Source organism: Dipteris shenzhenensis, chromosome 6 (assembly GCF_047967505.1).
Source record: "Dipteris shenzhenensis isolate YYH24624 ecotype China chromosome 6, Dip_SZ_1.0, whole genome shotgun sequence".
NCBI lineage: Eukaryota > Viridiplantae > Streptophyta > Polypodiopsida > Gleicheniales > Dipteridaceae > Dipteris > Dipteris shenzhenensis.
In genome coordinates this window covers 46496850-46568938 of record NC_141601.1, presented here as the reverse complement: position 1 = coordinate 46568938, position 72089 = coordinate 46496850, and positions in this window count along the sequence as shown.

Genomic DNA, 72089 nt, shown 5'->3' with positions numbered 1-72089 from the left:
TGCACATGATATAGCTACATGTACACTAAGTGTATTGACAACAATGAACATGAAGATATATATGTGAACCCCTTAGGGTTAGGGTTAGGGTTTTCCCCTATGCCCTATGTAGATGGTGCAATTAACACAATCCTTAACACCTCCTCTTAAATTGCACTGGTAAGTAAAGGGAGCATGTACAAGACCTTTTTGTGGATTTTGTTTGGTGCATATGCTAGCATCCAAAATTGAAAAGAAAACTGAAAGGAAATCATAGAAGTATCTACATATGTGAGCACAGTGACTACATAGAGGAAGCATGTACAATGAGTACAACTTACGATCCTGTAAATATCGTGAATTTCTCCCTCTTAAGTTGTGGGTCATCCTTCGCCTTTGGGAATGAAACCCTGAAAATAGGCCGAAGAGAAGAGGAAGGAAACACATGCAAAAAGTAAAGTCCATCTAGATCGAAGACTAGTCAATCGAATGATGACTACGTGAATGACAGTGTGTATGGTTGCATGCTAAATATGTCAATATTGAACATGTCATAAGTCACCATGGACTATGCAGCTACTTTGAAGAGAAGGCATTCAGAGGTGAAGCTAGTCGATGTAGCTGTGAAGATGTGATCTGGTAGGTTGTGACATACAAGAGTGTCACCAACCCAAAAGAACTGACAGCAATGTCGGATGTATGATGTAGTAGTGTAATCTCTATCAAATGATGTGGGGTCAAAGAAGACCGCATAGTTAGTGTGGACAGAGTGATCCAGGGGTTGAAAATCTGGGGCTGAATGTGTAGGTATGATATGATGCTCTAATGAAGAAGAGGCCCATACAAATGACAAGGTATGAAAACCTGTCAAACCTGTATGCTCAACTGTCATGAGCTGAAGGTTGTCTGCTACGTGCATGGATAAACATCCATCAGCATAGGATGTAGCATTTGTCGTAGGCTTGTCGAGAAGGAGCTAACAGTGTAAAGGCCTAGAAGCTTGAAATATCACTAAGAAAGCATAAGATATCCTCGAAGCATATGAGGTGTTGAATGATGATGTTAGGATAGATCTATAGTCGTGGATCCAACCACTGATGTGCATCAAGTATGGACTATATACGACATCCATAAGTGCATGCTGAAACATTGAGCCTCCCCAGGTTGCACTATGGCAAAACCTGAAGATGTCCACTACACTAGGGTAGGACCGCACTGATGCATAAGTATCCTCATGCTAAGGAATGATCTACTAATTGAAAGAGGTGGTGGCGATAATTGGATCCAAGGGTGGTGCAATGCGGCATGATTGAGCTGATGCTAGAATGTCCTGTAGACTGATCCTGCTGATATGATGTGTTGAAGGGAATTGTATCCATAGTATACTCTGTGTCAAAGGTGAAATAATTAGTGATGGATGCTGGAATGGAATCACTTGAAGAGCTAGATGCGTGGCATATATCTCTGCATGTGGCTCAAGATGTGAGTGCATCGTTCTAAGGGCTTACCTGCTGAATAATTGCATGATCATAAGTGAGAATTTGCATCTGTGGTAAGATATGGAGTCGGATCCATGCATGAGAGTGATGCTTGTGCATCACAAGAATCATTCTGAGCTAATGTCGATGGTACTACCTTGTACTGAGGACTTACTATCGAATATGCCTTATGATGAGGGCTTATTGCCAAATGTGCCTTATGCTGAAGGCTTACCCAGAAGTGTGCCTCATGCTGAGGGAAATGAAATGTGCATGATAAAAAACATTGGGCTGATCCACACTAACATCCAAAGCATCTGCATTTGATCTGTTAAGGCCAATGAGGCTCGTGTCAGTGTCATAAACTGGTACATACCCTGTGGCACTAAATGGCTGAAGAAGGTTCTTTTTCTACTCGTTCGGAGTCATGACTAGTGTATCATCAACTGTGTGATGTGGATAACTACATGAGATGGAGGCAGTCCGGTGTCTATACAAGAGGCTTACCCATGTACTGGCAAGAGTGTCTACCCATGAGAACACTGTGTGGGCGCCCCATTGGGGGGCTTATGTTGAACTGTCAAAACCAAGTCATGTGAGAATGTTTGTGTGCCAAGGATCAAGCCTATAGTAGAATGATGACAACTGCATGTCGAGCATAGCCAAAAGGTTGTACAAGGCTGATGTGTATGTGCAAGAACAAATGCCAAAAATAGTCAACAAATGTGACTATACATGGGTGGCATATGTGCGTGCAAGAAGAATGCCACGATCCTTATGCCAGGAAGATCATTGCCAATTGTCAAACTATGGACTGAAGTGCCAAATTCCAAGGGACTGTGCTGGTGTCAAATGTGTGAATGTGTACATCGATGATAGAACTGCATGGATTGAAGCCAGTGGGAACTAATCGGGTAATGTGGCATGGATTGCTTGGCTTGGTGGATGTAGTGGGTCTCAACAGTGACTCACGTGTCATGGGGTTGTTGCAAATATGCCAACATAATCTCCACTCCTAGCTACTCCTTGTGGGAGCAATGCATAGCATGAGTCATCTGCAAGTGTCACGCAAGCGGCCTCAAGATTGTTGCAATGTGGTTTCATGTGAGGAATAGGGAAGAGGAAGAGTGGAGGGGAGAGGGAGAAGGAGGGGAGAAGGAGGGAGGGAGAAAGGAAGAAGGAGCAGGGAGTGAAGGGAGATAGAGTGATAACCACAAAGGCACTATGAAGGAAACAAGAGAACACCCAAAACGCTCTCTTGGAAGAGAAGAGGGAGCTTGTATTCAACTTGGTGCAAACAACAATGAAGACCAAAGTCAAACATTTGGTCTTTTATACAAGTCACCTTTTGAAGGGAGGGCCAACCCTTTTCCTTTTTAGCACTCTCCCTCACTTTACAACCAAGGGTTCTTGGGCCTGTAGGGTGCCAAGGCATATTGCTATTCTTACCATCTCTCCCTACTAGTGGAAATAGCGCTTGTGCTAATAACCATATTAAAGCGCATGGGACAAGCCTGGCGTTAGAATGTGTTCCTAACCAAATAGTGCTTGTGTTAGCCTTGCGCCTCCTAGGCTTAGGTGATTTGGGGCTCAAACTCCCTAAGCACCCTCACATCTTCACTTGTTTGTGGTCATGCATGATGCATGAGGCTCAAACCTAGAGTGGCGAGGATCAGCTTCCATGAGACACTCAACGGTAACCCTGTCTCGAAATATTTGGGGAACAAAGTTTAAGCTGTACTCCTTTCATGGCTATTTTTATTGGCGTGGCTATTTTCATGGATGTGGAGCTGAAAAGTGCAAGGCGCTTGCACTCCTCGTGCTTGTATGGATGTGGCCCAGAAGTGTGCATCTCCTTGTTCCTGGTGTGCATCCCCTTGTTCCTGGAGGTGGTAGCTAGAACATACAACCTGTGCCTAGGATCCTTGAATCCTAGGACTTTGGAGCGGACTTGGGTATTTGGGGATCAAACTCCCTGAGTTTGAGCTATACTCCTTCCGTGTACACATTGCTTGTAATCACTGACCTTGGTATATTTGGGTATCAAACTCCCTTGAGCTTGTCTATTGAACTAGATCATTTGGCCTAGTCACCTTTACTCACACTGATTACCCTGCATTTGGTGGCTGTACTCTGTAAATGTTAACATGCCCCCTTTCCTGCTGCTGATCTATCCTTGGGTCAACCACACTGGAGGAGGTTGGTGGTGAGGACTGATTGCAGGATGGCATAGCGGTCTAGCTACCTTGACATGAGGCAAGTGAGGTACGTGCGGTACTTCCAAAAATGTGTGGCATGCATATCCTCATAAGTGTGGAGGTGACACCCGTGGAGATTGCAGATGCAGAGGTAGAGGCGGAGGTCCTGGAACTAAGTTGGACCAACGTTGGGGTTGAAGACAATTTGGTTGTTCAAATTGTGGATACGGTCATCGATGGCGCGACTATGGGTGGGAAGATCGCAGAGGAGTAAGAGGATGAGGCGGTTGAAATGGACAGCAGTGACGACGGAGGATTTGGCACTGAGTCGTATGTGTCATTGAATGACTACAGGCGGAAGCAAAAACCCTCCTGCATCATTTATTTGGGAAAGTTGTACTTAGGAAAATTGTACAACACATTGGGGTCTTGCTGCTGGAGAACTCAAAAGGTGGCCCAAGTCCAACGTCGTTCCATGGGCATGTAGAGTGGATGGACTTGACGATCGATGGGTGTGTTGCAGTAGTTTGTTAGATATGCTCAATGCCCCACCCTCCTGGTAACCACCAGTGGTCCAAGGTGCTCAAGTTGTAAAGTCCCCATATGAGGAGAAGCCATGTGTGAGCCTGGATGGATCCTGACTTGCATGTCAGATGAGGTCTATTAACATGACACCATTGATGGTAGAAAGATGATTGTGTGGGAGCCCCTTATTCTTGCTGGGGCTTGGATATTCCATGGACAACTAGTCGATTCCATCGACTAGGTTGACTAGTTGGCTCCACCGACTAGGTTGACTAGTCGGTTCCACCATCTACGTTGATCTGACTACCACCATCATAGCTATAAAGAGGTGACCTCCCCAATCCATTGTATCAGATCTAGATCAAATCTTCCAATAGCTAGTAGCTCTTTACCTAGTATCTATCTAGATCACCATTTAAGCTCCACTGTGGGGGTGCATAGGTGGACAGAGTCATCATCTGTATTACATCAGTATTGAAGGAAAATTTTATTCCTCTCCAGTTTGCTGTGTACTCTCTATTCTTTGTTCAGTTTCTATTCCATTGCACCGTGTAATTTAACATGGTATTAAAGCCCAAGTAGCTCTAAGGATTGAAGAATAGAAGAGAGGCGAGGGCTTCAACCTCATACGGAGTGATGGCAATAGGAAGCGGCTCAACAGGAAGTGGCTCGAGTTCAGCAGCAGCTGCTCTGCTGCACCAACAATCCGGGTGTTGAGGATTCGCCCACTAGCCTTCACTAAAGGCAAGCTAGATGGTATGAACTACACTCTATGGAAGTTTAAAATTACTGCTATTCTAGATTCATATGAGCTTCTGGAGATAGTACTGGGGACTAACCCAGAACCACAAGGAACCCTCGACCCAGCAAATCCGAGGAGTATGATACCTCGTAATGCCGACCTTCTACAAGCTTGGAAACATAGGAATGTAGATGCTCTATGTGCCCTGGTTACAAGAACTACTAATAGTGTTTTGACCTTGATTTAACATACATCTAAGGCAACTGTGTCCTAGAACATATTGAAGATTCAGTATGAGACACAGAATCAGATAAGGATCCAAAACTTGGAGAATCAACTCGCAGCAGCTGAGAAGTTTAATGAAGGAGAGACAGCAGAGGCATTCATAACCTGAATAAAAAATCTACGTGACCAAATGGCTAGTGCTGGGATACAAAAGGCTAGCGAAAAGCTAGCTCGGCAGTGTCTCCGGATATGTCCACCAAGGTTTGATGGACTGGTAACAACACTTAACACTCAGCTGAGACCCTAACATTGCCATTTGAGGAGTTCTGTGCTTTACTTAAGGAGGAATTGAGGCTTAAAGCTCGAGATGGAGGCGGCAATGGGGATGCTACATTCTCTACCACTACAAAAGGAAAAGGTGGTTCCTCCACCAAAGGTGAGTCAGGAACCACCAAAGGAAGTCCTCTACTAGTGGTGACAAAAAGAAGAAGGGTGGCAAGAAGAAGTTTTAGGGAGAATGCTTCTACTATAAGAAGAAGGGCCATGTGATTGTAGATTGTCGGGTCAAGAAAGCAGATGAAAAGAATGGTACCCTGAAGAAGACAGATAAGGGGAAAGAGATAGCTAACACAGCAGAAGTAGAGTTGGATCTATTTCTGGCCATTGAGGAAGAGTGTTTCTCAATTCAAGAAGCTTCAACCACTGATTCATGGGTGTTGGATAGTGGTGCCTCCCGTCACATGACCTGCAAGAAGGGTCTATATTGTTCCATGCACCCTATACAAGAACCCATCATCATGACGGTTGGTAATAATGCAAAATGCCCTATTGAGGGTACAGGTACGGTTTCATTTGTTTCTATAAATGGAGATGTTAAGAAACTATCTAATGTGCTCTATGTTCGACAAATCTCGAGGGGGTTACTCATCATATGTAACCCTATCACGTGAGTTCAATAGAAGGATATTTTCTATTTCTAAAATTTACAAAAATAAATATACATAAGGGACTATTTAAAATAGTTTTGGAAAATTTTTACAGATTTGTATAGAAAAGGGGTACATTTTATTAATGAAAAAATTTACAGATAAGGGATTTTAAATATAGGCCTTGCACGCACGTGATATAAAGGCTTTATACATAGTGACCCCCCTGAGCCACAAATCAAGAGAAATTTACTATCAGTTGCTTCCATAACTGACCTTGATCATGAGCTGAGGTTCAACAAGACAGGAGCAAAAATTTTGGATAGTGTTGGCAATCTTGTTGGCACAAGAGTAAGGAGGAACAACCTGCATGAGCTAAGTGCTCTTACATCCACCGCTGGAGTGGGCACAAGTAGACCTTGGCATGAAAGATTCAGCCACGTCGGATTTGCAGTGCTGAAGGAGATGCAGAAGCAAGGTATGGTTGCTCACTTACCTGTGGTAGCAGAAATCAAAGAACCATGTGAAGCTTGCATGATGGGCAAGCAACAGAGAAAGGCATTCCCACACGAAAGAAAGAATAGAGCAAATGCTCCTCTAGAGTTGGTGCATGTTGACTTGTGCAGTAAGATGCCTACACAGGCCTTGGGGGATCTTCCTATTTTTTATTGATTGTCAACAACTATAGTAGGAAGATGTGGGTGTACTTTCTTCGCAAAAAGGCTCAAGCTTTTGTAAATTGAAAGAATGGCTATAGCTTGTTGAAAATGAAACAAGCAGAAAAGCAAAGAAAATCAAATCAGATGGTGATGGAGTGAGTTTGTTTCTACAGAGTTTGGGGATTTTTGCAAAAGCAAAGGGATTAAGTGACAAACGATGATACCACATATGCCTTAGCAAAATTCAGTTGTTGAACGCCGAATGTGAACCACCGTGGAGATGGGGAGGTGTATGTTGAAAGGTGCTGGACTGCCAAACCAATTTTTCTTGAGATATCAAGCTCCACTCGTGACATGCCAGGGTGACCATTGTGCATTTATGTCACCGACTTGTTAGTTGCAGATGCGGTTGGTACACCGCCCATGAATAATAGCTAGATGACACCTATCTTTATGTACTCTAGTTAGTGGCTCAGTTAGTATGCCACCTTAGTTAGCTGAGTTTGGTCCACATATAGGGTTCACCTATTCTTTTGTACTTAGAGTTCTTTTGGCTTACACAAGTAAGAAGAGGAAAAACTATTCTCAGCCTCCACCTTTGTGTATATTTCCCCATTGTGTATGTGAGAAAGCTGCAAGTGAGACTCCTTCCTTCTCTCCCACTCTCTTTACATGGTATCAAAGCTTGGTTCGTGGTAAGGAGCTCAAGAAAGCAAACCAAGTTTGTGGTGTCCTAGTAAGAGAATCAGTGTTGCTTTCCTTTTTTTCGAGTTTGGGAGCAAATCTCTGCAGGTAGCATAGCTGGAAAGTGCAAGAGTGCATTGTTTCAAATTGGGATGCCCTTCGTGGTGTGGCGAGAGGTCAGTATATGCTATGAAATTATTTTTTTGATTCGAGGCCATTTCGGGACCCGTTTTGGTGGCAGAAGTTTTCCGCAGGCACTCAGGAAAGTGCCCTATTTTTGCTGTGCAACCATTGTTTTGCAGGTCGATGAAAAGTTATCACAGAAATTACATCGTATGCCTGTGCGCAGAGATATTGGGAGTGACAGAATCATTCTTATTGCATGTTGATGCATAATTGTCACTAGGAAGTGACTGTGTGGTCAAATACCACTTTCGTCAAATTGGCAGATTTTCCCTTGTGAGGCAGAAGTTGTGTTTTTTTGCAGTGATAGAATATTTTGTAGTGTTCTACTGGACAAAAATGGCATGTCGATATGGCCCTTGCCCCTAAAGGGGACCCCTCAAGGGCCATATCATCAATTGCATTTTCTAAAAGTTTAATTGTATTTTTCTAGATGTATCTCCATGCAACCACAACAGTGGGGTCGTTGAGTTATTTTAGCGCTATTTTGGTCATAAACCAAGGAAATTGTAGTCCTTCTTTCTTGGTATTTTAATCCTTCTTGTAGTAAATATAAATGATGGCAAAGTACAATTTATTGAGTGAAAATTAAGCAAAAAAGATTACAATGTACATTTACATCCAATAACAAGTTATATAAAAATTATCAACTTATACAGAGAAAAAATTGAACAGAGGATCTTACATTTATGAAAACTCGACAGTTGTTGAGAGCCTTGAACAAAAGGTTATAGGTAGCAGCATAACCATTCAAATAAAAATATAAAAGTTAACAAAGTGCATGTTGAGAGCCTCAAATTAAACAAAAAGAGATTACATAGGAGGAGTTCAAGGGTCAGAGGGAGGTTCAGGGTTTAGAAGGAGGTTCCACAGTTAGAAGGAGGTTCCAAGGTTTAGAGAGAGATTCCAAAGTTTAGAAGAGGTTCCCAGGTTCACGGTAGAGTACATGGTGGAGAACTCGTCTCCCTTCTAGATCATGGAGGTTAAGGGTTGAGGAACTAAGGGTTTTGGGGGAGCATAGGAGTGGGAGAGGAAGAAGGTGTAAGAGCATGGGGGAAAGAAGAGAGAGGAGGGAGGAGGAGGAGGAGGAGGAGGGAGGAGGAGGAGGAAGAGGGAGGAGGAGGAGGAGGGAGGAGGAGAGGGAGAAGATGGGTTGCAAGGTTGGAGGAGAGGGGAGGAGGAGTTGCAAGGTTAGGACATGCTTTTGGACATGGAGTGCAAGGAAGCATGGACACTTGAGACAGTTGCTTGGAATACCAAAGTAGAACTCAACATAATGCCCTAAAGAGTCTGGGCTTCATTCCATTATGGGGTATTTATACAAGTTGGAGAGCTTCTCTCTCTGCATGTAGGAATTGTAAGACATTCTCTCTCTACATGTAGAACTTGCATATAGAAATTGCATGTAGGAGTTGCATGTAGAACTCGCATGTAGGAGTTGCATGTAGAACTCACATGTAGGAGTTGCATGTAGGAGTTGCATGTAGAACTTGCATGTAGGAGTTGCATGTAGAACTCACATGTAGCAGTTGCATGTAGGAGTTGCACGTAGAACTCGCACATGTAGAACTCGCATGTAGGAATCGTATGTAGAACTTGCATGTAGAACATGCAAGTTGGATTTCTAAAAGGGATTATTTCTAGCCTTATGCAAATACAAGCGGAGCTTTGCCGCTACTCTACACACACATTCTGTTCTACCTAAGACCATGTTGGCATAGAGACAACAACCCTTGATACATGTAGTGTGAAGAGAGTGGGAGAGAAGTAAGGAGTCTCACTTGCAGCTTTCTCCCATACACAATGGGGGAATACACACAAATGTGGAGGTTGAAAACAGTTTTCCTCTTCTTAGTTGTGAAAGTCAAAAGAACTCTCTCTAAGTACAAAAGGAATAGATGAAACCTATATGTGGATCTCAAACCAAACTCAGCTAACCTAGGTGGCATACTAAGTGAGCCACTAACTAGAGTACATAAAGATAGCTGTCATCCAGCTATTATTCATGGGTGGTGTACCAACTGCATCTGCAGCTAACAACTCGGTGACATAAATGCACAACGGTCACCTTGGCATATCACGAGTGGAGCTCCATATCTCAACACTCCCCCTCGAGCTCAATCCCAATTCTTGCACACCAAGCAGGTCTCTGAACTTGCACAGCATCTCTACACCCAATGCCTTCGTGAATATGTCAGCTACCTGATCCTCTGTGTAGACATAAACCAGATCAATAAAACCTACTAGAACCTTCTCCTACACATAGTGATAATGCACCTCAATGTGCTTTGTTCTAGCATGATAGACTAGGTTATTTTCCAAGTGTATATTGCTCATGTTGTCACAATAAATGACAACTGGCCCATCTGTAGATTGATGCATATCATAAAGTAGCTTACGCAACCAAGCTACCTCACATGCAGCCATTGCTGCACCCCTGTACTCAGCCTTGTGCTCGACAAGGGAACTGTAGGCTGTTTCTTGCTACTCCAAGTGATTGCAGCACTCCCAAAAGAGAACACATATCCACTGGTAGATCGTCTATCAGAAATACTACCAGCCCAATCATCATCAGTGTATCCATGCAACTGTATCTAAACCCTAGTCTCATAAAATAGTCCATACTGCAATGTGGACTTCACATACCTCAGTATGCATCTAGCTGCATCCAAATGCTGTTTCCTTGGAGCCTGCATAAACTGACTTACCAACCCAACAACATAGCTCAAATCTGGCCTGGTAATAGTCATATAAATCAAACTTCCTACTATGCATCTGTACATAGTAGGGTCTTCCAGAAGCTCACCTGCATCTGCGCTCAGCTTCACATTCTACTCCAAAGGAACTAAAATAGGCTTACAGCCTCTCATCCCATATTTGGACAGCATGTCCAATCCATACTGCCTCTGCAAGAGCCATATCCCACTTGTGGATCTAATCACCTCAATCCTAAGAAGTAACGCAGCTCTCCCAAATCCTTCATCTCAAACTTCTGCTTCAATAGCATTTTCACATGAAGGATATCTTCATCACTATCACCTGTGATGATCAAATCATCAACATAAATGACAAGTAGCATAATACCTTTCTCTGTTTTTCTCACATAAAGTGAGAAATCTGCCATGGAAATCTGAAAGCCAATAGTGACAAAATACTATCCTATATTGTAAGACCATGCTCTGGGTCCTTTCTTCAAGTCATACAAGGCTTTCTTCAACCTACAAACAAACTCAGGATGAACAACATGCACATAACCTAGTGGCTACTCCATATAGACCTCTTCTTGCAAATCACCATGCAAGAAGGCATTCTTTACATCCATCTGATGTAAAGACCATCCCTTTGATGCAGCCATAGCAATGACTACTCTTACGGTTGCGATCCTTGCAACCGGACTAAATGTTTCTTCATAATCAATGCCATATGTCTGTGAATCTTGCCTTGTATCTGCTCATAGAACCATCTGCATTGTGCTTCACCTTATAGACCCACTTGCAGCCAATTGCATTCTTGTCTTTAAGCAATTGCATTCCATTTCTTCATCCATGGCTTTCTCCCATTTTTCTTTTCCCATGGCTTGCTCAAAAGAAGTGGGTTCTAGTTCATGTATCACTTTGACCATATAGGCATAGTGAATGGCTATAATCCATCACATTTCAGCCTATCCATAGGATACTTAACTCTAGTAGACCTATGCAAAATAGGCTCACTACAAGGTGCTCCTAAAACATCCCTTGTCTTCCTTACTCCAGGTGTAACAACAAAAGGAATACCCAACTCATCATCAAGGCTCTGAGCCACTAGATTCACCATCCACATAAGAGTGACCTGCATTCACATCAACCATGGGCTGGTCTACTTTCTCTTTTGCCTTTCGTGATACTTGCATACCACTATCTGCATTGCTTTGAGGAGATTCTCCTGATCGCAATCTGCCTGTCCATGGCGAAATATGTGAACCATTGCTAGAGGACACTATAGGTCCACTAATATATTGTGATTGTTGCTGTGAATTATGTGCAGCATTACCATTTTGTGCATCTACATCATCAATCACATTTACTGGTTTATACCAGCTGCTCATCTCATCAAAAACAACATCTTTGCTCACTGTAAACTTATGAGTAGAAGGGTTATAGCATCTATACCTTTCTGCTGCAGAGAATAACTAATAAAGATACACTTCTCAGCTTTTGGATCCAACTTGGATCTCAACTCATCTGGAACATGAACATAGGCAATGCAACCAAAAACTTTCAAATGAGAAATATCTAGTTTCCTACCAGTATACCTCTCCTTTGGCATCATGCCATGTATTGCTGTAGTGGGAGTCCTGTTCATTATGTAGACTGTTGTAGCAACTGCTTCAGCCCAATAATAATCTAGCAGGTCTTTTTCGTTGAGCATGGCACGAGATACCTCTCCAATATGCCTGTTTTTCCTTTCTGCAAGTCCATTTTGCTATGGGGTATGACTGCATGAATATTGCTTCTTTATGCCATGCTCCTGCAGGAAGCTTGCAAACTCATTCGAGAGGTACTCTCCCCCTCCATCTACTGACCTTAGGCATTTTATTGGCACGCCTGTTTCTTTCTCAACCATAGCTTTAAAAGCTTTGAAATTCCCAAACAATTCACTTTTCTTTTTCATAAAATACACCCAAACTTTTCTACTGTAGTCATCAATAAAAGTGACAAAATAATGACAGCCTCCAATAGATGTAGCTTTAGTAGTCCACACATCAGAGTGGATTAATTCCAATGGCCTCTTACTCTCTTGAACATGTCTAGAAAATGGTTTCCTTGCCTGTTTTCCAAATTGACAGGCTTCACATACCTTATGCATTTCTACAACCTTGAACTTAGGCAATCCTGCAACAATATTTTGGGCCTGCATTAATTTAAGTCCTTGTACATTAACATGACCAATGTGTTTATGCCAGATATCAATATCTGCAATGACACCGGTCCCATGTGCAAACATTGTTGCACTCAATTCAGGCATGTCCGCATCCAACATAAACATCCTGCCCTTCTTCTTCCCTTTTGCTATCAAGCGACCGTTATTTTTCATATCCTCAACATGTTAGATATCAATGCTCCACTCTCATGTAACTACGCAGGAACCAGCTAACTCTACTTGTAAGCCCCCCATATGAGGAAAAGGCAGTAGCTCGGTTATTCGGTAGGTCCTGGTTTACACCAGATGGGGGCCATGTGTGGCCTGATGGCTGGATGGAGTTGGCACACTGCCAACTAGGCTACATGCAAGTGCGGGAAGGCATCTCATGACTGACCACATTGAGGGTAGACAGAGCATTTCCATGGGCAGCCTATTTGGAGTCCCAGACGATCCTGGATGGCTGTGGGCCAAACGGAGACCGTAGGTTACTTGCTCTATTTTGCGCATCGGTTCTATTGTGTGGTCGGTGGCCTATTTCGGGACCGACCCCCAGTCGACCATTTTGGGCAGACTGGGTCGGTCACCTGATTGAGCCCAACCGACTACAATTGGTGGCTATATAAGAGCAAGCCCGTGAAGCCCATTTCATCACTGGCTACAACAACCTTGATTCCTTAGCATCCCCAGCCTCCATCTTCTACTGTTTCCAGCATGCCATCGAAGCTTCTTTCACAGGAGCGCACGGTTGGGAGGTAGTGCCATCTATTGTATCACTTCTACAGTAATCAAATTTTTGATTCTCCATACTATCTAGTTTTCTCTCTTGTGTAAGAGATCCTATTATCTGTTGAGCATAGACATTGTATTATTTTCTTACACAACAAAGCATCCATGATGATTAAATCTGACCTGCAAGCCCTGCTCAACCGTTTGACCAACAGAAACTAGGTTCTTGGTGATATTCGGGACATGAAATAGATCAAACAAGTATTTATTTTTCCCATCCTACATAGACAAAGGAATTTTACCAATCTACATAATAGGATGTGCAGTATCATCACTAGTCTCCACAAATCCTGGTCTTTCCATTTTCCTTGCATCCTGCATCCATTTTGCATGACCTGTCATGTGGTTTGATGCACCTGAGTCAACATACCATACATCAATGCTTTCTTCTACACTTGTCACAGAATTGGTCATGTGCGGCACCATAAACAAATGCTCATTTCTGTCATCACCCTGTCTAATAGAGAATGCATAATTGCCTTGCTGCAATTTTCCATTCATGATGTCATTCTGCTTTTTGTAGCAGTCTTTAGCCATATGACCAAATTTACCACAGTAGTAGCATTCAACATTGCTGTTTGCATTTTGGCCTCTCTGCATCCACCACGACCTCTTTGGCTCCCCCTGCCTCTAAAGTTACCACGTCTTCCTCCATAGGACTGGCTTTCTTGAATTTGCTGCATATTTTGATTTTTGCCACAGCCTCCAGATCTACCTCTACCTCTTCCAGCATTTGAGTAGAAGAATGCTTCTTTTGAAGTTCCTCTTGAAGAAGATGCACCACCATTTCTCTGCTCTTCAGAAATTAGAAGAGCAATCAACTCCCCGAAATCAAGAAAATTCTCACGGACGGCAATGGATGTCCAGAACTATGCATAATCCTTTCCTAGACCATTCAAGGTCACAGAAACTAAATCATCATCTTCCACTGGTGACCCAATGGAAGCAAGTGCATCTGCAATCTTCTTCACCTTCATGTGGTAGTCATTGATGCTCATATTTTCTCTCTGCACATTATGCAACTCCTACTTGACCTGCATTTTCCTGGCTTGCATATTTGTGCTATGCATTTTTGTCAAAGTATCCCATGCCTCCTTCGACGTGCTTGCATCCTGAATATGCACAATCATAGAATTTGAAATACTGATAGACAGCCAATACATAACTTTCTTAGCTCTTTCATGCCAACCTTTAAATGCCTACAACTCTAGTTGATTGGGAACATTAGGAATAACTGGTTCTTGTTCAGCTCTAGTAATAAACTCCCAATAGCCTTTTCCCTTAAGGAAATTCGTCATTCTAACTTCCATGCTGGGAAGTTGTTCTTGTCAAGCTTTTCGGTGACTATCTGTGAAAGAGCATCAGACGCCATTACAGAACACTGTAAAAATATTCTGTCACTGCAAAAAACACTTCTTCTTCTTCACAAGGGCAAATCTGTAAAACTGACGAAAGTGGTATTTCACCACACAGTCACTTCCTAGTGACAATTTTGCATCAACAAGCAATAAGAATGATTCTGTCACTCCCAATATCTCTGCACATAGGCATACGATGCAATTTCTACGGCAACTTTTCACCGACCTGCAGAAGAGTGGTCGCACAACAAATATAGGGCACCTTTCTGAGTGCCTGCGAAAAACTTATGTCACCAAAACGGGTGGCCTCGAATCAAAAAAATAATGTCACCTCTCGCCGCACCACAAAGGGCATCCCAATTTGAGACAGTGCACTCTTGCACTTTCCAGCTGTGTTACCTGTAGAGATTTGCTCCCGAACTTGAAAAAGGAAAGCAACACTGATCCTCTTACCAAGACACCGTGAGCTTGGTTTGCTTCCTTGAGCTCCTTACCACGAACCAAGCTTTGATACCATGTGAAGAGAGTGGGAGAGAAGTAAGGAGTCTCACTTGCAGCTTTCTCACATACACAATGGGGGAATACACACAAAGGTGGAGGCTGAAAATAATTTTCCTCTTCTTAGTTGTGAAAGCCAAAAGAACTCTCTCTAAGTACAAAAGGAATAGATGAACCCTATATGTGGGTCTCAAACCAAACTCAGCTAACCTACGTGGCATACTAACTGAGCCACTAATTAGAATACATAAAGATAGCTGTCATCCAGCTATTATTCATGGGCGGTGTACCAACCGCATCTGCAGCTAACAAGTCGGTGACGTAAATGCACAACTGTCACCTTGGCATATCACGAGTGGAGCTCGATATCTCAACATGTAGGGGATACAATGTCCCACACTTGGCACCTCTTTTCTTGGTCCGCTTAGGCACATGTCTCACATTTTTCAAAACAAATGCATACCCATTTGCAAAAGAAAACTTTATGTCACCTACTCTCACTATGTCACATGCATAGTTGTTTTCAAGATGCACAAAAGTTATCTTTCCACTGTCTTTAAGTGGAGAACCATACCCTATGGGGTGTAACATGGAATGAAGCACCAGAATCCAAAATCCAATCGTAGGAATATGCATCCTCTGAAGTGATAACCAACTCTATATGTAGACTAGACATAAAGAGAATGCCATTGTCACTATCATAAGTCACTGCATTGATCTCCTCGATCTTCACTTTTCCTTTGTCATCCCTTGGACTCTCTTCCTTCTTATTTGCACCCCAATTTGCATTCTTTTTCTCACCCTTTTTCTCTCTTTTTAGCTTGTAGCAATCCTTTTTCATGTGGCCCTTCTTGCCACAATGGTAACACTCAATGTTTTGTGCCCTAGATTTGCTATGAGACTTCCCTCTTTCTTGGTACTTTCCCTTGAACTGTGATTTGCCCCTTTACACATTTAAGGCTGCATCCTGCTTGTTGCCATCCATAGACTTCCACCTAATATCCTCAGCCAAAACGCTACCCACAACATCATCAAACTTTAGTACTCCACTAGGTGCAGAGTTATTGATAGCTATACGAAAGGTATTCCATGAGGATGGCAATGAACACTAGAGGAATATTGCCTTAGTCTCTACATCAAAAGTCAGTTTCTCAGCCTAAAGCTGGCTAAAATAATATTTGGCTATAATAATATTTAATTCATTCAAGTGAGAAGCAATGGAGACCCCTTCCTTACCTCTTCATGAGGTAAACTTTATTGGAGGCAGTTTCCTTCTCATAAGTGGCACATAATTTCTTCAACAAATATTTTGTATTCTGACTCTGTAAGATGAAGTCTAGTAGTAAACTTTGTTAATGCATCCAACTGATTCATCTTTAGACATATCTACAGGCTTAGCTTCAATCTCTGCAAAGGGTTTAATTTTCTTTTTTGAATAAGCACATATTTTATCTGTTCTTTCCATAAAGAAAAGTTTGTCCCATCAAATGTTTGAATGCTGAAATTTTCTTTTCTAGTCATGGAAGAGAATTCCATAATGCAAATAAATCAAAATACCAAATGCTAGTGCTTGCAAGAGAGAAATCACACCAAATACCATGTACACCCAATTATGTCTACCTTAATGGAGGATAGTGTCACCAAAACTTAAGGCTCAAAGCACCAAAATGCATCTGACTCATGTGCATATACTATGCATCCATATGAGTATATCTGGGACAAAGGAAAATGTGAACCTACAATGTCAAAAATATGGCAAACCCAATGCCAATAAGAGCCAAATGCCTCAAGCATAAACATTGTCCAATGGCAACTGCATCAATAATGTCTCATCCAAGAGAGCATAGCACTATGAGTGCATCAACTGCAATGTGTTGAAGCTGTCCATTAGCATAAAAAAGCATCTACATGCTAAATGTCCATCAATAAACCATCCCATAAGGCAATCTGGCCATATCAGCACATTCAACAAGGATTGAAATGGCTTGTAAAGCATCCATTACAATCCAATACAAACCACAAATGAGCGCACATGGCTCAAACTACAACTAGAGGGATTTGCATTAAGGTACGTCCCAAAAATCATGGCCCCTCGACAATGACCGCTAGTGAAAATAGAAATTGGGATGCCTCAAAACATGGGCATCACTGCATTATCGGACTCAGCAAAGAAAATCTCCGATTATGACTCTTCTACTAGAACTCTAAAATCCCAACTGATAGATGTGAAACCAAGAGTAAACCCTTACAGTTTACTAGCAAATAAATCTTAGGTAACTTAGACCATGGCAAAAATCTAGAACCTTAGAGAAAATCTGAGCAAAAGACAAATTCATAGACTTAGAGTATCAAATATCTGCAAAGGCTCCATGGAAGCACCCAAAAACTTGTAGCCAAGTAGAGATTTTATCTCATCCGCGATCCACCGAAACAGATGAGTCATAGAATCCAAAATGGCAACCTGTGCTGAACCACGAGCGTCCAGATTTAGGGAGAGCTTAAAGAGATGGAACTTCTCTAAATCTCAATGAAATCGTGCAAGAGTTGATAGTAGATAGGGGTCTTCCGGCCTTTGGAATGCAATGGAACAGATGGTTTTGAAAACTGTGGTCTCGATCACCGGGTCCAACACACAAGTTGAAAAATGTTTTTGCAAATAGACATGTCTATAAACACCACCAGAGTGTGAATGATGAGCAACACAGAAGTTTTAGGACCTTTTGAGTCCACCAAAACTGACAGATCTATGAATGGTTACTCCAAACTTGAGTTCCAACACACCAGACAAGAAATTCGTCATTGGCTCTCACAACCATGTTTTTGCCTTAAAAAACCAACGAAAATCTTGGAAAACCACTCCAGAGACTTCCAAAACCACCAATAGGCTTCCACAAGGTTCAAATACCACTCAGGTAGCTCAAATAGGCACCCACAGGCTTCTCCAAAGATGCAAATGTCACCCACATAGCTGTATGGATGCAGAATGACCTCTCGCTAGGCCACCCACAAGCGTCAGATAGACCACCTAGACTCTAATACCAATTGAAAGTGCTCTCAATGGAAGTCAAATGGAAGAGGGTAAGAGAGAAGAAGAGCCACACAAGTTTTGGTGGGTGCAGAACACCCTAATATTCTATGTCATCCATATATATATGTGTGTTTGAGTATTGTACATAACTAGGGTTAAGGTATAGTGGCTTTTAAACCCCACATGTAGAAGCACTATATACCGTGGTCATGGATGGTGTCGCCTTGGTGGTCGACGTCTAGTCATTAGAGACTCATCTCAAGGGAGTTGCGCGTGCTCATAGAAGTAGGAGGCTTGTGCTCATTGTCTTGTCAGGCTATAGATATTGTTGTTTGAAGTCAATGTGTTTCTCATTGTGCTCTTATTGATGGAAGCGGTTCGAGTTTGCATTGTGCTTCAAGTCTATCCTTTCTTGAAGCCGCTAGTTGAAGAAAGTTGTTGATTATATCTACCTTAGTTTTTGAGTTGCCTTAGCTTAATTGTTGTGAGTAGTGTTGCAGCCGTGTAGGAGAGGTTGAATCGCCTCAGTAGAGCTTGCATATTGCAGTCCCTTTTGGCTGGATGATTGTGTTTTGGGCCTAGCTCTCCTTAAGAGTAGAAAAAGTCTCTCTTTGTAGCTTTCCCAATCTCTCAAGAGCTATTCAAATGGATTTTCCTCTCTCAATGAATAGATCTCAAAAATTAATAGATGTCTTACAAGAAGCTCTCAATAGGCGAAAGGGCACACTTTTGGGTTTGATGCTGTATATTATGAAATGCGATGAACTTTGACGTGCTTATGAGCCATATAACAAGGAATTGCATGGGAAAAGAACCAATACAAAATTATAAACAGTGTTGGATTTATTAAAAGATCCATGCACATGCATAATTGCATATTTTCAAATTCTTCATTCTGGGGTGAATCTAGATAGCAATATTACCAAATATAACTGTTTTAAGACCATAATGCCACTAATTCCGCTAGTTTGTCTCCCATTTTTTCATTCAATTTTGGTTTTCCTGCATCAAGGAAAGTTGTGGAGTGTGTGCTCTGATGGGTATGCATAATTGTAGCACAACATTGTGTGCGGGTTAAAGGTCACTGTGCCTTGACCTCGGTTATGTACAATACTCAAACACATATATATATGGATAACATAGAAGATAAGGGTGTTCTACACCCACCAAAAACTTGTGCGGACCTCTTCTGGCTCCATCTCTCTCTCTCCCTCTTCCATTTTGCTTCCATTGTTAAGATCTCTCAACTGGTATCAGAGTACGGGTGTTCTAGTTGAGCCCGGGTGTGTGCTTGGAGCCCGAAGTCTGCTATTGCAACTCTGTGGGAGGAAGGAGAAGCTCCATTTGGTGAATTTACTTGCATTCTAGTGTGATGCATAAACCTTTGGAAAATTCTGTGAGTGGTTTTTTGCAAGCCTGCAGGTGGTTTTGGAGGGAAAATATGTTTTTTGATGATTTCCCTATTCCTTTTGACAATGATTGAGAGTCTAGAATGACTTGCAGAGGCAACCATTGCTTGCTTTTGGTGTCCATTGCACCTTGGGAGTTTGAAAACCCCTTCATTCTTGAATTTGGGATCATTTTGTTGGATTTTTTATTCACTGTCTCTGCTTGAACGTTTTTCTTCCAGTGTGTTGGAATTCAAGTTTGAAGCGACCATTTGTAGATCTGTTAGTTCAAATGGAATCAAGAGCTCCTAAAACTTTTGGGGTGCTCATCATTCGTACTCCGGTGGTGTTTACAAACAGATTTATTTGCAAAAACATTTTTTGGTCCGTGTGTTGGACCCGGTGATTAGGACCACAGTTTCCAAAACTTTCCATTCCATTGTGTTTCGGAGGCCCCAAAACCCATACCTGTCATCTCTTTTGTGATTCCGTAGAGATTTGAATAAGTTTCGTCTCTCTGAGATATCGAATCATATGTTTCTTTGTCAAAAGTCCATTCAAAGGTTCAAACCTTTGACTTTTTTGATTACAAGTCAATTGCAAGAGTTGACTCTCATTTCCGATTCATTGACGGCGGCGGTTGGGATTTTGGAGTTCCTGCAGAAGAGAGATAATTGCAAATTTTCTTGCTGAGTTTGATCATGCAGTGACGCCCATCTTTTGAGGCATCTTAGGTCCTATTTTCAGTAGCGGTCATTATTGTGGGGCATGATTTTTGGGACATACCTTATGCAGATCACTCTGGTTGTAGTCTGAGTCATGTTCGCTCATTGGTGGTCTGTATTGGGTTTCAGTGTGGATGCTTTACAAGCCATTTGGATACATTGCAATCCTTGTTGGATGTGTTGATAGGCCCAGATTGCCTTATGGGATGCTTTATTGATGGACGTTTAGCACATAGATGCTATTTTATGCTGACGGACATATTTGACACATTGCAGTTGATGCACTCATAGTGCTATGATCTCTTTGATGAGACATTATTGATGCATATGCCATTGGACAGTGTTTATGCTTGAGGAATGCAATGGAACGGATAGTTTTGTGTTTCGTGCTCTTATTGGCATTGGGTTTGCCATTGTTTTGTCATTATAGGTTGACATTTTCTTTTGTGCTAGATATGGTCATATGGATGCATAGTATATGCACATGAGTCAAATGCATTTTGATGCATTGAGCCTTGAGTTTTGGTGACACTATCCTCATATAAGGTAGGCATATTTGGGTGCACCTGGTATTTGGTGTGATTTCTCTCTTGTGGGTACTAGCATTTGAGATTTTGCTTTTTTTGCATCACGGCATCCTCTTCCATGTTCGAAAATGAGTTTTTCAGCAATAGAAAGTTTGATGGGAAGAAATTTTCTTTATGGAAAGAACAAATAAGGGATGTGCTTATTTAAAAGAAGCAGATTAAATCCTTGGCAGGGATGTGCTTATTTCAAAGAAGCAGATTAAATGCTTGAAGCTAAGCCTACAGATATGTTTGAGGATTATTTGAATGAGTTGGATGCATTGGCAAAGTCTATTGTTAGACTTTATCTTGCAGAGTCAGTTATTTCATAGTAGTAAATAAGCAAGGTACAAAAGGTTTGTGGAAGAAATCATGTGCCACTTATAAGAAGTAAACTGCCTCTTAAGGGGTTGTTTGCACTACAGATGAAGGAAGGGGTCTCCATTGCTTCTGACTTGAGTGAATTCAATATTATTTTCAGCCACAGCTTTAGGCTCAAAAACTAACTTTTGATGCAAAGACTAAGGCAATATTCCCCTTGTGTTCATTGCCATCCTGATGGGATACCTTCTGCATAGCTGTCAATAACTGTACACCTAGTGGAGTACTAAAGTTTGATGATGTTGTGGGTAGCCTTTTGGCTGAGGATATTAGGCAGAAGTATATGGATGGCAATAAGTAAGATGCAGCCTTAAATGTGCAAAGGGGCAAATCATAGTTCAGGGGGAAGTCCCAAGAAAGAGGGAAGTCTCGTAGCAAATCCAAGGCATGAAATATTGAGTTTTACCATTGTGGCAAGAAGGGCCACATGAAAAAGGATTGCTACAAGCTAAAAGAGAGCAAAAGGGTAAGAAAAATAATGCAAATTGGGGTGCAAATAAGAAGGAAGAGAGTCCAAGGGATGACAAAGGAAAAGTGAAGATTGAGGAGATCTCATCACTACTGATGATAGTGTCAATGGCATTCTCTTTATGTCTAGTTTACTTATAGAGTTGGTTATCACTTCAGAGGATGCATTTTCCTAGGATTGGATTTTGGATTCTGGTGCTTCATTCCATGCTACACCCCATAGGGTATGGTTCTCCACTTAATAAAAATGGAAAGACAGGTTTTGTGCATCTTGAAAATAACTATGCATGTGACATAGTGAGAGTAGGTGACATAAAGTTTTCTTTTGCAAATGGGTATGCATTTGTTTTGAAAAATGTTAGACATGTGCCTAAGCTGACCAAGAGTCTCATTTCAGTGGGTCAGCTAGATGATGATGGTTTTCAGACCACCTTTGGCTTTCAGAGTTGGACAATTCAAAAGGGCTCTATGGTTTTCACAAGAGGTGCCAAGTGTGGGACATTGTATCCCCATGTATCAGGGGTGTTTGATCATGGTGTTGCAATAACTGAGCAGCCAAGTACTTCTTTGTGGCATTGCCAGTTGGGGCACATGAGCCAGAATGGAATGAAACTCTTATGCCATTTGGATTATGTATCACATTTGAGTTTTTTAATTTTGAATTTTCTGAGCACTGTCTCTATGGGAAGCAGACTAAATCATCCCATAAAACAAGGGGAACGAAAGATCTTTAAAAGCTTGATCTGGTGCATTCAGATGTATGTGGTCCCATGCCTACACGGTCATTAGTAGGCGGGGCTAAATACCATGTGACATTCAATTATGATGCAACTAGGAAAGTATGGGCTTATGGTATAGCTCGAAAGAGCGATGTGTTCCAAGTATTTCAAAAATGGCTAGCTTTGGTTGAGAATAAATCAGGTAGAACGCTAAATGCCTATGGACTAAAAATGGTGGAGAGTATCCTTCTCATGATTTCTATGATACACATGGGATTGTAGCTCACATCTCCTCATACTCTAGGGGAAAATCCAGTTGTACTAGAAAAGATGAACCACACCATTCAAGAAAGGTTGCAATGTATGCTTTCCAAAGAGAGTCTTTCTGGTGGTTTTTGGGCTGAGGCAATGAAGATTGCAGTGCATGTGATCCATAGATTGCCTAGTAATAGTTTGGATGGTGGTATTCTTGAAGAGGCATGGAGTGGCAAGAAGCCCTCTTACTATCATTTGTGTCTATTTGGGTGTGAGGCATATGCACATGTGCCAAAAGAGCTTCAGAAAAAGCTAGATCCTAAGTTTGGGAAATGCATCTTTCTAGGTAATGGTGAAAGTGGAGAAATGGGATATCATCTCTGGGATCTAGAAGCAAAGAAGATCATAGGAAGCCATGATGTGGTCTTCAATATGAAGAAGATGCATAAGACACCCATGAGGGATGTGGAAATGAGGAGAATCACTCTAAGGATTCTCCATTTTTGTTGTCCTCTATCATCAACCTCTCCATCATTATCCACCCTCTCTAACTAGAATTCTGAAGACAAAGAGCAGTCGGAGGATTCTAAAGGCAAGAGTAGTACATGAGAAATAGAGTCTCCCAAACTTTAGAGAATGCATCACACTCGTTTTTCCACACCTCTACTCTGCTTCTTCATCTCCATCTGTTGTGCCATAGTAAGAGTTGTGGTACATTATTAGCATGGTTGTTCTTGGTCAGCAAGGAATAGAGTTTATCATGAAAAATTCATGAAGGTAATAGGTCCATTGATGAGAAGGAAAGAAATAAGATTTGTAGAATCTTAGCTAACTCCTGGTACGAGGAGACAAAGGGCCTCGACAAAGATACTCTTGTAAGGAGCTATTTTTAGAATTACTCCTCCATCCGAATTTCAAGGATGTTCAACCTAAAGAAATGGGTTGCAAACGAGCTTTGTTAGTATTTGCAACACTTTGATACAAGTCAAAGTGGCCCATTTAAAAGATGAACTTTTCTTGAAGAGGCCATCTCTAATGATGGTACTTAATGGTAATGGATTCAATGGAGATGTTGGAACAACAAACCTATCTGCTTGGGAAAGGTAGCAAAGGTTCTGGGTGTCCATAAGAGAAACCTATGTGCAGCCAACGCTCGCCTACAATTAGAAGAGGATGGAGTCTTGCCCTTACAAACATGCCATAGACAACAAATGGCAAGGGCAAGCATGATGGAGCTGGGGCTTTTGTGAAGAGAGCATTGAAATATGAAAAACTTAAGGAAAATGTAGCCACATTAAATTGTGCATCTGATGTCGTGGGTTTCTTGAGGACCAACTTGTCTCATGGGAGGTTAAGGAAGGAGATGTTGATATATCTATGCCCCATTTCTCAAAGGGCTTATCAGTCAATATTCCTATTAAGGGCATCATGTCCACCTTATGTGGGATTTGAACATGCTAATAGGGGTCACACCACTTAACAAATTTAGTTGCATCTCTGAAGAGAGTCGGCCACCAAAGGCTAGCCCATAGCACCTTACGTGTCGTAACATCAGTGGGGAAAAATGCCCTCCTGCAATCCTAGAGTGGGTTTCTTTGAGCACATCAATATATTCGTACTCGCACACGCATCTATGCATGACGCCATCCTTAATCATTTGGTATAGTTGGCCTGCAATTAATTGATACGATGCTACATCCTTGATGAGTTTGCGGGATTTGTCTTTCTTGAGGGTTTTGTCCAGAGGCAACCCATTGGCCAAGTAGTGGTGGCTGATTTTGGTGGCCCACTCAGGGATGATGTCGATGAGGAATATGGAAATATCGGGAAGGTCATATTCGACCCCCGTCGAAGCTTTACAATTCAAGATCCTTGAGAGGTGGTCGTCTTGGACATGGGTCTTCCCTTTACGCATTGGAACTGTGAAGTCAAACTCCAAGAGGATTGGCATCCACCTAGTGATGCATCCCGTCATGCATGGCTTGTTGACTGAGTACAATAGTGCTTGATGGTCCACAAAGAAGATGAACTTGTTGGCCAACAAGTAATGCATGAACTTTTTGATTGCATAGGCCATGGCCGGGCCCTCTCTCTCTGTTGTTGTATAGTTGACCTCGTCGTTCAATTACCAGCTAGCAAAGTACATAGGGTAGTCCAAGTTATACTCCCCTGGTTGGGCTAACACACATTTGATAGAAAAGCTACAGGCATCTATGTGAATGTGGAATATTAGATTCCATTCGAGGGCTCGTAATACCGATGCAGTGGCCATGGCTAGTTTCAAGGTTTCAAAGGATTTCTGACACTCCTCAGTATTTTGGCTACTTTGAGAAACGTTGGTATGTTCATCGCAAAAAGTGCGCCATGATGCCTTTTTTGCTCAATATATAGAGGTAAAGCTTGCATCTTACATATTGGCCATAGAAGAACTTGACCATAGAAGAACACATGAACAAATTCCATCAACTCCTATAGCGCTTTCAGCTACTAATCATCTTGTGCAAGAATTGAACTCTTATTTTGTGCATAGTCTAAAACCATTGTGGATTATTTGGGCAATATTTCCACTTTAAGAGAAACATTTGGAATCATTGAAAGATTTCACACAAAAAGAAGCCCTTATTAAGGAGATTAGAGAAATTCTTTACTTATGAGTAAAGTTTTTCAAAAATGAGCTAAAAACTCATAACTTTCTAGATGCAAATTTCAAAAAAGGTCCCAAGAAATGAAATGATTTGCATAAAAAACTAAGTTCAACATAATCATGGATCACAAATATAAAGGTAATGTGTTATTATGATTAAAGATCATGTGTATATATTTTAAAATCAAACAAATCATTGGCAGTAAAGATCATAGAAAATATTTTAAAACAAACCATTGAAAAGCGGCCATCAATACGTAACAACAAAATGTCTTTACAATTCACTTTCAAAATTGATTACTCTTCATCAATTTTTAGAGCATCACTATCATTGGTTACATTGACTTAATCCCTAGATGAAGTGGAAGAAGCATCTTCCTCTACACTATTGTCTTCCTCTACACTATCAACAAAATAACCATGACTCTCTCTTTATACAACATCATTTTTAAATGGGACTATTTCAATATAAACTATGAGATCCTAAAACTGAAACCCTAATATGATTACTATTTTTGAAAGAACATGGATTTATGTTCTAGAAAAGGCTCATTTGCAAGCACATTTGCTCAAGGAGAAATGTGGAGAGCTTGATTGCATGACTACTCAGTGAGGAGACTCTTACAGTATTCAGATCTGGCAAGGTGTTCATTTCTTCATTGCTTAAAAAGACTCCCAAAAGATTTCATTTTTTTTAATTTATAAATGTCCATGGTAATAAGTTATAGTTTCAATAATATTTAGTCTCAAATTATCACTTGCATAATAGTGAAACATTAAGAGCCCATACGCTTGAATGAAGAGAGCATGCACTACTTTTCGATAGCCTTCTCCTTTAGTGCTAGCCTTTGTCATCGCTAAGTCTGCGCTTCACCTCTCAAGGGGGTGGGGGCTAGGGCCGGGGGGGGATGGGAGGGGGGGTCACTCATAAACATGTAAGCATAGCATGTGGGTTCAATAGAAGGAGTTTTTTAAATGCCCTTTTTCAACATTTTTCACATACAGAAGGGTGTCATATAAAGGGGGTACTCACAGATTGAATAGAAAAAGGGTGTGCTTTATTCATGACAAATCTATAGATAAGAGGTTTTACAAATAGGCCATGAACACGCGTGATATATAATGTTTATACATAGTGACCCCCCCACTTCACCTCCAGAGTGCTGACAAAAACTCAGTACAATGACCTTTGTATAGATGGATGCTCAAGCATGTGTGGGTCTGTATGCATGGGAGCATATGTTTATACTATGGTCTACATCCATCATTGTGTGATGATTTGACATCAATGGGGATGTCATAGTAGCTAGTCCTTGCTATGCCTGATGGAGCTTATGGTTTATGAGTGACTATTATGAGATTAGTACTACAGTATGTGTTCCATTTTCAAAGGATGAGTCTAGGCATGTTTCTGAATTCATCTAGATATATATATTAAGAGATCATATGCTATAGGTTTATTCATGTTGATGTTTGAATATGGACCTTTAATTCAATGTTGGACATTGAGTTGAAGACCTTCAACTTGATGTTCAATAGATATTGAATATCAAGTTGGAACTTCAACTAGATGTTGGACATCGAGTTTAGGGTTGAACTTGATTTCAATCAAGTTGAAGCTTGAACACAATCCTCAACATGAAATTGAAGCTTCAACTTGATGTCGAACATTGAATTCAAGCCTCAAATCATTATCAAACATCGTGTCCTTACTTGTAAGCACTGTCAAACATTAAGCAATAGAAACAATATAAAATGGCCTTCATATAACTTTAACTTTAACTCAGAAGGCTCAAAGCCTTGAAAAACTATATGCCTATATTCTATATCTAATGAAGACTAGATCATGGAGGATATAGGGCTAAGGAATGACCTTACGGGAGCTAAGGGTATGCCTTTAAGTGAAAGTTGAGTGTGCAAGCACTTTATTTTTTACTAGCATTGAATTACCCTCCGACTCAATGCTTTGCATTGATATGGAGGTTAACTCGATGCAAAATTGAAAAATAAAGTATATTCACACCCACCCTTCAATTATTTGCATACTTTTCCTTTTGCTCTCCTCTTGGCCCTCCTTTTTCATTCTTTCTTTCACACCAAATGTGATTGTTTAGTGAATTGATTCTTTTTTGGAGAATCTCCTTACAAATTCGCACCTTGATCTCTTATCTTGAGCTGTTGAATCATATTTTAGCAAGAACAACAAAACCAAAGGAGGTGAGGGATGTTAGGATGCCATTATGTGAATGAGTGTTTCCATAGCCAGTCATTATTCCTTGCAGCTGATAATTGGCAATGTAAAAGCATAGCAATTGTATATATTGTGGATGGTGCAATATTAATTCTTTCAAACACATCCCAATATAATTAATCGCCAATGCTGGAGGTTAAGGAGTAGGATTGAGATAATACTACACCTGTGGATAGAGAACCTAGGGGGCACTATGTAAAAACCCATATAGCATGCACGACCTCTCAAGTGGCACTTATAGGGTATTTACACACCTCTTATACACCTAAGTTAAATACATATTGTTTTTAACTCCATAAAAAAGTTAAATCCCTTCTATTGATTGCATGTACTATATTACATATTTCTTAGTGGCCCCCCCAGGATAGAGAAGCTGCTGGAGTTGAGCAAGCTAGGGTAGGGAGACGCATATGGCAACTATTAAGGGTGAGATGGAGGGAATAAAAAATCATTTGAGCATGGGGATAAGTGGGATGATGGATGAGTCCAAGGCCTTCTTTTTTATGGGGCATGAGACAAACTCGATACTTTTGACATGGGCAGTTTTGACTCAGCATTTAGAAACAACGAGTTGAAAGATTCAACTCAATACAAAACATCAAGTTGAAGCTTTCAACTCAATGTTTTGGTGCTTATAAACCATGGTGTTAATGTTAACATGCATCAAAGTATCTAGTTGAAATATTAAACTCAATGTTATGTGTTAATGGTGGTTAATACCATAGTTTAAATGCATCAAAACATTGAGTTGAATCTTTGAACTCCTCCTTTTATCTCTATCCAACTTCACTCATCCAGTGATTTTCATGTTTTTTTTTCTGCATTCTATAAGTACATTGAATGAAAATAGCATAGTATTTCCTTGCATGGCAATATTGGTTAAAGAATGGCCTTGAATGATGAAATGCTCCTCCACCGAAAAAGAATCCCAAGTTATAGTCTTGCAATATTACAAGACATATAGAAAATTTATCTCACAGGAGACATAGAAGTTAGATGATTTAACTAATTCCATAGCCATCCTTTATAGAGAGGGGCTCCTCTACAATTCAACAACTATCCTTAGATTCTATTTAAGTATATTGCATCCATAAGGCTTAGGCAAGGAATCTTGATATGGGGATTTTTTGGGAATCCTCATCATGCATTTGGAATTGCTTGCTCCATAAGACATCCCCTACCCTATTGCTACATCCACAAAATATTTATGTAAATACTTGTCATTTGCATGGAGTTTGCATGCGTGCATGTTCGTGTGTGTGTGTGTGTGTGTGTGTGTGTGTGTGTGTGTGTGTTACCTACTATTTCAATGAATCTAAATCTCCCCTACTCAACATTCTTAGTCATAGCTTCAAAAGGGCCCTCGCAACCATTGTTTCATAATGACTATAATTACATTTATGTTAATGCTTAAGGGTGCAGCAAAGAGAATCATTGAGCAAGGAGAATTCTATCTAATTACTCTAGCTGCATTTCTAATCGAGCATCCAAGAGAGTAATTTCTAGCTACATCTCTAATCAAGAATCCAAGAGAATAACTCCTTATCAATTTTCGCAATGTTAAAAACCATAACATAGTTTCTAAATTCAACAAGTTACAAGGTAGTTTAATTTTTAGTTCTCATTGCTAAAAGATACATTTCTGTAAGTGTGCATGATAGGGTCAAGAGTACTATATCTCTCATCATAAGTCTCCCAAGTGTATCCTTCAAGGGTGCCAACATCCTTTTTCGCAACTTCCATGCCCAAGACTCTACTTGCAAATCCGATGGAGAGGTGTGCCAACTCACCTGGCACCATCACGACCAAAAGAAAGTTAGAACAATCCATTTGAGTTGTGGAAGCCAGGCTTCAATGCCGACACACACACGACAAGGCATAGGCCCTTTTCTGATGAAAATACCAATGTTTCTTACATTAATTTATTTTTTTTTGATGGGTGCAAAGGTCGTTATTTACATCACTATAAGCGTCAAAAAAGAACGGTCGCTATATAAGCGTCACTATATAGTGACACTATCAAACGTCGCTATAGCGACACTGGTAAACATCACTATATAGCGACACTGGTAAACGTCACTATGTAGCGACGATTAATAGAACTTTCTAAAAAACATTAGTGGGGCTAAACAAGGCCAGAACAAGCCCTGTTTTGCCCCACTAATGTTTTTTTTTAGTAATTACAAAAAAAAGTTTTTTATTACAAAATTTCCCTTGTGGAAAGGGTGATACAGAATCGCTCAAATGAACCGATTGAGTGACAGAAGCATATACATGTCGAAGATATATAACATTATTTGTTACAAAATTACCCTTTCAAAAAGGGTGATACAAAATCGCTCAAACGAGCCGATATACAAAAGGATATACATGGCGAAGTATATGCAAACTACTACTACTACTACTACTACTACTACTCATTCGAATCATCGTCGTTGTTCTTGTCCTCGTCCTGCTGGCCTGATCCTTGGCCCTCGTGAGCTACGCCTAATCCCTGGCCCTCATGAGCTGTGCCTGTGATCCTTGGCCCTCGTCACCACTCACCTCCACTGGTGGGACGCTCGAGCTTTGATTCTAAGAGTGAAACCATATTAATTGGAAATTAGAGTAGAACTTAAAGAATAAAACAGTTTAAAAAGTGAGAATAGACTTATACCGTGCGAGCAGCCACCTTAGCCCAATCGACCGTCACTCCCATTTCCTCCTGTTCAATAAACCACAACTTTGTTCCTATGCAAAACACGTGTCTCATCTCTGCGTCTGTAGGAAGGCGACCCATCGTAGCTTGCTGTGGACCCAATTTACGAGAGTTAGATAAAGTGCATGCAATATGTAGTAAAACAAATGTAACAATACATTAAATGAGAAGAAGTAGACTTACCACGGTTGCCTCAAATGCCAACCGTCCGCTTGCACTAAAGTGCGAAGTACCTATGATGTCTAGTCGTCTCCTTGCAGCCCTCCTCTGACCCTCGAACATTTCGGGATGGTCCCTATTCTGCTTCTTGAAAAACTTGCAATCAGCTTTATCTCCCCAGCTAGGTTTAGCCCTCCCCTTTGCGATGGAAGTACGCAAGGTTGATCTACAATGCTTTAAGACCAAACCCATGCGCTCTTGCATGTAATTCTCATTGAACTCCCAATTTGGGGGATTAGGGTATTTTTCTTTCAATTTATCGATGACCGCCTGCTTCTTTTGGTCATCTTGATACCACCAATCAGTAGCTATGCCACTCTTGAAGTGGTGGCTCATCAAGAGGCTCATGGTGGCCATCACTGTTGTGCCCTTTTTATCTTCTATTATCTCTCCAGCAGCCATGATTTGATAGGACAGGTCCTTGATCGGGTAAGGAGGACTCATGGTAGTGGCAGAGTCAGAATGAGTGGTGTTTATGCGAGCACTTTCGAAGCGAGGAGTAGCAGTGGGAGTAGGAGAGGGCAAGGACCTGACTGGTACTGGGTCTCAGGACCAAGTGGAGACCTATAGGGATGTGAGTGTGCTGATCGTCTACATCTCCTGAGTCAGCATAACATAAGCGACCCCTCTTACTCTTCCTTCCCTTACGATGGGCATGCCCAGGTGATGACCCCTCAGTTGGAGGGGCTAGAGGGGATGGCTAGGCAGTAGGTCCAGCCATCGGTGTAGGAGAGGGAATTGCTGAGGTCCTCTGGGATAGCAAAGAGAAGAATCTTGCTGCTTCCTCATCGGTCATCTTTGCCACAAACTTGTCGGGACTCCCGACGAAGCCATGGGCTACTATCAAAGGAGTTCCCCGAGGGGTAGTCACAGTGCTACGTCTGAGAGCGCAGGGGTAGGGGTAAGTCCTTTAGAGAATAGAGATCATGATTTCTCCTCCTACGAGGGTTTTCATACTCGTCGAACGTGCGACGTGATCCCATGTCTAACGTAGACACAAACACGAAAACAAAAAATAAAAAACAAGAGAATACATTGAGAAAGCATATGAGAATACATTGACAAAGCATAAGAGAATACATTGAGAAAGCATAAGCATAAGCATATGAGCATATGCTCATGCATAAGCATAAGCATAAGCATAGGCATAGGCATAGGCATATGCTTATGAAAAGAAGAGAAAAAGAGAGGGAAAAAGAAGAGAAGGAAAGGAGAAGGAGAAGGACATGCATAAGCATAAGCATAAGCATAAGAGAAGGAGAAGGAGACATATGCTCATGCATAAGCATAAGCATAAGAGAAGGAAGAGGGAAAAAGAGAATAAGCATAAGAGATAAGGAAAGAAAGCATATGCTTATGCTTATGCATGAGCATATGAGCATAAAAGAAAAAGAGAGAAAGCTTAAGCATAGGCAAATACATATGCTTATGAAAAGAGATTGAAAGAGGGGAAAGAGGGGGGGAAAGAGAAAGGAAAAAAGGAAAAGAGGAGAAGGAGAAGGAGAAAGAGAAGGAGACATATGCTTATGCATAAGCATAAGCATAAGAGAAGGAAGAGGGAAAAAGAGCATAACCATAAGAGAAAAGGAAATAAAGCATATGCTTATGCTTATGCATGAGCATATGAGCATAAAAGAAAAAGAGAGAAAGCATAAGCTTGTGCTTATGCATGAGCATATGAGCATATGCTCATTTATAAGCATAAGCATAGGCAAAGAGGGGAAAAGAGGGGAAAAGAGATTGAAAGAGGGGAAAAAGAAGAGAAAAGAGCATAAACATAAGAGAAGGAAGAGGGGAAAAAGAAGAGAAGGAAAGGAGAATAAGCATAGGCAAAGAGGGGAAAAGAGGGGAAAACAGATTGGAAGAGGGGAAAAGAGCATAAACATAAGAGAAGGAAGAGGGGAAAAGAGATTGAAAGAGGGGAAAAAAAATAGAAGGAAAGGAGAGAAAAAGAGATTGAAAGAGGGGAAAAAAGAAAGGGGAAAAGAGATTGAAAGAGGGGGAAAAGAAGAGAAGGAAAGGAGACAAAAAGAGATTGAAAGAGGGGAAAAATAAGAGAAGGAAAGGAGGGAAAAAGAGATTGAAAGAGGGGGAAAAAGAAGAGGGGAAAAGAGATTGAAAGAGGGGAAAAAGAAGAGGGAAAAAGAAGAGAAGAAAGAGAGGAAGAGAGGGAAAGAAGAGGGAATAGGGAAAGAGAGGGGAAAACAAGGTTCCTACACCCATCACTACAGCTAGCGCTTAAGGCCAATGCAAATAACAAAAATAACAAAAGGAAAAAAGAGGAAACACTTTAACACTTTCTTATTTGGAATAGTCCCGCTCGGTGTTTTGTGGACTGGCCCTACAAAAGAGAGGAAACATACCATTTTTCAAATAACTAGTTAGAGGAAGGAGGAGTTTAGAGAAGCAACTTTTCAAAGGGATTGGATTGAGGAGACAAGCATAAGCCTATAAACAAGGAGAAAGATGAGGAAGAGAAATGCCAAAAAGAGAAGAGGTGTCTTCTTTCTTTCACAAAATCTCATTTTTTGTCCTTAACCTCTGAAAATCAAGTATGAAAACTAGCACATAGCCTTAGCAATACAAGGAGAAACATGCTTTAACACTTACCAAAAAAAATCTCACAAAAAACAAACCTACATTCCTTAAAGAGACTCATCTTCTTGAAAAACTTCTTTTCACACAAGCAAAGAGGGATAAGGGTGGAGAGGGAGTACAAGTGTTAGGAGAGGGGCTGGGTAGGGGTGAGGAGTGGAGAATAGAGAGGAGGAAAGCGAGGTCAACGAATATAAGGTGGGAGGATAGATTTTTGCTTTTCTTGCAATAGAGATGCTAAAGAAAGCGTCGCACTGGGTTTCGGGTTTAAGCCCCCAAAATTGCTATATAGCGACGCTGGTCAATCGCTATATAGCAATGCTTATATCCAAAAAGCGTCGCTATATAGCGACGGAACAAAGCAAAGCATCACTATATAGCGACGGTTGAGAGCACTTATTGTGAGAAGAGAGAAAAGGAGCTCATGGGTGGCTATTTTTTGGATCTTAATAGATTTCCTTGCAGCTCATGTTGTGATTTGAGAAGTGTGCAGATGGAAGGGACAAGTGGAAGCTCATCAGATGATGTGTCAATACTCGGGAGCACAGAGTGGCTTACGGAGAGGTTGTATTGTCATTGCACTCATTGCAAGCGAGAAGTACGACATCAACATTGTATTATCATGCGCGACTTGTGGATGTATGGGGAGAAGCCCGAACCAGTACCCACCATTGGTGTTGCATGTGGTGATGGATCATCAGTAAGTCAATGCTATTTGATTTCGTGGTTAATATTGGATACCATTATGACATGAAACCTTGAGACAAGATCTTATATTTACACGAAATCTTGAAACAGGATGAGGAAGGTGACGAGGGTGCACATATACCTTCACACTTTGAGCAAGACTATAGTCTAGGCGATGATGATGAGGGTATGGTGGACATGATGGATTCTATTTTTAGGGCACTACATCACATGTACACGTGATGTTAGAGTCTGAGGTCAAAATGTGAGAGTTGCAATCAACACAGTTGTACGAGGGTGCTAGGATGTCTAAACTATGGGCTTGTCTCTCAATCTTGAATCTACAAGCAAAGTATGGGTGGTTGGATACAAGTGTCTTGGCCTTAATGAGGTTAGCTCCTGTATTAATTTGACTCATTATTTGGATATTGTTTGTTTTGAGAATCATCATGTATGTTTGAGAATCATCATTATTCGAAGCCTTTGTATCCCCACTTTTTCTCTCTTTTATCCCCACTTTTTCTCTTTTCACTTTCTCTCTTTTTCTCTCTTATCTCCTCTCTTTTTCTCTCTTATCTCCTCTCTTTTCTCCTTTTTCTCCTCTCTTTTCTCCTTTCTTTCCTCCTCTCTTTTCCTCTCTTTTCTCCTCTCTTTCCTCCTCTCTTTTCCTCTCTTTTGTCCTCTCTTTTCTCCCATGTGAAGCTTCAATAGCCTACTATTGAGCAAACAGATACAGACTTTTGTCACTCTAATTCAAAGAATACAGGAGTCTATAAATGTTTGCTCAATGTCAGCTTGTAGGATTCTAAGCTTGCTCAATGTCTTACAGGTATTCTAAGCTGTAGGATTAGTGTACCGAATCATCATTATTCAAAGCCTATGTATGTTTGAATTGTGATAGGTTGCTCCAGAAGATGTTGCCTGCACCAAATACCATGCCCACATCAAGAGATGAAGTGAAGAAGATGCTAACAACAGTGGATATGGATTATGATACCATCCATGCTTGCCGTAATGACTGTATTCTCTTTTGTCATGAGCATGGAGATTTGGCTAGTTGTCCGAAGTGTGGAAAACAACGATATAGAGATGACTTGTAGGGTGAGCAGATACCAGTTCTTGAGACACTTTCCCATCATTGCAAGAATATAGCACATGTTTCGATGCAAATCCATAGCGGAGTTGATGACATGACATGCATCTCATCGGTCCACTGATGACACATTGAGGATTCCCATAGATTGTGCAGCTTGGAAGCACATAGACAATCAGTGGCCGGACTTTGCGAGGGAGCCACACAACTTACATCTTGGGCTCACCATGGACATAGCTAACAATAAAGAAGGGACACCTCATGCTTGCACTACTAGTGCCAGGGAAGTACAAGGCCAAAAATATGGATGTCTACATGGCACCTTTGATAGAGGAGTTACAGATCTTATGGAGAGGAGTGCGGGTCTTTGATATTTCCAGAGCTCCTAGACATACCAATGATATTTTGATCAGGGGTATCTTGATGTGGACCATGCATGACTACCCAGGATATGGAGAGTGCGCAGGTACGTGGTTGTGTCTTTACATGTATAATATAGGATTATGCTTTTACGACTCTCTTTCGCACGCGTGTCTTATACTAACACATTCATGCACGCATGCAGGACTTGTTACAAGTGGGTACCATGCTTGTCTTGTTTGTGGATTAAGTTTGAAATCGCTTGCACAATACTCCAAACATATGAGGAAAAATGTTTATGAAGGTCATGCTCGATACCTTTCACTGGACCATCTCGCGCGTGGAGGTCAGCTTAATCCACCACTACCATATTTGAAGGCAAGTGACTGGATTCAGGCTTGGAGGGCGAATGGAGAGGAACCTCCTCATGGTATGAAGAGGCTATCGATCTTTCATGAGCTTCCTTATTGGGGTCAGTTACAAATCAATCATCTCTTGGATCCCATGCATATCTTCAAGAATGTGGGGGCTACTATTTGGGCACACTTGGTTGGTTCCAAAGACTCGAGAGGAGTGCGAGAAGACTTGCGTGCTATGAATAGAATGTCTCGTTTGTGGCCCCAAGTGCATGCTTCAGGAAAAGTTATCCTCCCGAAAGCAACATGAATCCTTTCTACGAGAGAGGAGGCAGCGGTCAAGGCAGACATTGCCTCTTTTCAAACACCCACAAGGTACATGCGTTGCTTGAAAGGAGCATTTTCAAAGGACAATAAGCTTAGTGGGCTCAAGTCCCATGATTGGCACAAGGTCTTACAGGTATTCTAAGCTGTAGGATTAGTGTACCGATAATCGTGATGCGTTAGTGTAATTATGATTATGTCATATTGTTGACATGACTTCTTTGTTGCTTTGATAGTTCATCCTCCCAATTACAATAAAAGGGTGCCTACAAGAAGATGTTAGAAATGCTATATTCAAGATCATTGGTATTGTGAGGTATGCTTACTATCAAATCACATTGATTGCATTTTCTTCAATTTAAGCTGAATAATCTGTAGATTACATGGGCATGTGAAATAGGTGGATATCTCAAAAAGAGATCTCCATATCGAGCATCGAGAAGGCTAGGGTGGAATCCATCAAAGCCGTATGCTTGCTTGAGAAGCACTTTCCCTCGAGCATTATGACAACTCAAGTGCACTTGCTTGTGCACATAGTTGATGAGGTGGCCATTGCAGGTACCGTTCATAGTCTATGGATGTTTTTTCTCGAGCAATTTATGAAAACTTTGAAGGGATTTGTAAGACAAAGAGCAAGACTAGAAGCAAGCATGGCAGAGGGATGGCTTGTGCAAGAGTCATTAGTATATATCACGGAGTTTCTTGCATCCACGGATCCCGATATGCTGCAAATTGGGCATAACAACGATGATGATCGCATCATTGGCGAGGTTCTCCAAAGAAAAGGGATTGAAAGAAAGATGAGCAAAGAGCAAATGGAGAAATTCAATAAGTTTTGTATCCTCAATAGCAAGGAGATGCAGAAGCGGATTGAGAGATATGAAGCGGCCAAAGCAGAAAGAATAAATGCAAGGACGAGATTCAGAGTAATGTACAGGCGATCACAACCATATCCACGGGATCTCGTCCTTCTTCCCACTCACATGTCACTTGATTGGCTACAACTGGCTCTACGTAAATCCGAATGCGATGGAGAGACAATAAACGAGTGTGAGCGAGAGTTATCATCTGGATGTATGATGCATGTAAGTTTCTTACCTCTTGATGTAATTAAGTAATTTTTTGTGGCAATATACACTATAAAATAGATGCATCTTCATTGTTTTAATGATGCTCTTTTACAGTACAAAAAGTACAGTGCATTATGGTCATATGGATAGAATTTCTTCAAGGGAGATAGCCTCACGGGCCTCAAAACTTCTTGTAATAAACAGGGGCTCGATTGTCCCGACACCTTGCAATTCGGTGGGCCTGAGACAAAGTTTGCCTACCATTTTTTCTGAACCTAAGGATGCGTGTGCTTGAGAGGATTTCTACCCTCGCTATCTATGATTCATGATAGTGATGACTTGTAAGGAAAGCGGGGATAGCCGTAAGGAGGACTTCAATGCCGAGATACTGGGCTTGCCCATTGCATCCAATACCTCTAATGTGAACCTCTACACACTAGCATTGTTGTCGCATTCAAGTTCTTCTACGCATGGAGCAGAGAATGGAGGATGTGAGCGCAGGTCTTCCATAGGATCTTCCCTAAAGTTTTTGATCCAAGGGCGTCTTCTGCTTATATCTCAGGCTGACCAGAGGCTCGTAGCCAACATTGCATGATTCATAAGCAGTCTTCCTGGGTTGTAAGGTGCACCTCAGCTATAAGCACGTAAAAAGGACTGCAACTATTCATTTATAGTGATGAAATGCTCTTCAGGTCTTGTTGTCTACGTTCGGGTTGCAAAGAGAGTGCCTCAGTCGGAGCTTGATGCTAATGCTCTTCTGGTCTTGTAGCTAATAGAGTTTTGTTCACATATAGCAAACATAGTCTAGGCATCTAACACCAGCATCAAACCTGTGCCTGATCTGGCACTAATCCGAGCTAGCCGTAAGCTCCTTTTGTGGTTCAAGAACCAGACCAGGCCAGTTGTGAGATCCTTGCCACCACAGACTTTTTACTAGGAATTCCATTCCACACTAACTACGGCCAAGGCATACGTGCAATCGTTAAGCCGACGAGTGCCATCGTAATCCAGTGAGAGAGGATCTTCTCCTTCTCTGGTTGGTCTTCTAACCTTGCATGCAAAATCCCTGTGGATACTAGGGATAAATCAAAAGATTGAGTGCACGGAGAAAACCCGCCGTCATGGCTCAGATAGTAGGTAAAGCCGAATTGGACAATGCAAAAGCATATGAATAGATCCATGTTTATTCACAACATGGCAAAGGGACGGGCGTCTGCAGGGATTAAGTTTCCCTGGTACACCAGCTCGTACATACTAGCGTGGTGATTGTATCATATTTATCTCACCTATACAATCTCACAAATTCTAACATAGTAAGAAACATATGAAGGAAAATTGTGTTACGTAGCGGCAAAGCTTCGTAGAAGATGTGCCAGAGGACTAGCTAAGTGGAAGAACCGCCACGAGAGCTCAATGGTCTATTTTTCTTCAGTGGAGCCATTCAGAATGCTTCACAAACAATCATGCACAGCAGAGGACTTTTTGCCGACCCACAAAGGATGCAAGAGGGAGTATAGGGGGTCACGTTGCCTCGTGCAGCCCACCCACACACTCTTAGATTAACCCACACACCTACACAGTCCCGAGGCCAAGGAGGTGAGGGCTGTCTCAGCTCTGTGTATCCCGGTGCTAGATGGGGGCAGGAACATGGGTATTCGAGCATGAAGAGGCCCCTGCACACGGCTCTGCTCCACTGCTCCAACCGGCTCCAAGGGCAACACTCTAAGCATGCTCTTGAGAACTTGTTACGAGGTCTAGAACAGAGAGCTCAAAGGGGACCCCGATTGTGTACCTATCTATAGAGAGAAGTCTACGTAAGCTTGGGCGGAATGGCGCTCGTCTTTTGAGAGACGTATTCAAGCTTGCGTACCTGAGTTTCTGGTGTGGACATCCCAATTTCACTCCCCGTGGAAAGGGTAGAAGTCCTCCAAGTGTGAGCTTGAGTACAAGCTCTGCCACAGCTGCAGATCCAGTCTTGCGTTCATCAGGTCCTCGAATGGTGTCCTCATGAATACACTTGCATGGGTTTTGGATTTCTCGTTCACCTCGATCCATGTGCTGCCAGTCTTGGGGCTTGGGCTAGAAGAGGAGCTCTTTTTCACATGAGGGTATAACGTCCTCCCAAGCATTATCCAAGGTCATTTTCGAGTTGTGTGGGAATTTAGGCCAAAGCTGGAAAGGAGGGGGAAGATGTACCTCCCCATGTGTTCCAATCCCTAGTGGAGCATTTACTGAACCGTTAGTTGAGGTTCAGGCTCTATGGAGTACTTGACTATGTTCCATTTACTCCTAAGCACAATAATTTGGATGGACCAAGTGGTCCAAGGCCACCAATAATGTTCCTCCTATATGTCTAGATTGAGTGCAAAGGATCCCATCATACCACCATGGGATATCAATAAGTATCCTTGTAACCATGGCTCTCTAACTTTTTCTTTACATGCGCTCTCAACATGTACACCCTGGGATCACAGGGGTCCCCAAGGGGAGGAGTGTGTGTGTGTGTGTGTGTGTGTGTGTGTGTGTGTGTGTGTGTGTGTGTGTGTTAGAGAGAGAGAGAGAGAGGAGAATTTAAGCAAGTGTGTGTAGTAGTTTTAGTTTTATAGTAATGTTATAATGAAGCATGCATACATACCAATCATCAATAATTTGATATGTATTGTCTACATATATAAAAATACAAGGTAGTACAAGGGGAGTACCAGTTACTATGAATATTGCAAAGGTACATAAAATGTTATAATGAAGCATGCATACATACCAATCATCATGTAGTTTTAGTTTTAGAGTAATGTTATAATGAATCATGCATACATACCAATCATCAATATGTATTGTCTACATATATAAAAATGCAATGTAGTATAAAAGGAGTACCAGTTATTATGAATATTGCAAAGATACATAAAATGGGCCTTTTCCAACAACAAGGGTGTTGATTTTTAGAAATCTTTGAAAAAATACTCGTTTTTTAAACTTTTTCAAGGGAATATTTAAGGACAAACATTCCCAATTACCTATTCAATCCACAATAGTGTTGTCTTTCAAAACATTTAAAGCACTTGACGTCTTCTATAGATATAGTAGTTCTTACATTGGTGCAAATGGTCAAGTCAATGATTAGGGCCAAACAAGTGTTGGTCCGAAAGGCCAAACACTCTCACAAAATATAGTCAAGCAAGGTAAAATCTTTCAATGAGTCCACCTCCTCAACATCAAATCTTAGTAGTTTAGATGCCACAAGGGATGAAAATGATGAAAAGTGTCAAGAACAGAGATGGAAACACAAGGAGGTAGAGAATATTACTCTAGAGGAGTTTCTCCAGAAGGCTCGAATCTCCAAATTTTGGCACAAGCACTATGCATCTTTGGCCCAATGTCTAGTCTAGCCAATGCTAGAACCATGGGCATACCTGTGACGAATGTGGACTTAACGAGATCTGGTGCACCATCTTCTAGTCCTTCTAGTACTCCACTCACACCAAAGAAGCTTGCTATAACAACACTTGATGTGTGCCCCAACAACCTATGGTTGTGATCATCCAAAATCTTTCTTGTTGCTATGGTGACAGTCACCACTTCCATGCAATCTAACCAAGGCAAATTTCCATGATACCAACATCAGTATCGTAATTCCAATAATGGCACGATATTATATTCTATTACTATTCAGCCCTTGGACATCAAAACTCTGAGTGTCAATTATGAAGAATCATCAAGCTAAAAGGAAGCTGTTACAAGCTTAGAACAAATATTTATTGATTGCCACCCCCACATTAATATGGTACAAATTGTCGCTAATAATGATGAATGAAAAGAACTACCTGAAGTCTATGAGACCTCAACAAATGCCACATGTGACAAGGGCAAAGAAGGTTATATCAAGCCGGTTTTCTAGATACATGACCCAACAAGAAGGGTAAGAAGCCAAACTAATTTGTGAGAATGAGAAGCCATTCACACTATAGTTATGGAGAGGGTCCAGGAAAGGTAGCCTCCAATGGCCGATGTGAATCGATGCAACTGGTTCAGCATGTTCACTACCTAATCAAAGGTTAAGTACACTAGATAACATGGTAGTAAACCCATTTTAGGGAGAGAGTCATCTTTCGAATCTAGATACGACAAATGACCTATGGGAAGCATTGAAGGACCTATGAATTTGTTTTATGGTTGAGCAATTGTTGTCCCTTTTGCCTACCTTCCATCACTAGATGTGCTAATAGATCATGAGTTCAAAAGCACCAATAGTATGAATTCCAAGATCCCCACTCTGATTGCCTATGTTTTGCGACTTGACTTCCAACCGAATGGACCAGAACAACCCATCTATGATGAAACATTTGCAATCACCAGAGTGATGTTGAAGGGACAACCAATTCTAAAGACTATTGCTACTTGATGGAGGCTCCAGAGTCTTGCCAAGTACTATGTGCAAGCAGTCGGGTGTTGTAGTTGAGATCCAACCCCATTCATGGTCCGATAGGCAAATCAATGGCATGTACAACTAATATGCCTTCTTTCTAAGGTAACGATCACAATGGTGGACATTAAAATCTGTACTTGTAGTAGTCCTACTCCACATGGAAGATATAAATGGCACATATCCCATGCTATTGTGTAGACCTTAGCTCTGACAAGCATGAGTCACACAAGATTGGTAGTCCAACCAAAGCACTATCTAGAAGGGGAAGAAAAAGATTGAACTATTGGTTGCCATTACACCCAGGAACACTCGTCTTTGGCCACAAGTTGTGGAGGCGGTCAGTATGGTTTATGTATTTGATGAAGATGAGGAGGGCACATATCTTAAGAACAACACAAACCTTATGGTTTTGTTTAAAGTGGATATAGTTGTGCTAATGGAAAATAGTAGATTGCACTACAACAAGAACCAATTAGGCAAAAAGAAGTCTGTAGTGTCTCAATTAGTGGAATTGGAAATTGATCTTGATATTTGATAGTTTATCCTAGTGGAAGAAGCATTTGAATGTAGCTTCAATAGTCCCAATGAGTCAAGGAAGACAACTTGTCAAACCTCAATCTGGGAATTGAAGCTAATCCACTGATCATCCAGGTAAGTTCCAAGTACCTCTGACATTTCGAACAGAACCAAATACATTATTGGTCTCCTTTGTCTATCCAATTGTTCAAGAAACCTAAGATCTTTAAATAAGAATTGATTTTTTTTATTGTGCATACTTTAGGTTGCACCCATGTGATATCACTGACCATTTGTCTTACTTGGAGACTGGAGAAAAGCCAAATCTATTATTCGATGAGCTCCATGTGAATGTGTTGAATTTGAATTTTAGGTTATTGTTGAAAGTCATAGTCAGCATCTCACTTGGTATGATGACATGTTCTCGTTCATGAAGGCCAACATCCTAGCCGAATACTTATCTAGAGACTAGCATCCGAGGTGAACACATGCTATGGAATGATACAAATAGCTATCCCTCCAAAGTCAACACTTTTGAGTCATTACAAGGAAGCTCTATTATGTATCCTTGATGTAATACTTCACTGCCGCTATGTGGCCTCACATGAGAAAGAAGTTATCTTGGGAGAAGCCCATCAAATGGGTGTCCAGTGGAGATTTTGTTGGAGAAGTAATTAGTTGGAAAGTATTGCAAGTAGCTCACTATGGCCAACTATGGCTAGAGGTTCCCACAAGCATACCAAATAATATGACACCTACCATTGATTTCCCATCCTTCTCCTTGAGAACAATTTCAAAAATGGGGGTTGGACTTTGTTGGACTATTCAAACTAGCTACTACTGACATACCCAAAACTAGTATATATTGGTGGAGATAAATTATTACACCAAATGGGTTGAAGTGCAAGAAATGTGGGATAATTTAGTAGCCTCAATCACTAATATCCTTTGTGATATGATCATGAAAATGTTCGGGTGTCCCATTGAATTGACTAGTGGGGTGAATAAGGTGGCCATTTCCTTAATGAAGTCATCCGCAAACTAGTCACTAGTCACATGATCATCCATAAGAAGTCCACAAAATCTCATAGGAATTATTTAGAAATTGGTCAATGAGGACCAGATGGATTGGGCATACAAGGTAACCACAGGGATCACTACCTTCTATGGTGAGGAATCAGTGGTTCCAATGGAGTCTCCACATTGCAGTGTCAGAAACAATCCATTCAACATGGATGGACAACCTACAAAGAATGGGAGAATATTGGTATGTCATCTTGTACATATTTGATGCAATTCACAAATGCCAAAAGAAACAAGTGGATCATCACACAAATATTCACAACCTTAAGGAAAAAGATGCCACCCTACTCTTTAGATCTTGCCAAGGCCTGCACCCTGACAAATTCAAGCTCTAATGGGCTGGCCCATATTGGACAACAAAGAGGTTTTATTATGGCACATTTTTATTGAAAATTCTACAAGGCAAAATGTTCAAGAATCTAGTGAATGGCTACAAACTTTATCCCTTTTTTGAGTCTATATGTTAACTCTATGTTAACATGGACTCAAGTAGCATAGAATTTGTGTGTAGAGTAGCAGCAAAGCTCCACTTGTAGTTACATAAGGCTAGGAATAATCTCTCTTAGGAATCCTACATGCATGTTCTAGATGCAACGTCTACATGTGCATCCTAAATGCAAGTTCTACATGTGATTCCTACATGCATGTTCTAGATGCAACTTCTACATGCACATCCTACATGCAAGTTCTAGATGCAAGTTGTATATGCCAATTCTATATGTGCATCCTAGATGGAAAATGTAGAGAGAGAAAGTCCTACAATTCTTACATGAAAAGAGAGAAGTTGTATGCATGCTAAGTTTTAAGTTGCTCTTAGCCATAAAACAAAGAATTTTGTATTTGTGGTGAAGGAAATGGTTCAATTGGTTGTTATGCATATAGAGGGAGATTATTGGAAAGATTTACATTGGCATCATAAGCTATTTTCTCAGGATAAATTAAAGTTACTTGGTATTTCTTTTTTGGTTGAGCCTTGTGAATGTATGCATATTTTTTGCTTCTATGTTAAAGTGAGAGGGGTTCTCAAGGTACACTGGGAAATCTCTTTTTCATCTCTCTTGCTAGTGGTTTGGTCTAGTTTAGCCCCCCCCCCCTTTTCTTAGAATATCAAAGGGTCCAAGTATCTGAATAACAAGTTTATAGTTACATTTCGGGATCTCTAGAATGTTGAGGCTGGGCATTCATATTCAGTTGAAAATTTGATATTTTCTCTTGAACTCAAACCATCAAGCTTCATTTTTTCCATTGTTAGATGATCTCACCAATATAGTGCACTTTGCTCTCTAACACCATAAACACTTTCTCTAGTTAGGTTGTGCCTCTATCCATTGATAAAAGTTTCCTTTTCTCTAATTGGTGGGGTGAATAGGTGGCCACCAAATAGGGATAGCAACCAACAAATAGAGTCACCAGATGTACAATAGCCATGTAGGCTACCATGTCAGCTGAAGACTGTAAAACAAGTCCATAGCAAGACAGAGTAGCAGCACAGTAGCCAATAGGAGATGGTAGCAAGTCTTCTACGTGGAAAATTGATTGATTTTCATGTCAGCATAGTCCAAGTTAGCAACACATAGGATCAGTTGTGTCCAAGAAGTTGGTTGGCTTGCTGCCAATCTTTAGTCATCCTGTTTGAGTTGGGTTAGTTTGGAGGGGGCAGCATCCTATAAAGGTTATCCCTTGACTTATTCTATCCATCTAATCAAGCTTCAATAGCTCTTCAGTGACCTTTATCATAATGTGGAGAATGTTGACTGATCTCAAAGATGGAGGATCAGCAAAGAATAGCCAACCAAGAACAGAATTGTAGCTTTTTTAATTTTAATGTAGTTCATTGGCTGCAATGTTGTGATTATAATCATCGGTCTAAGAGTAATGATTTAAGTGCTATTGTCATAAGATATTTCAAGAGTAACATAAGTCTTTCATCTTTGTATTAAGGTCTAAGTAGCCATGTTCCTCACCTTTGAGTCCCCGAGGACAAGGGTAAGTCACACTTGCAAAAGAAATGGGGATGAGAACTGCCATGTGAGAAGAAGATCATCTTTCTTGGTGTGCAAATTTGAAAGTAGAAAGGGATACCAGTGACCACAGGGGCAGCCAACATGGCTTCCACGTAGGTGGGGCTATAGCATGCCATGTGGCAATAGACAAGGGTGCCACATCGAGGAAGGGATGTACTAATCCTCAGGTTTGATTAGACCTACCTTCTAGGAAAGATTAGTCCCTTAGGATTTGTCATGGAGCTACCCTAAGTTTGAGGCTACTTATGAGCCCTTAAGAAGGGCATATATTTGGCATAGGAGGCCAAATTATGGGATAGATATGGGAAATCATAGTTCAGACCAAGTGTTGGGGTAAATAGGACATTATAGGCCCTCAAGCATGGATTCTTGTCTAGCTCATAGACCACAGTATATTTCAAAGGTCGAAGAAATTGTTTTAGCAAAAGGATTTCCTTAGACTAGGGGATTGAAATAAAAATTGATACAACATGTGGATCCATAAAAATTGATACAACATGTGGATCCATGAACTTCTCACGTTTTCCATGGAGGTATGATTAAGATTATCCCATAGCTATGGTTAAATATAAGCCCTCGAATTAAGTTTTGATGCTTGATCAAGTTGATTAGATGATGATGGTGGTACCATTGGGTGGATAGTTTTTGGTGATAATTTTAACTTTGATTGATGCAATATTTGTCTTTCTTGCAATCATGGGGTTCTTTGGTCTAGATGGATGTGGTCTTTTCATGTTAGCATAGAGCTCATGATGGAATTTAATTTGCTTTTTATAGCACTTGATTCTAAGTTACATGATAGTATTCACTTTGCTATGTCATAGGAAATGAGGTATAGAGAGTATCTGAATAGAGATTATTGTTGTTATAGGGTGTGAGTGGGTGATTCAAACCATGAATATTGAAAGCTTTGGTTGGTGTGAGGTGGGTCCGTCATACCAAGCATTTTGACATGTTTGGTTGGTATAAGTGGCACTAGGAAGACAACACTAATGGATGTGTTAGCAAGATGGAAACAAGCAAGTACAAGCATATCTAGATATCAAAACAGGAGGAAATTTTTTCTTGTATTGTAGGGTATTTGGAGCAAACTAACATTCATGCACCAAATGTTCCTATTAAAGAATCTCTTTTATAGTCTACATGGCTTCATCTTCCCAAGGAAGTGAATAAAACAAACCCAAATGGTAAGTATGATATTTTTAATTTTAGAAAGCAATGCACTTGTATCTCATAGATGCATATAATTTAAATCCCCAACAGGAAAGTGACAGGATGATTGCAAGGTGCTTTCAAATATGGGACTACACTCTTGGCAAGTCAACATTACAAAAGATGAGAAAAGATCTAGAAAAATAGGCAATGTTCCTTGTAAGCCAAGTTTTGGAGGTGTCAAGGCTTTGGGCATTGAGGTGTTTAATCCTCGCAATGTAATCCCTAAGGGATTCTTTGTTGTTTTGTTTCACCCCATACACTTGGTTGATCAGGCTCCATTTATGGCCGCTGAGAGCGAATCCCACAATAAAAGCCTTTCTCAATGTCTCCCAGTTGATCTTTTCCTCTGGGGTGAGAGCTCTATACCATTGACCTGCCTTGTCGTCCAGGCTAAGGCCGAATGCATTGGCCATTTCAAGGTCACTTGGTGCACCAAAGGCTTCACAAATCTGCTCGAACCTTTCCACATGAGAGACCGGGTCTCCTTCTCCGAGGAACTTGGTCATCAGCTTGGAAGTGGCTATGGGACGGCTCCTCGAGGGATTTGCCATCCCTGCAGGGAACACTGGAGTAGGTGGTAGTGGTGTTGCCCCCCTTCCTAGGGCGTTCACCAAAATATGCATAACCTCATCAGTCCAACACCATTTGAGCAACTAGCGGAGGTGGTGTTGCTGTGGGCATGATGGGTCACAGGGCTAGCCTGAGGCATTGCCCAGGTGGCGGTGTCCATGTAGTTGCTGGTGTTAGCATTAGGACAGAAGTACCCATGCCTGCGTTCATTGGCGCAATCGGTATAGAAGGGAAGGGATGGACTCCCAAAGGTGGGGGGTCCTGGGGCATGGTAACATTGGTCTCATGCTGTGGGTAGTAGGGTGGGAACTGCGGTGCCCCAAAGTTGATGAAGGCTGGTGGGACCGGGGCAGTTAGAGGGTCATAAGGCATTCCACCTTGGAAGTTCCTAGTATCCTTTGACTTGGATCTTGTTTAAGGAGCTCCCTCATCCATGGATCTTCATCATCCATGTTCTCCCATTGGGGGGGTCTGGTGTAGGTGGAGGAACCTGGATTGGAAAAAGTAGCTTTTGTCTCGGTCTATGGCTCGCGAACTGTATGGTACTGGCCATCCCTTCCTGCAGACATGCCGGCAAAGGGGTTCTCCATGTCTGTCGACTCTGTTCATCCTAAGAGGCTGAACATATTAGAGAATGTACCTCTAAGCCTGGATTCAACCGAAGGTGCAGGAGAGTTGGGAGAGGCTACACTCATGAAGGGGGCTTCCGATGCCCTTGGACCCATGGGGTCTTGCATCACTCCTTCAAGACTTTGTGTTTCGTCTGAACTAGATGGAGTTTCTGGACGAGGTCTTATAAATGAGTGGAGGCTCAAAATCGAGCTGTCGGACCCCCAACTAGGACGGAGGGTGGGCTGAGCATACCTCGAAGCGCTTTCCTTTGACACTGGACCCTTTGGCGAAATCCTTCTAGACCTCAGGTGCATGTGGGGTGCCTCTGGTTGGGGACACCCAAGCTAAAACGAGGTTCTGGAATTTTTTGCTAATTCCTTAGCTACCCTAGAGGTATAGCACCAGTCAATGGGGTAACTCTACAGCACCAATCGGTGGTAAAACACCACGGCACCAATCGGTGGGCTATGGGTATAGCAACGGTCAGTGTAGTATGGTTTTGGCGGCGAGCGACGACGTAACCTTTCAGCGACGATCGGTGGAATAAGGAAATAGTGATGGATGTATGGCGACGATCGATGGGAAAATAGTTGCCACATGGTCGACGCGATCGGAAGGACGAGATATCCCCATGGGCGTAGGGTTATGGTATGACACTGGTCGGTGGGATAATGACTCGGCGGGATAGTATAGCACCGACAACGGGGTAAGCAGACAACACCGAACGGTAGGATTTCATAGCGACGGGCAGTGCGATGGAGTAATACGATGGTGGGGGGAACGATTATGATGACGGAAGGAGGGGTAGGCTCACCACGCTAGTGGTGTGATAGTAAAATAGCAACGGTCAATGGCGAACCACTACAGCACCGGTCAACAACTGGTCAGATCGGTGCAGAAGTGACTTTGACAAGCATTAACTCTGGGTGGCGGGGTGAATCGTAGGTTGACAGGGAAGTGTTACGATGTTGGGTCAATGATGTTTGACCGACGGGATCCAGCTAACACATCGATCAGTGGGGAATCTGGTTGGTGCGATGCCAACTCGGCGGGATAGTCACAGATAGTTTCACCGACTGAGATTTGGTGATTTTTGAGGTTTTTTGTAGTTTTTTTTCATGATTTTTTGTGATTGGGGGGTGCTACACTACCTAATCTACCTACTCAATGAAAACAAACTTTGAAAACAAACACTTTTTGAAAGTCAAAATGCAAAAACTCAGAAAAGGGAAGTTCTAGAACATGAAACTACTTCAAAACTTGACAAAAATCCTTAGTTTTGTTGTCTTTTGAGGTGATTAGACCACACACACACCTTAGCAATCAAGGCTACTAAGTTCCTATCAACTTGAAACACCAAAAAGCAACCAAAACAAGCTTCCCAAGCTCACAAATGGCATTCCTACATGAAAAAACAGATTTCCATCTTCTCTCTCTCTCTCTCTCTCTCTCTCTCTCTCTCTCTCTCTCTCTCTCTCTTTCCACCTCTCTTCTCTCCTACAACTCCACTAACAAGCTCCAAGGTAAGCTTGAAAAGTTGTGCAATGGGAATATAATGAAGCGAGACAAGTGCAAATGCAAAAGAATACCTTTTCTCCCCGGCAGTGGTGCCAAAAATGTGGTGGGTCTCAACGGTGACTCATGTGTCATGGGGTAGTTGAAGATATGCCGACAGAGCTTCCACTCTCGGATACTCCTTGTGGGAGTAATGCATAGCACGAGCCATCCGTAAGTGTCACTCAAGCAGCCTCCGGATTGTTGCAATGTGGTTTCATGCGAGAAAGAGGGAAGAGGAAGAGGGGAGCAGAGAGGAAGAGGAGGGAGAAGGAAGGAGGAGGGAGGGAAGAAGGAGAAGGGAGTGAAGGGGGATGGAGTGACAACCACAAAGGCACTACAATGGAATAAGAGAACACCCAAAACACTCTCTTGGAAGAGAAAAGGGAGCTTGTATTCAAACTTGTGCAAACAACAATGAAGACCAAAGTTAAACTTTTGGCCTTTTATACAAGTCACCTTTTGAAGGGAGGGCCAACCCTTTTCCTTTTTAGCACTCTCCCTCACTTTACAACCATGGGCTCTTGGGCTCGTAGGGCACCAAGGCATATTGCTATTCTTACCGACTCTCCCTACTAGTGGAAATAGCACTTGTGTTAATGATATTAAAGCGCTTGGGACCAAAACCTAGTATTAGGAGGTGGCCCTAACTGGTTCCCAAATAGTGCTTGTGTTGGCCTCGCCACTCCTAGGTTTGGGTCATTTAGGGCTCAAACTCCTTGAGCGCCCTCACACCTTCACATGTTTGGTGTTCGAACCTCATGAATGTGGCTCAAACCAGGAGTGACGAGGCTAGGCTTTTATGAGACACTCAAAGGTAATCCTGAATGTTGTTGGGAATCCTTTTCTTCGGAATATTTGGGGAACAAACTCCCTGAGTTTGAGCTATATTTCTTCCGAGGCTATTTTCGTTGGTGTTTCTATTTCCTGTGGATGTGGAGTTGAACAGTGTAAGGTGCATGCACTCTTTGTGGTCCAGAAGTTTGCATCTCCTTGTTCCGGGCAGGGGCAGCTAGAACATACAACCTATGCACGTTGCCTGGAATCTTTGGACTTTTGGGTGGGCTTAGGCTATTTGGGGATCAAACTCCCTGAGTTTGAGCTATACTCCTTCCATGTGCACATTGATTGTAATCATTGACCTTGGTGTATTTGGGTATCAAACTCCCTTGAGATTGTCCTGTTGAAGTAGATCATTCGGCTTGGTCACTTTACTCATTGATTACCTTGCATTTGGCGGTTGTACTCTGTGGATGTTAACATTCTTCTACATTCAGTGTTGATGTCTCGCATTGCATGGGATACTAAGGACTCCTTGAATGCTAGTGTTGGAGCTGTTCTTTATTTTGATATGCCTGTACCACCATAGAACCGATTAAACCATCGGACTCGACCTAGTTCTACCACCCCCATGTTGGGTCACTCTATTATAGCACAACATGCTTGCCAATGTGATCTTTCCATGCCTTGAGTGGACCACAGTCCAATGTTTCCATAATGCCATGCCATGTATGGTGCATGGGCATATAAAATGTGCTGCCAAACAATTTTTTTAAAAAAAAGTATGGGACCCGATCAATATGTACATGTTAATATGTAAGTTAGGGATTACCATATACTTTGTGAAGTGATTATTTCCCCAAGAAATCTCCATATTCTGGCTAGTCCCCATCTAACATAGCACTGCCCCATTGCCATTTGGGTACCACGCTAGCCGCGGCCTAAAATACTCCACACCGCCGTCACCATCGTGGTTTGCCACCGATCGTCACCACCAAATTCAACACCAATTGTCGCCATACCAGTATCTCATCAGTCGAGGGGATAGAAATCTATAAAATCAGGCCTACCCCACCGGATCATCGCCATAGCTATTGTAGCAAAACTCTATCAAAATTTATCCAAAAATCTGATAGTTTTTTGCCCAGTTCTTCTCCATCCCCGCCGGCAAATTGATGTCCTCCTGTTCTTCCTCATCCATCGATTCCCTCGACACGCAACTTCCACTTCTATTTGCCATGGAGTCCGAACATGACTTTTTTGAATTTGAGACTCACTTGGATCTCCACCCTCGGCCTATTCCAAAGGCCACTGGCCCATCAGATTCTCAGAGCACTCCTTCAGCCACAATTTGAATGCTGGATGAAATACCCTCGGAGGACTTACAACACGAAGAAACCTCCACCAGACAAGCTACTCAAGAAGAGCCAACCACAGCAGGCACAACCCCCACGAAAACACGGAAGCGCACCCTGGTGCCAATCGCTAGTGAATACAAGATCGTGCATTCACAAGCGCACTCGCCATTGGGAGAAGCATGGCTCCAAAAGCTAGATGCTTGCGTGATCCACTCGCACTTCACCTTCGAGGGGTCGGGACTACACCCTCCACTACCACACCACAGCAGCATATGCTACTCTCCAGGACCTGACAGACTACAGTCGTGGAAGCCATTAACTTTTCATGCTTGGGAAGAGTAGTAGCCCGTTTCCCATGCCACCTAGACATGAAGCTACTAGCGAAATTCCTCAAGACATACAACAGCAACACCAACATTGGTGTGTTACGTGACACAGCCAGCAAACCCCACCACTACTAGATCAATCAGAACATGGTGCGGGCAATATTCAACTTGCCACTAGTGGCAAAGAAATATTCCAAGCAAAAGAAGAACCTCGTCTCCCTAAAGATGGTTTGTCCCTATGACCGCCACAAGTGCAGAGGCCGCATCTAGTTCACCACCATCTACAAGCCCAAGGTAGAGCACCCAACAAGAGCCCTACAATGGCTCACTCAAGTGAAGCACACGAATCATCATCAATCCATTGTGCCCAGTATCTTGTTGAGAATGGTGAACCTTCAGGTGACAAAATGGGTTGACTACTACTGCAGCTACATGAGAGATGATCTCAGCACCCACGGGGACGTCATCAGCAATCCCATGTTGTACATGCCGATCCTCTATTACCTAAAAAATCAGCATCCGCCGATCGGCTTTGGCCTCACCGAGAAATACTCCATCGATCCCATACACAACGAGTAGAAAGAAATAAAAACAAGGCCCAAGAGAGCGAGGACAATGCCAAGTGCCACTCCGATCACCCAGGTGCAACCAAAACCAAATCAGCCACTCAACCAATATGAGGAAAGCCAGTTGCATGAATTCATGCAATGACAACTACGCATGCAGTGGTTAGGTCCTTAGGATAAGGGCAAACATGTACAAGGAGGGCCTATTCTCATTGAAGGCCTCTAGGGTGAAGACACTATCGAAATTAGCCTCCATATAGGAGCTGAAACTACGTCGACAACCCGCACTACAGTGTGCACCCTTCATCTTAGTCTCCACCACCCCTCAGGAAACAGCATCCTTCGCGACAGGCACCTCTTCCACGCCATGGGTAGGCCTAGCAAAGGCCATACAATTTTGCAACGCACCCCAATACAAGGCAACAAGAGGCTATAGCCATATGATGGCAGAATAGTTGTCACGCACTGGCATCACGGAGATGAACCTCTTTGAAGCCATGGCACAACTGTCGCAAGTCACCCGCACGATCTTACAAAGGAGGCAAGAGCAAGCCTCACAACTCTCCTCCAACCTCGTCCAAGCCCAGCTCTCGGCACAAGAAAGCCAATCGACAATGGTCGCACCTCAAGCAACAGGCCATACCGCACTAAATTGAGCCAATGAATATCGGGCTAAGGTGGAAGAGCTCACTCTAACGAAAGTCAAAGATGACCTTGCCACTAGTGAACCACTCGTCCATACATTTATGGAGCAGGCAAAAAAGGTAGAATCAACCCTATGCACATTTATGGAGCAGCAAGCAAAGGTAGAGCAGTGGTATGCCCGCACCTAGGAGACCCACGACCAATAGATCTGCTCCCTACAGGATCTCTTGGCACAAGAGAGGAGCCTCATGGTCTCCCTCCAAGAAGAGATCAAAAGACAGTGCATCACTAGCCACTCGGAAGAGTCAAGGTTGGAAGACCACGAGCAGCAGGAGTTTACAATGTATCGGGAGGTGTCTGTACAATTAGCCACGTATACACTTGCACCATGCACCATCACCCAAACCCTCCAAATGCACTTCAATGCACTCCACACACAAAACCTTACCTTCCACCTAGACCTCACTACTCCACTACTGCCCAACACCCTTCAAACTATTCTCCGTCGTAATCCCCACCACTGCCGCCCCATCTTAGCCATGTCTTATTTTTCTCTTGACCTTCAGCCCACCTCCCTATCTCTTCTTCGCCCCTCAGATCTCCAAACCCTATTTGCACATCCCATTCTTCTCAATTTTCAAGGCTAGTGCCGCGTCATCCATTGAGTCCCTTAATTATCCTGCGGACGATGAGATGATGCAACTCACAAAGCCCAAGGAACTCACGCCGTGGATCTACACTCTTGAAAGTCTACATGCAGACATAACTTGGATGCAAACCTACGGCCGAGTCTCAGTAGTCCAAGCTCAAGGACACCTTGTGGCCTACCAGACCACCACCTACCAACCCCTCAGAATAATAATACTCTTTAATTGGGTGCTACATGCTCTCCAAGACTCACTTGAGTCCTTGGTGAGCAATTTTGAAACAATTCACATAGCATACCCTAAGGAAATAATCAAGGATGAAGAACAAAATGCAATCACCCTCTTTCATACCACCGCCCCCCTGTAGATATTCCATTATCGCCTCCACTAGATCCCACCCAACCCACCCAACAAGCTGCCCAACCTCCTCTCCCTTGGACAACACTACCCGAGTACTCATCCAATGCCTCCAACACCACCACCGCATAGCATGGACCCTCCTCGTCCATCACCTCCAATGCTCCGATCGACCTCCCTGATGAGGCATTCAACATGCTACTCAAAGCAGCACATTTTGTACAAAGCGCCGATGCCACGACTCTTACATGCCCCCCCAAGACAGAGACCATGCCACTTGCAGATGACGAAGCTCCACCATCCCCACCAAGGTCTCCTCTTGAGGATGTTCATTGGTGTCCAAACTTACAGTCCTTCCAAGAGTTATCGGATAGTGCGCTAATGCACCATTCGAAGTGCCAGCTCGAGGGCTCCAACCTCCATCTCTATGAAATTCTAGAGGTGCTCCCTCTCACACAGTTCATAATGCAATCATTCGATGACTGGCAATAAGCGCATCCCAAGTGCACAAGAGGAGAATACAACCTTGCCCCTATCCCCGTGACTCATGCAAATGCCCGATCTATAGCCTAATTGGTGGCTCCCATTTTTGAAGCTAGAGAAATTTTGATGCTACTACCGCAGCACGCCAGTTGATCGTCGAGTCCACCCCCTCTACAAGCCCATGGAATGACGTTGGACTTCGGCCGCCTTTCGAGCTCTCCAACAACAGGACCCCAATGTGTTGTACAATTTTCCTAAGTACAACTTCCCAAAAGAAATGGCCCAGGAAGGTTTTTGCTTTCGCCTCCAGTCATTCAACGACACCTACGGCTCCATCCTAGATCTCGCCTTCATCATCGTGCCATCCACTTCAATCACCTCATCCTCTTACTCCTCCGCGGTCTTCCCACCCACAATCGCCCCATCGATGACCGCATCCACAATCAAATTGTCTTCAACCCTGACGTTAGCCCAACTCAATTCCAGGACCTCTGCCTCTACCTATGCGTGCACAACCTCCACGGGCATCACCTCTACACTTACGAGGATATGCATGCCACCCATTTTTGGAAGTATCGCTCGTATGCCTCACGTCCAGGCAACTGGACTGCTACGCCATCCTACAGTTAGTCCTCTCCACCACCCTCCTCCAGTGCGGCTGACCCGAGGACGGATCAGCAACAGGAAAGGGGGCATGTTAACATCCACAAAGTACAACCGCCAAATGCAAGGTAATCAATGAGTAAAGGTGACCAAGCCAAATGATCTACTTCAATAGGACAATCTCAAGGGAGTTTGATACCCAAATACACCAAGGTCAATGATTACAATCAATGTGCACACAGAAGGAGTATAGCTCAAACTCAGGGAGTTTGATCCCCAAATACCCTAAGCCTGCCCAAAAGTCTAAAGATTCTAGGCAATGTGCACAAGCTGTATGTTCCAGCTGCCCCCGCCTAGAACAAGGAGGTGCAGGAACAAGGAGATGCAAACTTCTGGACCACGAAGAGTGCATACGCCTTGCACTGTTCAGCTCCACATCCACAAGAAATAGCAACACCAATGAAAATAGCCTCGGAAGAAATATAGCTCAAACTCAGGAAGTTTGTTCCCCAAATATTCTGAAGAAAAGGCTTCCCAGCAACATTCAAGATTACCTTTGAGTGTCTCATGGAAGCCTAGCCTCATCACTCCAGGTTTTGAGCCACGTTCATGAGGTTCGAACACCAAACAGGTGAAGGTGTGAGGGCGCTTAGGGAGTTTGAGCGCCAAATCACCCAAGCCTAGGAGTGGAGAGGCCAACACAAGTGCTATTTGGGACCGGTTAGGACCACCTCCTAATACTAGGTTTGTCCCAAGTGCTTTAATATCAATAACACAAGCGCTATTTCTGCTAGTAGGGAGAGTCGATAAGAATAGTAATATGCCTTGGCGTCCTACGAGCCCATGGTTGTAAAGTGAGGGAGAGTGCTAAAAAGGAAAAGGGTTGGCCCTCCCTTCAAAAGGTGACTGTGTATAAAAGGCCAAAAGTTTAACTTTGGTCTTCATTGTTGTTTGCTAAAGTTTGAATGCAAGCTCCCTCTTCTCTTCCAAGAGAGTGTTTTGGGTGTTCTCTTGTTTCCATTGTAGTGCCTTTGTGGTTGTCACTCCCTTCTCCTTCTTCCCTCCCTCCTCCTTCCTTCTCCCTCCTCTTCCTCTCCCCTCCCCTCTTCCCCTTCGCTCTTTCTTGCATGAAACCACATTATAACAATCTGGAGGCTGCTTGAGTGACACTTGCGGATGGCTCATGCTACACATTGCTCCCACAAGGAGTAGTCGGGAGTGGAAGCTTCGTCGGCATATCTTGAACTACCCCATGACATGTGAGTCACAATTGAGACCCACCACAAAGAAGAATATACAATTCATCAAATGGAAGACAAAATCATGCAAGGTGGCATGCAACCCGTCACAAAGAAGGGCACATATAGGTGGAGTTAGATTAAATTGATGGTGTAGACTCTTCCAATGTCTGGATGCCCATTCATAAATTTTAGACTTTATTTGTAATTTTAGTTCTGTGATATGACATCCAATGGGCTAACTTACCTATGAGGTTTGGTTGATTGATAAGGTACAATATTGCAAGACGGACCATGTGGAAGGTGATTTTGTTGCTCAAGAGGCAATGTCAGAACTTGTTTATGGCTTGCTACTCCTGCATGAACACACTACCTATCATGACATTAGAGGCATCCACAAAGACATGGAATGTAAGGCTTGAGTCCGGTGGTTGGATGTTTGGAGCATTGGCCAGCATAAGCTTCAAAAATTAGAATGGTTGGATGCCATTAGGTCTGCAAGGTACCAAAGTGCCATCTACATCATGTGCCACTAAACTTGACCTAAGAACTTGTATGCTATTTGATTGGTGGTGCAACTTTCCATATCTACTCCACCTTGCTTGGATCCATGGCAATCCCTTCTTCAGAGAATATGTGTCCTTGTAGCATTCCACTACTTACTGCAAAGGCGCATTTGGTCAAATTAAGGGATAGATGGTCCTCTCCGCACTTCATTAAGCACATAATGAGATGAATGATGTGGAGAATTTTGTCACCAAGTACATAGAAATAATCAAGATATTTTTACATAAATGAAGTTGGTGAATTATCAAAGATATCTTGCACTATCCTTTGAAATGCCACTAGGGCATTCTTCAAGCCAAATGTCATCACATTGGATGAAAACTCCCCACTCCATAATGAACAGAGGCTTCTCTTGATCTTGCTTCACCATTCAAACTTGGTTGTAGCCACCAAAGCCTCTAAAGAGGAGCACATTGGTGGCCTACAACAATATCTAGTTGGAAGTCTTAGAATGGTAGTAGATGCAGACCCACAGCTTCTTCTTCTTCTTCTTCTTCTTAGGGACACTAAAGCATGGTTCAATCTAGAACAGTGACTTTTTTGCATAATTTTTATCAATGTTGCACAAAAATCTTAAACATTGGTGTATTCTATATGGTGGAAGAATATTTTGGTGGAAATATGGAAGATAATATTCTAACCTTAAGATTTAGGGTTCCAAGTGAACAATTTTTTTTTGGATTTTTCTTGAGCCCAGGTGCTCCAATGGCAATGCTAGTGCATAGGATGAGATTCCAACACCTAGTGTTTCCTAATTTCAAGAAATTAGAGAGGGATTTGAGGTGTACCAAGAAGGTGTGGGGCAATGGTATGTTGAGGTGGAGGGTGGTCAAGCCTATAGAGAGCCCCTATTGGTTGCTCCCTTTACACTAGGGACCACCCAAACCATCCCCGCCCCCCCTCCCTAACCCATGTTTGACCCTCCTACCATGTGCACCTCCCCCACATGAGCCCAAATCTACCTTCAATGAGATGGTAGGCCCCTTGTGGCGAATTTTTCTTCTCCCCTCCCTCTTTCTAGGGCCTCTGCCCCCCACAATTCTGGTCTAGCCTGCCATTCCCTCCATTTTTGAATTGCCTCCCTTGCATTTACCCTCTTCCCTCTCTTTCTCTGCTCCCTCTTGCTTTAGCTTGCTTGATGCAGCTCCTCTCTCTCTCTCTCTCTCTCTCTCTCTCTCTCGCTCTCTCTCTCTCTCTTCCATTTGTTGTGTATCTCCCGCCCTGCCCCCCTCTCTCTCTCTCCCTCTCCCCTCGCTCTGTCCTGTGCCTCTGTTGGTGTTGCTCTATCCTTCTCCATCTCCCTCTTTTGTGCCTCTATTAGAGTTGCTTTGTCTCTATCCTTCTCCCTCTCTTGTGCCTTTGTTGGTGCTGCTCTGTCCTTCTCCATCTCCCTCTTTTGTGCATCTGTTGGAGCTGCTCTATCCCTCTCCTTCTCCCTCTCCTGTGCCTCTGTTGTTGCTACTGCTATGTCCCTCTCCTTCTCCCTCTTTTGTGCCTCTATTGGAGCTACATTGCCCTGTGTAGGAGTCCCATTCTTGCTATTGCAACCTCTACAAGCATGGTGAGGAGCAAAGCTATAAGACCATGCAATGTTGTGACCTCTTGTGTCTTCCACAACACCAAAATACATTGGATGAGTGGATCCCTTGCACCTACATCTTAAATGACTAGATAGTGATGAAAGGATTGGCCAAAGGTACACATAAGCTTCCCAAGAGCAAGAGAGGTGATATCTTGCATGAGTGGAAGGGGCGCATCTTGAAGTTCAAGTTTGGGAAGAAAGGATGGCTCGCAAAAGTGCAACATCTCTACATGGGAAAATATATGCGGCTTTCTCCATCATTCAATCAATCTAGGTTACCATCACACTATGAGCCTTTCTATCTATGTACCTTTTTCACCTATAAGTGTAATGAGTCCATTTGGAAATTTTGTGTTTGGTTTCTAAGAGCTCTTATTCATGGTGGTAGATGTTTTCCCTTCGGACTTTGAGGAGTGGGAACCAGTTGAATCATTCATAGGCAAGTTCACTATGATTCAGGAGGATTTAGGTAAGCGAATGCATGCAGGGGAGAATTTGGCCTCCTTGCAAATGACGAATGTGTATTGGTATAATGCAACATATATCACTCCAACAACATCGTCAAAGCTATGGCCGTCTGCAAACCATTGCACCACCACAACTTCAAGACATGGATTGCAACAATGTGGACTCAAGGACATTGCAATTATACAAGGACAAGATTGCAAAGGATGTGGGCATGGCCATGATGTTTACATTTGGATCCAAATGGGCAAGGTTATCTTGGCTTATGCCTCTGCACATTTTTGCTTCTTTGTTTCAGAATATACATATGCATAGAACAAAAACTATGTGGTCCTGCAAGCATGTAGATGAAAATGCTCTTGAAGATTTACTTGGGATGAATTGGGGAACCAGGTCAGGCAAGTACAGGCGCTGGAAGAAAACAAATGGCCAGTGGCTTCCCCTAGATTGACTATCTCTAGCTTATGCAAATCAACCTAGGTACAACCGGTGATCAACCAAGCACACATAGACTTGTCATCCGAAATTGTACTCAACTGATTAATAAGAGCTTTCACATCCTAAGCACAAAGTCTTGGATGGACTTGCCTTTATTCTATCCCCATTGATATGATAGACACACAGGAAACTTTGCAAGTGATTTTAAGGATCTTCATCATCTATGCCTTTTTAATTTTGGAGCTTTACCTTGATATTGGAGCTGGACTTGAACTTCTCCACCCTAAAGCCCAAGTAGGTGGGTCTACTGCTTGGAAGAACTCACTCACTTGCTCCCCACCTATCACCTTCCTGATTTTGAGGCCGTTGTAGACCCTTGACTCGGTTGGTAAGTGTTGAGATATCGAGCTCCACTCATGATATGCCAGGGTGACCGTTGTGCATTTATGTCACCGACTTGTTAGCTGTAGATGCGGTTGGTAGACCGCCCACCATGAATAATAGCTGGATGACAACTATCTTTATGTACTCTAATTAGTGGCTCAGTTAGTATGCCACCTTAGTTAGCTGAGTTTGGTTTGAGACCCACATATAGGGTTCACCTATTCCTTTGTACTAAGAGAGTTCTTTTGGCTTTCACAACTAAGAAGGAAAACTATTTTTAGCCTCCACCTTTGTGTATATTCCCCCATTGTGTATGTGAGAAAGCTGCAAGTGAGACTCCTTCCTTCTCTCCTACTCTCTTCACATGGTATCAAAGCTCGGTTCGTGGTAAGAAGCTCAAGAAAGCAAACCAAGTTCGTGGTGTCCTAGTAAGAGGATCAGTGTTGCTTTCCTTTTTTTTCGAGTTTGGGAGCAAATCTCTGCAGGTAGCATAGTCGAAAAGTGCAAGAGTGCACTGTCTCAAATTGGGACGCCCTTCGCACTATGGCAAGAGGGCGGTATATGCTACGGGAGAGGCGAAGCCCTTGGTGAAATTATTTTTTTGATTTGAGGCCATTTTCGAGGCCCATTTTGGTGGCGAAAGTTTTCTGCAGGCACTCAGGAAAGTGCCCTGTTTTTGCTGTGCGACCATTGTTTTGCAGGTCGGTGAAAAGTTATTGCAAAAATTACATTATATGCATGTGCACAGAGATATTGGGAGTGACAGAATCATTCTTATTTCCTGTTGATGCATAATCGTCACTAGGAAGTGACTGTGGGGTCAAATACCACTCTCGTCAGTTTTGCAGATTTGCCCTTGTGAGGTAGAAGTTGTGTTTTTTTGCAGTGACAGAATATTTTGTAGTGTTTTGTAATGGCGTCTGATGCTCTTTCATAGATTGTCACTGAAAATCTTGACAAGAACAACTTCCAAGCATGGAAGTTTAGAATGACGAATTTCCTTAGGAAAAGGCTATTGGGAGTTCATTACTAGAGCTGAACAAGAACTAGTTCTTCCTAATGTTCCCAATAAATAGGAGTTGCAGGCATTTAAAGGCTGGCATGAGAGAGCCAAAAAAGTTATGTACTAGCTGTCTATCAGTATTTTAGATTCTATGATTATGCATATTCAGGATGCAAGCACGCGGAAGGAGGCGTGGGATACTTTGACAAAAATGTATAGCACAAATATGCAAGCCAGAAAAATGCAGCTCAAGCAGGAGTTGCATAATATGTAGAGAGAAAATATGATCATCAATGACTACCACATGAAGGTGAAGAAGATTGCAGATGCACTTGCTTCTATTGGGTCACCAGTGGAAGATGATGATTTAGTTTCTATGACCTTGAATGGTCTGGGAAAGGATTATGCACAATTTCGGACATCCATTGCCGTCCGTGAGAATTTTCCTCATTTTGAGGAGTTGATTGCTCTTCTATATTCTAAAGAGCAAAGAAATAGTGGTGCATCTTCTTCAGGAGGAACTTTAAAAGAAGCTATCATCTACTCAAATGTTGGAAGAGGTAGAGGCAGAGGCAGAGGTAGAGCAGACCGATTTGGAGGCCATGGTAGAAATCAGAATATGCAGCAAATTCAAGAAAACCAGTCTTATGGAGGAGGACACGGTAAGTTTAGAGGCAGGGGGAGCCAAAGAGGTCGTGGTGGATGGCAGAGAGGCCAAAATGCAAACAGCAATGTTGAATGCTACTACTATGGTAAAATGGATCATATGGTTAAAGACTGCTATAAAAAGAAAATGACATCATGACTGGAAAATTGCAGCAAGGCAATTATGCATCCTCTAGTAGACAAGGTGATGATAGAAATGAGCATCTGTTTATGGTGCAACACATGACCAATTATGTGACAAGTGTAGAAGAAAGCAATGGCGTGTCGTATGTTGACTCAGGTGCCTCAAACCACATGATTGGTCATGCAGAATGGATGCAAGATGCAAGGAAAATGGAAAGAATAGGATTTGTGGAGACTGGTGATGATACTGCACATCCTATTGTGCAAATTGGTAAAATTCCTTTGTCTATGCAGGATGGAAAAAAGAAATACCTGTCTGATGTATTTCATGTCCCGAACATCACCAAGAACCTGGTTTTTGTTGGTCAAATGGTTGAGCAGGGCTTGCAGGTCAGATTTAATCCTCATGGATGCTTTGTTGAGGATATGAAAAATAAGGGTCGCTTGATAGCAAAAGGGAAGAAGAAGGGCAGGATGTTTACGTTGGATGGGGACATGCCTGAATTGAGTGCAGTAATGTTTGCACATGGGACCGGTGTAATATTGTTGCAGGATTGCCTAAGTTCAAGGTTGCAGAAATGCATAAGTTATGTGAAGCCTGTCAATTTGGAAAATAGGCAAGGAAACCATTTCCTAGACATCTTCAAGAGAGTAAGAGGCCATTGGAATTAATCCAGTCTGATGTGTGGACTACTAAAGTTGCATCTATTGAAGGCTATCATTATTTTGTCACTTTTATTGATGACTACAGCAGAAAAGTTTGGGTGTATTTTATGAAAAAGAAAAGTGAAGTGTTTGGGCATTTCAAAGCTTTTAATTTTATGGTTGAAAAAGAAACAGGCCTGCAAATAAAATGCCTAAGGTCAGATGGAGGGGGAGAGTACCTCTCAAATGAGTTTGCAAGTTTCCTGCAGGAGCATGGCATAAAGCAGCAATATTCATGCAGTCATACCCCACAACAAAATGGACTTGTAGAAAGGAAAACTAGGCATATTAGAGAGGTATCTCATGCCATGCTCAACAAAAAAGACCTGCCAAATTATTATTGGGCAGAAGCAGTTGCTACAGCAGTCTACATAATGAAGAGGACTCCCACTGCATCAATACATGGCATGATGCTAGAGGAAGGGTATACTGGTAGGAAACTAGATATTTCTCATTTGAAAGTTTTTGGTTGCATTGCCTATGCTCATGTGCCAGATGAGTTGAGATCCAAGTTGGATCCAAAAGTTCAGAAGTGCATCTTTATTGGTTATTCTCTGTGGCAGAAAAGGTATAGATGCTATAACCCTTCTACTCGTAAATTTATAGTGAGCACAGAATTCACAAGAGCAATCACAAAATATTAGTGGACCTGTAGTGTCCTCTAGCAGTGGTTCACATACTTCGCCATGGACAGGCAGATATTGGTATGCATATATCACGAAAAGGAAAAGAGAAAGTAGATCAGCCCATGGTTGATGTGAATGTAGGTCACTCTTATGTGGATGGTGAATCCAGTGGCTCAGAACAGAGCCTTGATGATGAGTTGGGTATTCCTTCTATTGTTACACCTGGAGTAAGGAAGACAAGGGATGTTTTGATAGCACCTGGTAGTGAGCCTATTTTGTGCAGGTCTACCGGAGCTAGGTATCCTGTGGATAGGCTGAAATATGATGGATTTACAGCCATTCCCTATGCCTATATGGTCAAAGTGATACATGAACCAGAACCCACTTCTTTTGAACAAGCCATGGGAAAAGAAAAATGGGAAGAATGCAATTGGCTATAAGTGGGTTTATAAGGTGAAGCACAATGCATATGGTTTTGTGAATAAATACAAGGCAAGATTAGTTGTCAAGGGGTATGCATAGACATATGGCATTGATTATGAAGAAACATTCAGTCCGGTTGCAAGGATGGCAACCGTAAGAGTAGTCATTGCTATGGCTGCATCAAAGGGATGGTCTTTACATTAGATGGATGTAAAGAATGCTTTCTTGTATGGTGATTTGCAAGAAGAGGTCTATATGGAGCAGTTCATGCTGTTCATCCTGAGTTTGTTTGCAGGTTGAAGAAAGCCTTGTATGGCTTGAAGCAAGCACCCAAAGCATGGTCTGACAAGATAGGATAGTATCTTGTCACTATTGGCTTTTAGATTTCCAAGGCAGACTTCTCACTTTATGTGAGAAAAACAGAGAAAGGCATTATGCTCCTTGTCATTTATGTTGATGATTTGATCATCACAAGTGATAGTGATGAAGATATCCTTCATGTAAAAATGCTATTGAAGCAGAAGTTTGAGATGAAGGATTTGGGAGAGCTGCATTACTTCTTGGGCATTGAGGTGATTAGATCCATAAGTGGGATATGGCTCTTGCAGAGGCAGTATGGATTGGACATGCTATCCAAATATGGGATGACAAGCTGTAAGCCTATTTGAGTTTCTTTGGAGTAGAATGTAAAGTTGAGCACAGATGCAGGTGAGCTTCTGGAAGACCCTACTATGTACAGATGCATAGTAGGAAGTTTGATTTATATGACTATTATCAATCCAGATTTGAGCTATGTTGTTGGGTTGGTAAGTCAGTTTATGCAGACTCCAAGAAAATCGCATTTGGATGCGGCTAGACGCATATTGAGGTATGTGAAGTCCACATTGCAATATGGACTATTTTATGAGACTGGGGTTCAGATACAATTGCATGGATACATTGATGCTGATTGGGTTGGTAGTATTTCTGATAGACGATCTATAAGTGGATATATGTTCTCTTTTGGGAGTACTGCAGTCACTTGGAGCAGCAAGAAATAGCCTATAGTTGCCTTGTCGAGCAGAGAGGCTGAGTACAGGGGTGCAGCAATGGCTGCATGTGAGGCAGCTTGGTTGCATAAGCTACTTTATGATATGCATCAGTCTACAAATGGGCTAGTTGTCATTTATGGTAACAACATGAGCAGTATACACTTGGCAAATAACCCAGTCTATCATGCTAGAACAAAGCACATTAAGGAGCATTATCACTATGTGCGAGAGAAGGTTCTAGTAGGTTTTATTGATCTAGTTTATGTCAGCACAGAGGATCAAGTAGCTGACATATTCACGAAGGCATTGGGTGTAGAGAAGCTACGCAAGTTTAGAGACCTACTTGGTGTGCAAGAATTGGGATTGAGCTCAACGGGGAGTGTTGAGATATCAAGCTCCACTCGTGATATGCTAGGGTCACCGTTGTGCATTTATGTCACCAACTTGTTAGCTGCATATGCTAGGGTGACCGTTGTGCATTTATGTCACCACTCGTAATATGCCGCCTTAGTTAGCTGAGTTTGGTTTGAGACCCACATATAGGGTTCACCTATTCATTTGTACTAAGAGAGTTCTTTTGGCTTTCACAACTAAGAAGAGGAAAACTGTTTTCAGCCTCGACCTTTGTGTATATTCCCCCATTGTGTATGTGAGAAAGCTACAAGTGAGACTCCTTCCTTCTCTCCCACTCTCTTCACAATAAGTTTATCTATTGACATTGAAGAGGGAGATGTCAAGAATGTGAATATCACATCGCAATGGACTCCAAGGGATGTGCGAGAACACCTATTGGTCAGCATTGATCATGGAGGACGGCATGTCAGAGTCCTTCTACCTTACCTTAAATGGTGGTAAGATCAGCCGCCGTGTGGAGAAGTGCATGCATAGTGCCAATTTCATTTCTCTTGCAACTTTAAAGATTGTTAACAATGTGTTTGACTAGTGCATCAAATCCTAGTTATTGTTTCAAAAGATGATGGACAATTAAATTGAAAAGCTATTTCTTTTGATGTTTTCTCCTTTTAGTTCATGATAAATGTTTTTCAAAAAATTTATGATTAGTTTTACTTTTTAGGGTTTTGATATATATAAAGGGGTAAGAGCCATTTTTACATCACATTCTCACTTTCATGTTTAGAGAGCCATAGAAACTCCCACCCTCAAAAGTTACTAACTCCATCAGTCCTCGCTATTTGCCATGGATTCAGCTAGAGCTGCGCTCCATGGATTCAACTAGAGCTGCGCTTCATGATTTCATCTCGCAAACTTCATTTGCAGGTTACGAGTAAGAGCTATTTTTAGTGTTTGATAGGATGTTAGATGTCCTAGGCACATATATGCGAGCCAAGGATGACTTCTCAGATCTCATCCTCTACATGCAAGAGAATTTCACAGACTTTGCTTATACACTTGACCATTCTTCAAAGAGATGGGTTCCCATAGATTACATCAAGTATCTGTTGCTAGAGGAACCCAAGTTTGTAAAGTGCTTGGCCCGCTTTTGTGATAATCTTAGAAAGGATGAGTTTAGGACGGTAGAAGTAAAACGCATTCTAGAAGCGGGGATCATGGGAAATACAAGCACTAAATTCCTTTCATTGGAGATGACATTCATCTTTCTTCTCTAAGAAGGAAATTTAAAGGAAGAAGCCTCATCGTCTAGCACCCCCTCTAGTAGAACTAGTGATATCCTCGTCCCTAGACGAGACTCTGACATGTACACCCATCTGCTCCCTTCTCTCACTCTATCTTGCAACCAACGTGCAACTCCTTGACTCCCTATTGATGCTTTCCAAGCACTGTGCCTTCTATTCTTTGATACAATTTGAATAGCTTTTGCAAGTTCTGGCTCCTTTGCCTTTTCAGACTTCAAAGTCCTTCTTAGTAAACATCTAAAAACCAGTCTAACATCTCATGCAATGCATTGCTACAAGTGACACCACCACCATGCCTTGAGTTCTTGAAGTAGGCTGCCTTGGCTCTATAGTGTGACTTCTCCATGCCTTGTATATTCCAAATGGACAAAGGGCCCGAATTTTGTACAAACCATGGTCCGTGTGCATAGAGAATATGCTGCAAACATGATGAGCATCATTTCAACAACAAAAACTTTTTATAAAGCAAGTGCTAAATTAAAGAAAGACTATCACAAACAGTGTAGCACAAAAGAGTGTAATTTCATTGGAACATTTGATAACCAACCTTGTAGCCCGAACTCTCCTCTTTCTAGCACCACTAGTGGGTGCTAATGCATCCATGTTATGTAAGTACCTTCTTTTCCTATCCTTCAATCCCAAAGGTGTTTCTTTCATCTTTTGCAGTTGTTCTTCTGCCTTCTCTCGCCCCTTCTCTATGGCTTGTTGAACTTGATTGTATATAGATCTTTCCAAGAGTTTTTTGGTTTCAGCTAGCTTACAGAGTGACTCTTCTAATTTATGTCACTCCAAGTCCAATGCATTTTGCTCCAAGTTCAATGCTTTGGGTTTATCATGAAGATCCCCATTCTTCTTTTAAAGATCCTACATAGAGTTATGCATTGCAACAATGGTGCTATTTCCTAAATGTACTAGCATCTCTGCTTGGGCTCTGCGCATCTCGCTTGCTTGCATAGCCATTAACTGAGGATTGTTTAACCGATTGCAAAAACCAAGCAACCCCGCATGTCCATTTCCAACAAACCGAACTAGCTCATGCATTATACGGAAAGGAGGGCTCTTTTGGTTGGCAAGATCTAAAGGATACAAGGATCCTTCTACCCAAAGGTCGAGATGCTTCTTTCCTTGCAAAAGAAGACTATGGATTTTGGAAGCTCCCCTTAATCCCAGACTACGTGCGCTTACATATTCAGCCTCCAACTCTAAGTGAACCTGGTACTTGTTGGAGACGTCCTCGAATGGTGCCATGAGTAAAGGAGTGTAGAGAAGGAGAAGGTGTGGAGAAGCAGGCTTGAAGGTGCAGCACGCAGGAAGAGGGAGGCCAAGGAGGAGGAGGGGGAGGACCAGCAACTAAAGAGGAGGGAAGAGGGGTAGACCATCATGTGTGGAGGGTGAGGAGGAGGCATGGAGGAGGAGGGAGGGAGGAGGAAGGAGCAAGAGGGAGGGGGGAGGAGGAGCAGGCGTGGAGGAGGAGGGAGGGGGAGGGGAGGAGGAGCAGGCATGGAGGAGGGATGGAGGCTAGCGTGGAGGAGGGAGGGAGGGGGAGGGGAGGAGGAGCACATGTGGAGGAGGGAGAGAGGGGGAGGAGGAGGAAGGGGGAGGAGGGAGTGAGGAGGGAGAGGGGGAGGAAGAGGGAGGGGGAGGAGGAGGGAGGGGGAGGAGGGAGTGAGAAGGCGGAGGGGGAGAGAGGGAGGGAGGGAGGGAGGGGGAGGGGGAGGGGGAGGGAAGGAGGGAGGGAGGAGAGAGGAGGGAGGGAATTCAAAATTCAAATTTTGAATTTTGAATTTGCCGGTTCCCACCTAGGAGTAAGAGTTGTGTAAGAGGTGTAAGAGGTGGGGTCACTTTTGGGCTTAACCCACCTAGGTGAGGGGGGGTTATGACTTTTTGGGACCTACCTTGGCCCTTTTAGTAGGACTAATCCATTCCTTATGAGGCCCTTTTGAGACCCCATTTCTCCCCTAATGCTTTTTGTGCATGAAATCCGACATCATGCGACCAGGGCCTACTTTTTGCAAAAAGTAGGACCTAGTTGCATCATGTCATATTTCATGCTTCCATAGATTTTCTAGTGCTAGAAATTCATCCTATGCACCAGCATTACCATTGGAGCACCTGGGTTCAAGGAAAATCCAAAAAGAAATTGTTCACTTGGAACCTTAAATTTTTAGGTTGGAATATTATCTTCCAAGTTTCCACCAAAATATTTATGAGTTGTTGGGTTTTGCTATGCTATGCTAGTTTTAATTCCCTACTACTGATTGAAGATAGAGCTTGGATTTTGCATTTAAAATAGAATCTACCAAAGCATATAGATGATATCAATCAAATGATGAAAAGAAACCCTAAACCCTAATCTATTAAGGCTACATGCTTTTTCTGCCTCATCGCAAAGGGTATCAGCCGCCGCAGTGTCCAATTAAAATCCCTTTCTGGTGGGTCTTGTACTTCTTGTTGACTTGAGGTGCCAGCTGCTTCATCTTTGACCTCAAACAATGACCTCTGCAAATCTAGGAATTCCTTCTCTAACATTTGGTACTCTGGCTCTGCATCCTCGATTGCCTTCTGTGTGAGATGGATGGCCTCTAAATTGATGGGAGCACTGAAGTCAATGACATCCTCGTAGGTGTCATTTGCAAGATGGCATAACGCCTCATCCCCTTGAAGACTAGTTTCCTCCATTAATTCTAAGAGGGTAAGGTATTCCTCACCCTCAATAGTGATTGGATAAATCGATGAGAGTTGTGTCCTTGTTTTTGCCTCATCAAGATTATAGGCGGAGGATGGGTATGCACGATTGAGATAGGTTGATAAGATGACTTGTCTCTCAACTTGCTCTAGGTCTATTACATGCCCCTCAGGTTCTATGTCTAGCTTCACTTTGCTCACTCCATGACTTGTGGATGGACCTGCTCCACCACTCATGGATATAGAAGGACCCTCAGGCTGCTATTTGGCATCCTCATCAAACTTGCTAGTTGTGAAGAGACCGATGCAAGGGATGTATCTCTCTCTATCAAATAAATGGGAGAAGTTGCAGCATCTCTGAGGGGAGTAGCATGCTCACTGAAAGATAGAGGGACATTTCCATGGCCCTACCAAGAGTCTTCTTGAAGTTAGCGCTCTCGTCAAGAGAGCTAAAAATATCCAATGGGACCCATTAGTGAGGAGAGTTAGCAATCTTGACAGATTCCCCATGGAGAAGCCTATCAATAGACTAAAGAGAGGGATTATGGGTAGGAAGGAAAGATCTCAAGTGTGATTCAAGACCGAGTGGCTTGCAAAAGATAGGGTAAATCTATTCTGCTAAGGCATGAGAATGAGTGGATGGAATCCGACAGTCAAAGGCTTCTTTAGAGGAAGCCATGAGTGTGGGAGGATGCTTGGGAAGATGAAAAAGAAGGATTCTTGCGATGACAAAGAAGGTTGTGAGAAGTAGGAGTGTGAACATGAATGTGAAAATGACATTTAGTAATACACTTTATATATAAGGAGCCATTTCCCTAAAAATTAAAATAAAAACAATAAAAATAAAATCCCCCCCTCGGGCCTCATCTCTGCCCTAGCCCTTCATCTCTCCCCCTTGCCCCTTCCCTCTCTCCCTTCCTCTCCCTCTCTTTCTATCTCTGTCTCACTCTCCCTATCCCTATCCCTATGCTAAGGGGGACTCTAGGGGGTAGAGGCTATTAGCCTAGGGTGGCTATAGCGTCACTATACCACTCAAATGCTATGGGGTGTACAAAAGAATACACAGCGCATCATCTACTAAAAACACAGAGAATAAGAAAGAAGAAGATTGTCACAATACTACGTAAGCTTTATATAACTCAGAGCAAGAGCTCATATATCTCTTTGGGAAGTGGGACCTTGGAATGCTAGTACTAGCATGCATACAAGAACAACATATTGGTTAGGAAGCGTTGAAGACCTGAACCATCACAGCCATTGCAACTAACCTACCCACGCACACCCCTCGCAGTCATTCTTGCTAGCCTGCATGGTTATGCAATAACACATGGCACTCACGGTGGACTATGTGAATCCACAATAGACACCCATCTTCTATGACAAACATCAATATGTGTATGTGTATCTATGCAACAATCATTTTGGGCATAGCCTTGGCTGAGAACCAGGTTCCACTTCGGAATAACACAACAACCAACTCACTAAGGACACATGAAAGTAAGCATCTCTTCCAATTTTATATATACTGAAGAAGTAACAATTGAGCTATCATCGCCTGAGCTAATGCAAGAACACATAGCGCTCCGGGTGCTTTTCAAACTGCGAGGCTACCCAAAAAGCCACCGCTGCGAACTCTTACTCTTCATCTGAACTTGAACCACTCCGCATGTGTGCACTAGGAACCCCAACTTTGCTCGGTCCCGCATCACTACATTCACTCAACTCCGATCGCAACTGCTTTGCAGGCTCAGCTCCCACTCGAACTTGCATCAACAATCTCTTGCGGCCTCTTTTGCACCCATAGCTTCAACCGTCGATACTTTTTTATATCCATCAGCCACTGTAATGGATGCAATTTCAACCAATCCATTGGCTGATGTATAGGCCACTGCTCAAGAGGAAGTACCTCTTCAATCCATGAGTTGCTCTTTTGCTATAGACGAACTTAGCAAATAGTATTTTCATCCTTGACCTCTCAACAACTTGGCGTTGATTTATTCACTGCCGACTATTGCATAGGATGCAAATTAGTCAACCACTTATCCTCAACCCCCCTCCACTAGGTGATGAAGCTTAGGACTACTGAGCTTGAATTGGACCTAGATTTCCCCTAATGGCTTCCAATACACTTCTTTAACATCCCATAGCTACTCCCAACAATGCAGATCCTTCCTTTGAAGGATCTTACTCTAGGCAAGTCGATGAGGGCTAGAATTTACCTTTTTTACTATAGCCAAACCCCACAAGATGTTTTCCTTAATACTCCCATCTCCCCATAGGCCTTTCCCACCCTTCCAAAATAGAACAGAGCCAATCTCCTTTCATGCAAACACAAGTCCAGACACTAAGTCGAACTCATACCCTGGGGCACCAACTCAATAGTAATATGTTACTACCCTCGTCCAAAATTTAGGGTCATGGGGGGACAAGGTCCATATATAATATGCATGGATTCCCTTTAAAATTTTCAAATATGCAAGGGAAAAATATGAACATTTTATGTCCCCCCTCCCACAAAATATAAGGTATATATGTTGAAAAATATGCAAGATATTAAGATTTGTACATATTTTTCATAATATGTAAGGCCCAAGGGGGTGTCTTTTGGATGGGGGGGGTAAAACAAAAAAAAAAAACTAAAATATGAAAACCCATCTCCTTTCAAATTAATGTAAGTTTTTCATGTGTTGCCCAAATTTTATGGTGTAAAGACATACTTGAAGCTCTTTTAGTTTAGAACACAACCATGTTAAAATGAATAATTTTTATTGATGGCATATCGTTAAATTCATCTCATACTCCAGATTTTGATTTGTTTTCTTACTGCCCCAGGACTAGTACTCCTTCAAAGGGAAAGAAGACAACTTATCATAACAATCGATGTCCCTATAGCATCCAACACCTTGCTTTGTCCCTTCTTCCAAAAAACATTTAGTAAGCTCCATCCATGGAACATTATTGATAGACACTCTGGGGAGCCACTTACACATTTATGAGATCACTTTCACCCATATATCTAGGATCCAAGACCCCCTTTCCTGTTGGCACCTTAATGCAGCCTCCTCTTGCTGCCTAGGGTATTGGCCCACATGAAACTCCTCTATGTCTTCTCTACTCCAACCAATGACTCTTGGAAAAATGCTCAATTGAAGCTAATATGTAGTCCCATATCAATTGAGATTAAATGACAAGAACTCTGACATTCCAATCCATGGCCTGACCATGCTAAGACTAGAATTTCTCCCTGAGTTTCTCCAGGAACCAAATATCTGCCTCAAGGTAAGGCACACGCCAGCTAAGCACGTGAATAATTGTCAACCACTCCCCTTTTAGCTACTTGGTTTTAGCTCCAAAAGGTCTTTAACCAACTATAAATCGAGCAAGAGAGATGGACACTTTCAAGAAGGCTTTTCACTTTACCCTCATTAGCAATGGACATGGCCATAATATCATCCACAATGAATTGTTTCCCAAAGAGCAACCTTAGCCCTTGATGTTGCCTTCCTCTATCCTATTCCTTATCAATTTGATCAAGGGCACAATACCCAGGAGAGAAGCCAATGAACAACCTTGCATGACAGAGTGCTTCAACCCAAACTACTTTACCACACACCAGTTTAGATATGGCCAGAGTATTAGCAAAGAAGGCCTTAACCATCCTAGAGAAAGAAAGACCAAAACCTAAACAAAGGCATGAATTTCCAGAAGATAAAGATTAGTAGACCTTGAATCCTCTAGCTGCATGCATAATTTCTTGGAGGAG